This window comes from Nicotiana tabacum, chromosome 6, assembly GCF_000715075.1.
Source record: "Nicotiana tabacum cultivar K326 chromosome 6, ASM71507v2, whole genome shotgun sequence".
Taxonomy (NCBI): domain Eukaryota; kingdom Viridiplantae; phylum Streptophyta; class Magnoliopsida; order Solanales; family Solanaceae; genus Nicotiana; species Nicotiana tabacum.
The window spans coordinates 23,071,029-23,143,117 of NC_134085.1; the positions used below are offsets into that span (position 1 = coordinate 23,071,029).

At 38.8% G+C, this 72,089-nt stretch overlaps 3 protein-coding genes across 9 annotated transcripts; 1 reads left to right on the top strand and 2 right to left on the bottom strand.

The window, feature by feature from the left end:
* The first annotated feature begins 35,909 nt into the window (after positions 1-35,909).
* On the top strand, positions 35,910-43,786 carry LOC107771941 (protein EMSY-LIKE 3-like). Of its 7 annotated transcripts, XM_016591409.2 has the most exons (12): positions 35,930-36,218; positions 36,358-36,447; positions 37,581-37,711; positions 38,761-38,820; positions 39,189-39,391; positions 39,478-39,813; positions 39,914-40,102; positions 41,110-41,178; positions 41,799-42,020; positions 42,121-42,189; positions 42,272-42,335; positions 43,370-43,786. In XM_016591409.2, exons 5-12 carry the CDS (start codon positions 39,293-39,295, stop codon positions 43,528-43,530), a joined length of 1,209 nt encoding a protein of 402 aa, XP_016446895.1. In that variant the 5' UTR covers positions 35,930-36,218; positions 36,358-36,447; positions 37,581-37,711; positions 38,761-38,820; positions 39,189-39,292; the 3' UTR covers positions 43,531-43,786. The 7 variants fall into 7 exon arrangements, with proteins under 7 accessions (XP_016446896.1, XP_016446897.1, XP_016446894.1 ...); XM_016591410.2 differs by lacking the exon at positions 37,581-37,711 and having other exon boundaries at positions 35,910-36,218; XM_075254618.1 differs by lacking the exon at positions 37,581-37,711 and having other exon boundaries at positions 36,358-36,393.
* Positions 43,787-44,011: 225 nt separating this feature from the next.
* LOC107771942 (uncharacterized) lies at positions 44,012-45,912 on the bottom strand. The gene is made up of 2 exons (XM_016591415.2): positions 45,375-45,912; positions 44,012-44,393 (listed from the first exon to the last, which is right to left on the bottom strand). Exons 1-2 carry the CDS (start codon positions 45,739-45,741, stop codon positions 44,071-44,073), a joined length of 690 nt encoding a protein of 229 aa, XP_016446901.1. The 5' UTR covers positions 45,742-45,912; the 3' UTR covers positions 44,012-44,070.
* Positions 45,913-54,592: 8,680 nt separating this feature from the next.
* LOC107771943 (uncharacterized) lies at positions 54,593-55,165 on the bottom strand. Its single transcript, XM_016591416.1, has one exon. The coding sequence runs from the start codon at positions 55,163-55,165 to the stop codon at positions 54,593-54,595; it is 573 nt and encodes a 190-aa protein (XP_016446902.1).
* Positions 55,166-72,089: the final 16,924 nt, after the last annotated feature.

Below are 72,089 nucleotides of genomic sequence, written 5' to 3' on the forward strand. Positions count from 1 at the left end.
CTTTAAAGTCCAAAATTCCAAAAAAGTAGTGCGTAGATGTCTGGCCCGTCCTTGGCTTAAGTCGAAATGGAAAGAATACTTTTCTGGCAGATACCCATGAGATACTACAGGAAAGGTTGAGGTCTTTTACGTAGTTGGCTACCTTTTCATTCGTTGATTCTTCCTCAAACCAACTAAAGTCCGTAAGTGGCTGAATAACCGCTTCTTCTTCTTCTTCTTCTTCTTCAGCCTGTTGTTTGGATATCCTCTTTCTCTTTGATTTGCTCTTTTTTTGATCCTCCATTCTCTTTTGCTTCCTTTTGTTAATTATCTTCATCTTTTCTTCTGAAGGATGAATACCATCTAGCTTAGTCATATGCCGGTCGAAAAGTAAATTTGTTACTGCTGTAACGACCCGAACAGTCATTTCCTATATTTACGTCCCGTATTCCCCGTTAAATGCTTATTCATGTTTCAATATGTGTACTTGGTGAATTTGAGTCAATTCGGATCGAGTTTGGTATGAAATGGGACAATTAGTCTCTTTAAGGAAGAATTAGTTTGGAAAAGTCAACCGGACGTTGACTTGTGAGTTAGAGGGCTCGGAATTGAATTCCGATGATTCGGTTAGTTTCGGGGGATGATTTAAGGCCTAGAAGCGCAATCGGAATTAATTTTGGAGGTCCGGTGAAGAAATTAGCTCATTTTGGCGAAGTTAGTATTTTGGTAATTTCCGGTTGATAGGTGAAATTTTGATCCGACGGTCAGAATGGAGTTCCGAGAATTTCTATAGCTTCGTTATGCCATTTTGGATATGTGTGCAAAATATCAAGTCATTCGGACATATCTTGGTCGAGTTTTGATTGAAAGCGCGTTATGGAAGTTTTAAAGGAACTTGGACTTGAATTCGGTGTAATTCGATAATTTTGGTATTAGTCGAGGTGTTTTGATAATTGGAACAAGTTTGAATAATATTATAATATGTATTGGTATTTTTGGTTGAGGTCCCGAGGACCTCGGGATGATTTCGGATGGCTAACGGGAACTTTTGAAGTTGGAAATTTCATAATAGACGAAAGTTGTAAATGAGTGCGCACAAGGCCTCACTTTGAACGATAATATCTCTCGTTATATAAGGAGTTGTGTGAGATACAACTTATCAAATTAAAGCCCTTTGAGTCTAGTTTCTAATTTAATAAACCGTTCATCATTTGGAAGTGTATACAGGAAGTTATGACCATTTCACTGGTCAGGTGTCAGAGCGCGCGAAGTATCGCGCGAAGTCGCGCATTTCGCGCGTCTGAGGCAGAATGCTCAGCAAAACGTGCAAACAAATGCACGAACAATGCGCGAACTACGCGACTGAAGGTTTTTAAGTACTCCAAGACCGGCCTAGAGAGTTCCCAACTCATTTTTGGGGTTAAGGCTTGCTCTCTCAAGGGGATTTCGTCCCAAACTTCATCCCTATGATCCTAAAGTAAGATTTTTGGAGTATTTTGAGTTTGATTACTACTTCCAAACACTTATATTAACATGGATTGATCTTAAAAATTCTTAGATTTTCAAGAAATTCCTTCAAGAACTCAAAGGAGGGTTTTGCAAGATTTCTTGCAAAAGGTAATCCTACACCCTTAGACTCACATATATGGATATATTATGGAAATATGAGTATGAATCAAGTATTACAACTTATTGTATGGTGGTTGGAAGCCATAAATTCCCAATTTAATTACATGAACATGGTAGGGATTTAAAGGTGTTTATTTGATGGAATTTTTGTTGGTTTGGGTGTGAATGGTTGATCACACATATGATGTTAGGAGTATAAATTGTTAAAGAATAATAGTCTGATGAATTGTTGGTTAATGGTGATAGTTGGAGGAACCAATGCTATAGTTAAGAGGTGTAAATATTTATACCTACAAGATGTTTGATAATATGCCTAAATGGCATAATTTATGGGATCTAGTACTAATATTGGCCATATTGAGTGTTATATGGTAGATTGAAGTTACATAACTGTATGGGATCATTATAGTATCATTAAGGGGCGAATTTCAGATATGTATGGTTAAAACCCCGTCTTTTAGAAATCGAACTTCATCGAGGTTTGTGTGATTTTTGGAAGATTCGTCACACGAGGAGGCCAATTAGAGAGGCAAGGGCATAACGAGCTAGAGGTGAGTAATAGATGTAAATGTTGTTTTGAGGGTTTGAAACCCTGGACTTTCACATCGTAACACTATATTGAGGCGTGACACGCACTCCATGGCGAGTGCGAGGTCGGATACTATTGGGGATTGTGAGTTGGTCCATCCCATGTGATGTTTATACTATACTGGTGATTGATACACATACTTCATTGATATTACGGGGCTTGATGCCATGTTTGGGGCCTTGTGCCGATTTATAAAATCCTTCGAGGATTGATATTACTGCTTAGCATGATTTGCATATCATTTAATTTCAGTCCAAGGTTTTAAATGTTGTTTTGCAAACTCAGCCATAATTCTAAGTGTTGAAAACTTAAATGATATTTTTAAATGTATTCCGGGTTGGGAACTTCTGTTTTGTAAATGCCCAAGGGGCTTATTATATTATTTTCTGGACTGATTATAAAGTGACTTGAAACAGTGGTAACAATGACACTGTGTGATATACTTGAAACAGTGGTAACAATGACACTGTGTGATATACTTGAAACAGTGGTAACAATGACACTGTGTGATATACTTGAAACAGTGGTAACAATGACACTGTGTGATATACTTGAAATAGTGGTAACAATGACACTGGATGATATACTTGAACAGTGGTAACAATGGCACTGTATGATATAAATTGGTCAGGTAACAATGGCTGACCGGTCAGGTAACAATGACTGACCAAGATATTGCGCTTGGGCTGTAGGAGCCCCTCCGGAGTCTGTACACACCCCCAGTGAGCGCCGTCGACGATAAATAAATATGGATGGCTCGGGATGCACGCCGCAGTGGGTACTGGAATGTACCATCATATGCATTGTATTGCATTCATGTATTTGCCTTTATACTGTTGTTTAGTTGTTCAGTTCCATATGTTGCTGTATATTTAGATTTTAGCTTACTTTGTGTATTTACTGGATTTTCTATCTTCGGACTGTAGTTACTTTTATTACCACTGAGTTGGAAGTACTCACTTTACTCCCTGCACCTCGCGTGCAGTTGCAGGTACTGTTCACCCGGTAGCGGGTTATTAGCGGATTGAAGGTATACTATTGTAGCTGAGCAAGGTGACCGTCAGCGTTCACGGCACCATATTTCTTCATTGATTCTAAATTCCATTCTGTATATTGCTGGTCTTGTATTAGTATTTAGATCTTTAGATGCTCGTGGCTTGTGACACCCCGATTTCGGGCTGAGTCGGGATGGTTTCCATTATTCTATCATGTTTACTTCGCACTTGTGATTATATTATCTGCGAATTAGACTTATTCCTGCTAAGTAATTATAAAGAGATGTATTGTTTTATTGTTGGTTGGCCTTGTCCCCACGAGAGGCGCCATCACGACCGGGTTGGGATTTTGGGTCGTGACAAGTTGGTATCAGAGCCTAGGTTACTTGGTCTCACGAGTCATGAGCCGGTTTAGTAGAGTCTCGCGGATCGGTAAGGAGACGTCTATATTTATCCTCGAGAGGCTGCAGAACCTTTAGGAAAACTTCACATTCTTGAATTCTTATCGTGCGTTATTGATTCATCTTGAAGAGTAACTCTTGAAATTCCTTCCACGTGTTCGCATGCACGCATGAGCGCTCAGTATCAGATGTGCCTCGATGGCTTTTGATTCCCCGATCGAGGGGCAAGGTGTAATCTCTGTGAGTTTGAAGTTAGGTCAGTCTGGAGGACTTGAGGCCGAATCTTTGCCAATGGCTTGAGCACCGAGGTGCGGATTTTGTGAGCAAGTGCTTTGAACTCATATGTTCATTATTGTCCTTATTAGCCGGAATGGCGGTTGGATATCCCCGTCATGAGTAATGTGTATGGTAGTGGAAGGTATACCAAAAAGAGTAACTAAAGGTAAAGTTAATGGGTAATTGGCTTATGAGGGAAATCTATTTGTCATACTAGTTAGATAAGTCTGGAAGCTGGGATCGCTTCTGTAAATGTATTATGATGAAATAGTTGAGTCAAGGAGACCACCTTGAAGGTCGAAAACATTTAAAGAAAGAATATGTTCTTACTCGGTTGAACAACCCAATAATGGGGGGTTGAAAGGTATTTTCTATGTGTTATGATTCAAATAGGTGCAACGCATGTCCATGTATCAATTTTGATAGTATAATACATGTAGTATTGGGATTTATGTAATTGATATGCATTGTGATGCTTTATCAAGTTGTGGATGTGTTGTTAGGATGGTTTTGGTGATTCTCTGGCAGGTGGATAGGCCCAATTACAAAGGAGACTCTGCCGAAATTTTTGAAAAATTTGGGACTTAGTAAAAATTTGGTCGCCTAGAGAGTGGGCTTAACTGTTGTGTGAGTAAATGCAAAAAATTGTAGAAGAGTTAAAATTCCAGATGATTTGTGCTCCCACGAGCTTATGAAGGAGTGAGTTTAATCTCACTATGGTATTATAGCAGCAATAGAATACATGCGTTGTGATTTACTGAGTGCGTTTTGATTTATGGCTTTGAGCCAAGTTGGGGAGTTTGCTATTAAATAGGTCGATTACACGATTATATGCTATATTGGTTCGAGTTTCGATGTTTACGGTAAGTTGGTATTGTCTTCAGCGTCACCTAAGATCGGTGTTTTATAAAAAGGGTTTTGCGTCCTGGTTAATGATTCTTGATCGCTCTTCAGCATTAGTGCGACCGATGATTTGGAGGTACACTCCAGATATTGTTGTGGTAGGTTGTGGGAGTGTGTCCCACGGGAAGATTATATAAGTGTGCCATATGATCACTTGATTGATTAAAGATGTAAACCAAGTATGAAGCTTGTGATGGTGTCGTTAAATTAAAGATTCATGCCTGGAGGGCACTTGGCATATTGGGTTGTGAACTGGGGAGGATTACCCCGATTGTGATGGTTGTTCTTGTGTTTTATGAAGAAAATGGAAGTTATTATGGACCTTTGAAAGGTTATTAGACTAGTTCAATGTGATCAAAATCAGCTTGAAGTCGGTGAGTGAATTTTATGTGAATAATGGCTCTATATCATGCCAGATGTGTTCATTTTTTGTAATACGGTCCTCATGGAGGAGTAGTTAGGTTGATGCTTCCTGTCAGATATTTCGTACAGTGATGCATTGCGTTGTGTGAGTTGTGAGACGACTTGATAAATTTCTATGTGTTGAGAATCCGCGTAGGAACGACGTTATATGAGCATCTTGGCTCTTGAAATTCAGATTGTACATCGCACCTCAGTTGTGCTTGAGTTTTGTAGCTTATAACGCTATATGTCCCTTAGAGATATTATTATGCACTTAGCATGCTTATGAGCGATACTCGGTATTTTGTTGTAATGAGCAAATTTGGCTCGATATGCATCTCCTTATGTGAGATCTATGTGTGGATCGGGTGGCATGCCATCATGGGTATGTTATCTGGATCGGGTTGCACGCCGCAACAGTGTGATTTTGAGTATAGTTTTCTATATGCTATTTTGTATGCCTTGCTTCCTGTTTTCTAAGGAAAGTCCATAGTAGTGCGTGGGATTGGTAATTCCTTCCCGAGTTTGCTTTCCTTTTGTACCGCGTTCGAATTGGTAGCCTATTGGTATATTGAGGCATCATATGCGACTTTTGATTATGTTTATTGGCTGAGAAGTTCGTAATGGGTGAGACGAGATCATTGAATTCGAGATCAGTGCAATCTGAGTATATGAAGTAAATTAAGGGGCTAAGACCATTATTTGGTTCAGAATGAGGTGATAGTTCTTGCCAGAAGTGTAGACCCAAAGAATATTTGATTCGGTGGTGTTATGAATTTATACAGACCTCATCCGTCGTGTCGGTATTGTAAAAGAACAAGAACTATGTATGTCCTGCAGAGCATGGGATGTGTAATAATTTTTCTTCTAGATGGGATCAATAGAAGTTCTTGACTAATTGAGTACGTAAACGTTCATGGTTCGGAAGGGAGGCGAAGTCCTCATGTTACCTTAGGATGATATGGTATATACGACATGTTGTGAAGGATTGAGATTTGCGTGTGTAAGGTTATAGTTCAGTTCTGAATGGAAATTCATAACATTCTTAGGCAGTACGGGCAACTTTAGGTGATTAGAGGAATGAGCTTCAGATGATTAGGGTGAATGATCTTCAGATGATTAAGGAAATTGTATTTCTAATCATAGTGATTTGTAGGGGTTATATGTTTTAGAAAATAGTGGCCAATGCATTGAGCCGAAAGGCAGTCAGTATGGGGAGTTTGGCTTACATCCCAGTTTGGGAGAGGCCTCTTGCAGTTGATGTTCAGACCTTGGCCAATCAGTTGGTGCAGTTAGATATTTTTGAGCCTAGCCGGGTATTGGCTAGTGTGGTTTCTCGATCTTCCTTATATGATCGCATCAGAGAGCACCAATATGATGATCCGCATTTGCTTGTCCTTAAGGACAGAGTTCAGCATGATAATGCCAAATATGTGACTATAGGTGATGATGGCGTATTGAGGATGCAGGGTCGTATTTGTGTGCTCGATGTTGATGGGCTTAGAGATTTGATTCTTGAGGAGGCCCACAGTTCGCTGTATTCCATCCATCCGGGTGTTGCGAAGATGTATCACGACTTGAGACAGCATTACTGTTGGAGGAGAATGAGGAAAGACATTGAGGGATATGTGGCTCGGTGTCTCAACTGTCAGCAGGTGAAATATGAGCATCAAAGATCGGGCTGTTTGCTTCAGCAGATGATTATTCCTGAGTGGAAATGGGAGGGAGTTACTATGGATTTCGTGAGTGGCCTTCCTCGGACTTTGAAGAATTTTGATTCAATTTGGGTCGTTGTGGATAGGCTGACCAAGTCAGCGCATTTCATTCCAATGTGTACCACATATTCTGCAGAGCGGCTGGCTAGGATCTTTATTCAGGAGATTGTGTGGTTGCATGGTGTTCCAGTTACTATTATTTAGGATAGAGGTACTCAGTTCACTTCTCAGTTTTGGAGGACTTTTCAGCACGAGTTGGGCACTCAGGTGGAGTTGAGTTCAGTATTTCATCCTCAGACGGACGGACAGTCCGAGTGTACTATTCAGATATTGGAGGATATGTTGCGTGCCTGCGTGATTGATTTTGGAGGTTCTTGGGTTGAATTTTTACCACTTGCAGAGTTTTCCTACAATAACAGCTATCAGTCCAGTATTCAGATGGCACCGTATGAGGCCTTATATGGGAGGCGGTGTAGAACTCCAGTGGGTTGATTTGAGCCCGGTGAGGCTAGGTTGTTGGGGACAGAATTGGTCCAGGATGCCTTAGAAAAGGTGAAGGTAATTCAGGAAAGACTTCGCACAGCTCAGTCGCGTCAGAAGAGTTATGCAGATCGGAAGGTCCGAGATGTGTCATTCATGGCGGGTGAGAAGGTTTTGCTGAAGGTTTCACCGATGAAGAGTGTTATGAGATTTGGAAAGAAAGGAAAGCTAAGTCCGCGATTTATTGGACCTTTTGAAATACTTAGTAAGGTTGGAGAGGTGGCCTATATGCTTGCCTTGCCACTTAGTTTGTCGGGTGTTCACCCTGTATTCCATGTTTCTATGCTCTGAAAGTATGTTGGGGACCCATCTCATATATTGGATTTTAGTACAGTACCGTTAGATGAAAAATTGACTTATAATGTTGAGCCACTGGCTATTTTGAGTTGGCAGGTTCAAAAATTGAGATCAAAAGATATAACATCAGTGAAAGTACAGTGGAGAGGTCGTCCCGTGGAGGAGGCTACTTGGGAGACCGAGCAGGAGATGCGGAGCAGGTACCCGCACCTATTTGAAACTCCAGGTATGTTTCTTAACTCGCTCGAGGACGAGCGTTTGTTTTAGTTGGGGAGAATGTAACGACCCGAACCGTCGTTTCCTGTATTTTCGTCCCGTATTCCCTGTTAAATGCTTATTCATGTTTCAATATGTGTACTTGGTGAATTTGAGTCAATTCGGATCGAGTTTGGTATGAAATGGGACAATTAGTCTCTTTAAGGAAGAATTAGTTTGGAAAAGTCAACCGGACGTTGACTTGTGAGTTAGAGGGCTCGGAATTGAATTCTGATGATTCGGTTAGTTTCAGGGGATGATTTAAGGCCTAGAAGAGCAATCGGAATTAATTTTGGAGGTCCGGTGAAGAAATTAGCTCATTTTGGCGAAGTTAGTATTTTGGTGATTTCCGGTTGATAGGTGAAATTTTGATCCGACGGTCGGAATGGAGTTCCGAGAATTTCTGTAGCTTCGTTATGCCATTTTGGATATGTGTGCAAAATTTCAAGTCATTCGGACATATCTTGGTCGAGTTTTGATCGAAAGCGCGTTTTGGAAGTTTTAAAGGAACTTGGACTTGAATTCAGTGTAATTCGATAATTTCGGTATTAGTCGAGGTGTTTTGATAATTGGAACAAGACTGCAACAATTTACTAGACATATTTTGTCACGACCCAAACTGGAGGGCCATGACTAGCACCCGACCACACTTGCCGAGCACCAACGTACATTTCATCTAACCTTCATTATTATCTTTTAGGGCTGACGAGATCAATATAAATGGTAGACCTGGATCATGTACAACCAGCAATAAAATATGACGGCATGAACATACATAGCAGGGGATGACCAGACAATCAAGAAACTACATATAAGGTATGAGCTACCACGCTACTATGAAAGACTATACAACAAAAACTAGCCGACAAGGCATACCAAACTATACATGAGTCGACACCTGTCTATGAGCCTCTAAAGGAACATAAGTGCTGCAACATAGCTGGAACAGGGCCCCGACATACCCATAATGTCTATAACAAAAATGCATACCAAGACCAAGGCAAGTCCGGAGAAGGGATCTCGCTAATCACCGCTGAACTGGACAGTCTACTGTGGTGGGGGAGCTGCACCTGCCTGTCTATCAGGACCTGCAGCACGACATGCAGCGTCCACAAATAAAAGGACGTCAGTACGAATAAAGTACTGAGTATGTAAGGCAGGGAACCATAAATATGATCAGTAATGTAAGCAAGGATAGAGAATATACAACCTGTAACATCTTAGTACCTATGAGGGCTACTGACATGAAATGCATGATACATATGTATAAATACATAAACCTTTAAAACATTCGCCTCTGTGGGCATCATCATCATCATATCGTACCCGGCCATAATAGGCTCGGTAAAAAAACGTACCCGGCCATCATAAGGCTCGGTAGAATCGTACCCGGCCACGTGGAGCTCGGTAAAACCCAACTGATCAGTGGTTGCACAATAGGTGTCGTACCCGGCCAACTATAGCGTGGCTCGGTAGAGTAAAATAGATACATATATATAATGCATGCTCGACTCATGGAATCACATTCTAAACCTTTCGGAGTGATGTAAGGTCGGTATCCTCTGTACACGTTATTAGGACTAACTCTTCACTATGAACCTTATAAGAATCAAGAAGTACCAACAACATTGATAACATAAGAATAAGAGAAGCAACATTAACATCAATCGTTCCATAAGAGGGAAAACAATGTAAGTACTGCTAGCTTCTAAGAGTAGAGTATCTTTGGAAGCTCGTTCATTACATTATGTACAATCCGAGTCGTGCAAAAGAAGGAAAGGGATAGCCTCACATACCTTTTATATACTGCCCCAATATCAAGCTATGCAATTGTCAAAACTCCTTAGTCTACAATAAGAGAAACGATACTATCGTTATCATTTAAGCGTCATAACTATTATGTATCGACCACAACCTATTTTACGATGAAACGGACAGCACCTCCCCTATATATATGACTTCACACCATTCAAAACAGTCACCAAACAGCCCAAACAACATCAATAATAAACATATTGAGCCTCCCAAAATAGTCCACGCACAGCCTAATCACTCCATACATACGATGACCACCGTAGTCGTGTCAAACGACCCGGAAATGTTATGAATAACTATCATCCCACAACCCTACATATATATGGTGTTTATCCACACCCTTCCTCCTCCCAAACTCTACAAAACAGTAGTAAAATACGCAGCCCAACAGCAACGCAAAACAGTCCACAAAACAATAACATTACTACCAAGTCTTTCGATATATATTTCACAAGTTCTAGCTTCAATGGCTTAGCCGCAACTTGGATAATCTTAAATACATATAGAGTAAGAGGTTACTTACCTTTATACATAAAGAACAACTCCAATTTGACCTTAAATTTCCATGAAATATCCCTCCAATGCTGCCACAACAACAAAAAAGCGAAACTAGCGATCAATTAGTGTTTTTCGGCACTAGAATCACTTTAGAAGGCTTGAAATCACCTAGGATTGATATTAAGAATATGAGGGAGTATTTACAGAACATAAACCCTTTAAAAAAACCTCCCACACGAGCTGGAGCGACACAAAAATGAGCAACAACAAGAAGAACAAGAGACTTACTAGCGCCACGGAATTCCCGACACTTGATTTGTGTTGTTTGCCCTTTTTGGGTCTTGAATCTTGAGAGAACCTTGAGAGGATGTTCCTTGGGTTCTAAGGTCTGAAAATAGTGAGAATAAATGACTTAAAACGGGTTGGAGGCATCCTATATAGGTCCAAATATCTTAAACCACCTTAGTGGGCCCCATAGAGAGGAGCTTGGCGCAGTCTCGCGAAAATGCGAATATCTCTCTACTCCAAGATCGTATCGATGAACGGTTTAATGCGTTGGAAACTAGACTCATATATATTTAATTTGTTTGGTAGATAACCCCGTAATTCCTTGTTAATTAGGAGAAAAGATTAGAAACATTTTACCTAATGTTTAAGTCAAATTATGAACCTAAGTTGCGACAACTTTTGTCGACTTTTGTTTCATAACTCGTTTGACTTCAAGACTTATGATACGGATATTATATGATTAACATACCTTAATAAATGAACTCTTGAGTGTATTAAGCACCACTAGATTTACCTGAAAATACGAGTTACAACATCCTTGATTCATTTAACTTCTAATACTTGTTAATCACCCTTGTACACTCTTGTATCACTTAAGACCAATAGGATTGACTTCTTATTATCTCAAAGATAATTCCTTCTTGGATTTATGTTAACTAATATATGGCATGAACTAACACATGTGGATATGGGTTGTAACACCCTCCCCCTTAGGAACATTCGTCCTCGAATGTAAGGGTTCATGGGGAGTTTAAATTATCGTGGATTCCAATGGAAATTTCCGATCAATTTTCCCTAATAAAATGGTCACTAGCAAAACTTGCAAGTAATTAAGCCCAACATATGGCTTCACAAGGCTACACAAAGCATTATGCGTATTTACATTATCTACATATCACCATTTTGTATTAAGGAGGAGTATTCTCAAATTATTGCTTACCTCATAGAGCCGTTTCACCTTCCAATGTATCCTGTCTTCCACCAGCATCCTTGTTATATTCATTCTGGAATAAGTAAGTTTATTTAGACTTCATCTCCTTTTCTGCTTCCCATGTCATTTCTTCCATATTTTTGTTCCTCCACAATACTTTGACGGAAGCAACATCTTTTGTTCTCAGCTTGCGGACTTGTCGATCTAATATCGCCACTGGCACTTTTTCATATGATAGGTCCTCTGTAACTTGTACATCTTTGATAGGGACGACTCGAGAAGGGTCTCCAATACATTTCCTCAACATAGATACATGGAATACCGAGTGGACAAATTTCAATTCGGATGGCAATTCTAACTCATAAGCAACCTGTCCAATTTGTCGAAGAATTTTATACGGCCCGATATACCTTGGACTCAGCTTACCTTTCTTCCTAAAATGCATAATACCCTTCATTGGTGAGATCCTCAGGAAAACCCAATCACCAACCTCAAACTCTAGATCACGGCGTCGGACATCAGAATAAGATTTTTTCCTGCTTTGTGCCATCCTCAATCGCTCCTGTATCACTTTCACCTTCTCAATAGCTTGGTTAATCAAATCTGGCCCATATAATTCTGTTTCATCGACTTCGAACCATCCAACTGGTGATATACATCTTCTCCCATATAGTGCCTCATATGGGGCCATTTTAATACTGGAATGGTAGCTATTATTGTAGGCAAATTCTATGAGTGGAAGATGGTCATCCCAATTTCCCTTAAAATCTAGAACACATGCTCGTAGCATATCTTCCAGTGTCTGAATGGTACGTTCAGCCCGTCCGTCAGTCTGCGGATGAAATGAAGTGTTGAGATTTACTTGTGTGCCTAAACCCTTCTAGAAAGACCTCCAAAAGTTAGCCGTAAATTGAGCTCCTTGGTCTGATATAATAGATACGGGCACACCATGAAGCCTAACAATCTCCTTTATATACAACTTTGCATAATCTTCAGCCGTGTAAGTTGTCTTCACTGGCAGAAAATGGGCACATTTTGTAAGTCGATCAATTATCACCCAGATGGAGTCAAACTTATGATAAGAGTGAGGTAATCCAATAATGAAGTCCATATTAATCACCTCCCACTTCCAGGTCGGAATCTCTATATTTTGAAGCAATCCACCGGGTTTCTAATGTTCTATCTTTACTTGTTGACAATTGGGACACTGGGCTACAAATTCTGCAATAGACTTCTTCATGTTATCCCACCAATACTGCTCCTTGACATCATGATACATCTTTGTCGAGCCGGGATGGATGGAATATCGGGATTGATGAATCTCATTCATAATCTTCTCTCGCAACCCTGCCACATTAGGCACACACAATCGGCTCTGGTATCTTAGTGCCCCATCTTTTCCGATCTCAAAAGCCGTACTTTTACACTATTGAATGCTTTCTCTTAATCGTACTAAGATAGGATCTTCATATTGCCGTGCTTTTACCTCGGCTACCAAAGATGATTCTGATGTATTTTGTACAGTAACACCTCCATCATTAGAGTCTAACAATCCGATTCTCATATTGGCTAGCTGATGAAGCTCTTTAGTCAACCCCCATCTACCTACCCCAATATGTACTAAGCTTCCCATTGATTTATGGCTGAGAGCATCTGCCACAACATTGGCTTTACCGGGATGATACAATAACTCGACGTCGTAGTCTTTCTATAATTCAAGCCACCTACGCTGCCTCAAATTCAACTCTTTCTGCTTGAAGATGTATTGTAAACTCTTGTGATCTGTGTAGATGTCAACATGGACGCCGTATAAGTAGTGTCGCCATATCTTCAAAGCATATATTACTGCAGCCAATTCCAAATCATGGGTTGGATAATTCTTTTCATGCTTCTTCAATTGTCTTGATGCATAAGCAATCACCTTCCCACGCTGCATCAATACGCACCCCAAACCTATACCTGAGGCATCACAATATACCATATAACCTTCTGTTCCTTCAGGAAGAGTGAGCACTGGTGCAGATGTCAATCGATTCTTCAGCTCCTGAAAACTACGTTCACAAGTGTCAGACCACTGGAATTTGGTAGCTTTCTGTGTTAACTTAGTCAATGGTGATGATATATAGGAAAATCCTTCTACAAACCGCCTATAATATCCTGGTAGCCCTAGGAAGTTGCGGACTTCTGATGGTGTTGTAGGTCTCGGCCAATTCTTTACTGCATCGATCTTCTGAGTGTCGACACTAATACCCTCATCAGCCAGAATTCACATTTGGAGAGCTTAGCATATAACTTACGATCCTGAAGCGTCTGTAATACTATCCGCAAGTGGCCCACATGTTCCGCCTCCGAACGAGAATATACTAGAATGTCATCAATGAATACAATCACGAACACATCAAGATAGGGCCTAAATATAGTATTCATGAGATCTATAAAAGCTGCTGGGGCATTTGTTAGCCCGAACGACATTACCAAGAACTCAAAGTGCTCGTATCTTGTCTGGAAGGCCGTCTTTGGAATATCCTTCTCCTTAACCCTCACCTGATGATACCCTGAACGTAAATCAATCTTGGAGAAATACTTGGCACCCTGGAGTTGGTCAAACAGGTCATCAATTCTTGGAAGTGGATACTTGTTCTTTATAGTAAACTTATTCAACTATCGATAGTCGATACACATCCATAACGACCCATGTTCCTTTCGCACGAATAGGACTGGCGCACCCCAAGGTGAATATTAGAGACAAACACTTACGACTCTACTGTATGCATGATCTAGATTCAGGAAGAAGGTAACAACCCTAGATGTCATGTAGCCTCCTGATTATAAATGTGGCGCGCTACACATCCATAATCAAGACTCTACTAGACATGGCTCATAGACAATCCCTGGGACAGACTTGCTCTGATACCAAGTTTGTCACGACCCAAACTGGAGGGCCATGACTAGCACCCGACCACACTTGCCGAGCACCAATGTACATTTCATCTAACCTTCATTATTATCTTTTAGGGCTGACGAGATCAATATAAATGGTAGACCTGGATCATGGACAACCAGTAATAAAATATGACGGCATGAACATACATAGCAGGGGATGACCAGACAATCAAGAAACTACATATAAGGTATGAGCTACCACGCTACTATGAAAGACTATACAACAAAAACTAGCCGACAAGGCATACCAAACTATACATGAGTCGACACCTGTCTATGAGACTCTAAAGGAACATAAGTACTGCAACATAGCTGGAACAGGGCCCCGACATACCCATAATGTCTATAACAAAAATGCATACCAAGACCAAGGCAAGTCCGGAGAAGGGATCTCGCCAATCACCGCTGGACTGGACAGCCTACTGTGGTGGGGGAGCTGCACCTGCCTGTCTATCAGGACCTGCAGCACGACATGCAGCATCTACAAATAAAAGGACGTCAGTATGAATAAAGTACTGAGTATGTAAGGCAGGGAACCATAAATACGATCAGTAATGTAAGCAAGGATAGAGAATATACAACCTGTAACATCTTAGTACCTATGAGGGCTACTGACATGAAATGCATGATACATATGTATAAATACATAAACCTTTAAAACATTCGCCTCTGTGGGCATCATCATCATCATATCGTACCCGGCCATAATAGGCTCGGTAAAAAACGTACCCGGCCATCATAAGGCTCGGTAGAATCGTACCCGGCCACGTGGAGCTCGGTAAAACCCAACTGATCAGTGGTTGCACAATAGGTGCCGTACCCGGCCAACTATAGCGTGGCTCAGTAGAGTAAAATAGATACATATATATAATGCATGCTCGACTCATGGAATCACATTCTAAACCTTTCGGAGTGATGTAAGGTCGGTATCCTCTGTACACGTTATTAGGACTAACTCTTCACTATGAACCTTATAAGAATCAGGAAGTACCAACAACATTGATAACATAAGAATAAGAGAAGCAACATTAACATCAATCGTTCCATAAGAGGGAAAACAATGTAAGTACTGCTAGCTTCTAAGAGTAGAGTATCTTTGGAAGCTCGTTCATTACATTATGTACAATCGGAGTCGTGCAAAAGAAGGAAAGGGATAGCCTCACATACCTTTTATATACTGCCCAATCTCAAGCTATGCAATTGTCAAAACTCCTTAGTCTACAATAAGAGAAACGATACTATCGTTATCATTTAAGCGTCATAACTATTATGTATCGACCACAACCTATTTTACGATGAAACGGACAGCACCTCCCCTATATATATGACTTCACACCATTCAAAACAATCACCAAACAGCCCAAACAACATCAATAATAAACATATTGAGCCTCCCAAAATAGTCCACGCACAGCCTAATCACTCCATACATACGACGACCACCGTAGTCGTGTCAAACGACCCGGAAATGTTACGAATAACTATCATCCCACAACCCTACATATATATGGTGTTTATCCACACCCTTCCTCCTCCAAAACTCTACAAAACAGTAGTAAAATACGCAGCCCAACAGCAACGCAAAACAGTCCACAAAACAATAACATTACTACCAAGCCTTTCGATATATATTTCACAAGTTCTAGCTTCAATGGCTTAGCCGCAACTTGGATAATCTTAAATACATATAGAGTAAGAGGTTACTTACCTTTATACAGAAAGAAAAACTCCAATTTGACCTTAAATTTCCATGAAATATCCCTCCAATGCTGCCACAACAACAAAAAAGCGAAACTAGTGATCAATTAGTGTTTTTCGGCACTAGAATCACTTTAGAAGGCTTGAAATCACCTAGGATTGATATTAAGAATATGAGGGAGTATTTACAGAACATAAACCCTTTAAAAAAACCTCCCACACGAGCTGGAGCGACACAAAAATGAGCAACAACAAGAAGAACAAGAGACTTACTAGCGCCACGGAATTCCCGACACTTGATTTGTGTTGTTTGCCCTTTTTGGGTCTTGAATCTTGAGAGAACCTTGAGAGGATGATCCTAGGGTTCTAAGGTCTGAAAATAGTGAGATTAAATGACTTAAAACGGGTTGGAGGCATCCTATATAGGTCCAAATATCTTAAACCGCCTTAGTGGGCCCCATAGAGAGGAGCTTGGCGCAGTCTCGCGAAAATGCGAATATCTCTCTACTCCAAGATCGTATCGATGAACGGTTTAATGCATTGGAAACTAGAATCATAGATATTTAATTTGTTTTGTAGATCATCCTGTAATTCCTTGTAAATTAGGAGAAAAGATTAGAAACATTTTACCTAATGTTTAAGTCAAATTATGAACCTAAGTTGCGACAACTTTTGTCGACTTTTATTTCATAAGTCGTTTGACTTCAAGACTTATGATACGGATATTATATGATTAAAATAACTTAATAAATGAACTCTTGAGTGTATTAAGCACCACTAGATTTACCTGAAAATACGAGTTACAACATCCTTGATTCATTTAACTTCTAATACTTGTTAATCACTCTTGTACACTCTTATATCACTTAAGACCAATAGGATTGACTTCTTATCATCTCAAAGATAATTACTTCTTGGATTTATGTTAACTAATATATGGCATGAACTAACACATGTGGATCTGGGTTGTAACACCCTCCCCCCTTAGGAACATTCGTCCTCGAATGTAAGGGTTCATGGGGAGTTTAAATCATCGTGGATTCCAATGGAAATTTCCGATCAAATTTCCCCAATAAAATGGTCACTAGCAAAACTTGCAAGTAATTAATCCCAACATATGGCTTCACAAGGCTACACAAAGCATTATGCGTATTTACATTATCTACATATCACCATTTTGTATTAATGAGGAGTATTCTCAAATTATTGCTTACCTCATAGAGCCGTTTCACCTTCCAATGTATCCTGTCTTCCACCAGCATCCTTGTTATCTTCATTCTGGAATAGGTAAGGGTATTTAGACTTCATCTCCTCTTCTGCTTCCCATGTCATTTCTTCCATATTTTTGTTCCTCCACAATACTTTGACGGAAGCTACATCTTTTGTTCTCAGCTTGCGGACTTGTCGATCTAATATCGCCACTGGCACTTCTTCATATGATAGGTCCTCTGTAACTTGTACATCTTTGATAGGGACGACTTGAGAAGGGTCTCCAATACATTTCCTCAACATAGATACATGGAATACCGAGTGGACAAATTCCAATTCGGATGGCAATTCTAACTCATAAGCAACCTGTCCAATTTGTCGAAGAATTTTATACGGCCCGATATACCTTGGACTCAGCTTACCTTTCTTCCCAAAATGCATAATACCCTTCATTGATGAGATCCTCAGGAAAACCCAATCACCAACCTCAAACTCTAGATCACGGCGTCGGACATCAGAATAAGATTTTTTCCTGCTTTGTGCCATCCTCAATCGCTCCTGTATCACTTTCACTTTCTCAATAGCTTGGTGAATCAAATCTGGCCCATATAATTCTGTTTCACCGACTTCGAACCATCCAACTGGTGATCTACATCTTCTCCCATATAGTGCCTCATATGGGCCATTTTAATACTGGAATGGTAGCTATTATTGTAGGCGAATTCTATGAGTGGAAGATGGTCATCCCAATTTCCCTTAAAATCTAGAACACATGCTCGTAGCATATCTTCCAGTGTGTGAATGGTACGTTCAGCCCGTCCGTCAGTCTGCAGATGAAATGAAGAGCTGAGATTTACTTGTGTGCCTAAACCCTTTTAGAAAGACCTCCAAAAGTTAGCCGTAAATTGAGCTCCTTGGTCTGATATAATAGATACGGGCACACCATGAAGCCTAACAATCTCCTTTATATACAACTTCGCATAATCTTCAGCCGTGTAAGTTGTCTTCACTGGCAGAAAATGGGCACATTTGGTAAGTCGATCAATTATCACCCAGATGGAGTCAAACTTATGATAAGAGTGAGGTAATCCAATAATGAAGTCCATATTAATCACCTCCCACTTCCAGGTCGGAATCTCTATATTTTGAAGCAATCCACCAGGTTTCTAATGTTCTATCTTTACTTGTTGACAATTGGGACACTGGGCTACAAATTCTGCAATAGACTTCTTCATGTTATTCCACCAATACTGCTCCTTGACATCATGATACATCTTTGTCGAGCCGGGATGGATGGAATATCGGGATTGATGAATCTCATTCATAATCTTCTCTCGCAACCCTGCCACATTAGGCACACATAATCGGCTCTGGTATCTCAGTGCCCCATCTTTTCCGATCCCAAAAGCCATACTTTTACACTGTTGAATGCTTTCTCTTAATCGTACTAAGATAGGATCTTCATATTGTCGTGCTTTTACCTCGGCTACCAAAGATGATTCTGATGTATTCTGTACAGTAACACCTCCATCATTAGAGTCTAACAATCCGATTCTCATATTGGCTAGCTGATGAAGCTCTTTAGTCAACCCCCATCTACCTGCCCCAATATGTACTAAGCTTCCCATTGATTTACGGCTGAGAGCATCTGCCACAACATTGGCTTTACCGGGATGATACAATATCTCGACGTCGTAGTCTTTCAATAATTCAAGCCACCTACGCTGCCTCAAATTCAACTCTTTCTGCTTGAAGATGTATTGTAAACTCTTGTGATCTGTGTAGATGTCAACATGGACGCCGTATAAGTAGTGCCGCCATATCTTCAAAGCATATATTACTGCAGCCAATTCCAAATCATGGGTTGGATAATTCTTTTCATGCTTCTTCAATTGTCTTGATGCATAAGCAATCATCTTCCCACGCTGCATCAATACGCACCCCAAACCTATACCTGAGGCATCACAATATACCATATAACCTTCTGTTCCTTCAGGAAGAGTGAGCACTGGTGCAGATGTCAATCGATTCTTCAGCTCCTGAAAACTACGTTCACAAGTGTCAGACCACTGGAATTTGGTAGCTTTCTGTGTTAACTTAGTCAATGGTGATGATATAGAGGAAAATCCTTCTACAAACCGCCTATAATATCCTGCTAGCCCTAGGAAGCTGCGGACTTCTGATAGTGTTGTAGGTCTCGGCCAATTCTTTACTGCATCGATCTTCTGAGTGTCGACACTAATACCCTCATCAGATATCACATGGCCAAGGAATGCTACTGAGTTCAGCTAGAATTCACATTTGGAGAGCTTAGCATATAACTTACGATCCTGAAGCATCTGTAATACTATCCACAAGTGGCCCGCATGTTCCGCCTCCGAACGAGAATACACTAGAATGTCATCAATGAATACAATCACGAACACATCAAGATAGGGCCTAAATATAGTATTCATGAGATCCATAAAAGCTGTTGGGGCATTTGTTAGCCCGAACGACATCACCAAGAACTCAAAGTGCCCGTATCTTGTCTGGAAGGCCGTCTTTGGAATATCCTTCTCCTTAACCCTCGCCTGATGATACCCTGAACGTAAATCAATCTTGGAGAAATACTTGGCACCCTGGAGTTGGTCAAACAGGTCATCAATTCTTGGAAGTGGATACTTGTTCTTTATAGTAAACTTATTCAACTATCGATAGTCGATACACATCCATAACGACCCATCTTCCTTTCGCACGAATAGGACTGGCGCACCCCAAGGTGAATATTAGAGACAAACACTTACGACTCTACTCTATGCATGATCTAGATTCAGGAAGAAGGTAACAACCCTAGATGTCATGTAGCCTCCTGATTATAAATGTGGCGCGCTACACATCCATAATCAAGACTCTACTAGACATGGCTCATAGACAATCCCTGGGACAGACTTGCTCTGATACCAAGTTTGTCACGACCCAAACTAGAGGGCCATGACCAGCACCCGACCACACTTGCCGAACACTAACGTACATTTCATCTAACCTTCATTATTATCTTTTAGGGCTGACGAGATCAATATAAATGGTAGACCTGGATCATGGACAACCAGCAATAAAATATGACGGCATGAACATACATAGCAGGGGATGACCAGACAATCAAGAAACTACATATAAGGTATGAGCTACCACGCTACTATGAAAGACTATACAACAAAAACTAGCCGACAAGGCATACCAAACTATACATGAGTCGACACCTGTCTATGAGCCTCTAAAGGAACATAAGTGCTGCAACATAGCTGGAACAGGGCCCCGACATACCCATAATGTCTATAACAAAAATGCATACCAAGACCAAGGCAAGTCCGGAGAAGGGATCTCGCCAATCACCGCTGAACTGGACAGCCTACTGTGGTGGGGGAGCTGCACCTGCCTGTCTATCAGGACCTGCAGCACGACATGCAGCGTCCACAAATAAAAGGACGTCAGTACGAATAAAGTACTGAGTATGTAAGGCAGGGAACCATAAATACGATCAGTAATGTAAGCAAGGATAGAGAATATACAACCTGTAACATCTTAGTACCTCTGAGGGCTACTGACATGAAATGCATGATACATATGTATAAATACATAAACCTTTAAAACATTCGCCTCAGTGGGCATCATCATCATCATATCGTACCCGGCCATAATAGGCTCGGTAAAAAACGTACCCGGCCATCATAAGGCTTGGTAGAATCGTACCCGGCCACGTGGAACTCGGTAAAACCCAACTGATCAGTGGTTGCACAATAGGTGCCGTACCCGGCCAACTATAGCGTGGCTCGGTAGAGTAAAATAGATACATATATATAATGCATGCTCGACTCATTGAATCACATTCTAAACCTTTCGGAGTGACGTAAGGTCGGTATCCTCTGTACACGTTATTAGGACTAACTCTTCACTATGAACCTTATAAGAATCAGGAAGTACCAACAATATTGATAACATAAGAATAAGAGAAGCAACATTAACATCAATCGTTCCATAAGAGGGAAAACAATGTAAGTACTGCTAGCTTCTAAGAGTAGAGTATCTTTGGAAGCTCGTTCATTACATTATGTACAATCGGAGTCATGCAAAAGAAGGAAAGGGATAGCCTCACATACCTTTTATATACTGCCCCAATCTCAAGCTATGCAATTGTCAAAACTCCTTAGTCTACAATAAGAGAAACGATACTATCGTTATCATTTAAGCGTCATAACTATTATGTATCGACCACAACCTATTTTATGATGAAACGGACAGCACCTCCCCTATATATATGACTTCACACCATTCAAAACAGTCACCAAACAGCCCAAACAACATCAATAATAAACATATTGAGCCTCCCAAAATAGTCCACGCACAGCCTAATCACTCCATACATACGACGACCACCGTAGTCGTGTCAAACGACCCGGAAATGTTACGAATAACTATCATCCCACAACCCTACATATATATGGTGTTTCTCCACACCCTTCCTCCTCCAAAACTCCACAAAACAGTAGTAAAATACGCAGCCCAACAGCAACGCAAAACAGTCCACAAAACAATAACATTACTAGCAAGCCTTTCGATATATATTTCACAAGTTCTTGTTTCAATGGCTTAGCCGCAACTTGGATAATCTTAAATACATATAGAGTAAGAGGTTACTTACCTTTATACATAAAGAACAACTCCAATTTGACCTTAAATTTCCATGAAATATCCCTCCAATGCTGTCACAACAACAAAAAAGCGGAACTAGCGATCAATTAGTGTATTTCGGCACTAGAATCACTTTAGAAAGCTTGAAATCACCTAGGATTGATATTAAGAATATGAGGGAGTATTTACAGAACATAAACCCTTTAAGAAAACCTTCCACATGAGCTGGAGCGACACAAAAATGAGCAACAACAAGAAGAACAAGAGACTTACTAGTGCCACGTAATTCCCGACACTTGATTTGTGTTGTTTGCCCTTTTGTTGGGTCTTGAATCTTGAGAGAACCTTGAGAGGATGTTCCTAGGGTTATAAGGTCTGAAAATAGTGAGAATAAATGACTTAAAACGGGTTGGAGGCATCCTATATAGGTCCAAATATCTTAAACCGCCTTAGTGGGCCCCATAGAGAGGTGTTTGGCGCAGTCTCGCGAAAATGCGAATATCTCTCTACTCCAAGATCGTATCAATGAACGGTTTAATGCGTTGAAAACTAGACTCATAGATATTTAATTTGTTTGGTAGATCACCCCGTAATTCCTTGTAAATTAGGATAAATGATTAGAAACATTTTACCTAATATTTAAGTCAAATTATGAACCTAAGTTGCGACAACTTTTGTCGACTTTTGTTTCATAACTCGTTTGACTTCAAGACTTATGATATAGATATTATATGATCAAAATACCTTAATAAATGAACTCTTGAGTGTATTAAGCACCACTAGATTTACCTGAAAATACGAGTTACAACATCCTTGATTCATTTAACTTCTAATACTTGTTAATCACCCTTGTACACTCTTGTATCACTTAAGACCAATAGGATTGACTTCTTATCATCTCAAAGATAATTCCTTCTTGGATTTATGTTAACTAATATATGGCATGAACTAACACATGTGGATATGGGTTGTAACAGTATTGGTATTTTTGGTTGAGGTCCCGAGGACCTCGGGATGATTTCGGATGGCTAACGGGAACTTTTGAAGTTGGAAATTTCATAATAGACGAAAGTTGTAAATGAGTGCGCACAAGGTCTACAACCTATCAAATTAAAGCCCTTTGAGTCTAGTTTCCAATGCAATAAACCGTTCGCCATTTGGAAGTGTATACAGGAAGTTATGTCCATTTCACTGGTCAGGTGTCAGAGCGCGCGAAGTATCGCGCGAAGTCGCGCATTTCGCGCGTCTGAGGCAGAATGCTCAGCAAAACGCGCGAACTACGCGACTGAAGGTTTTTAAGTACCCCAAGACCGGCCTAGAGAGTTCCCAACTCATTTTTGGGGTTAAGGCTTGCTCTCTCAAGGGGATTTCGTCCCAAACTTCATCCCTATGATCCTAAGGTAAGATTTTTGGAGTATTTTGAGTTGATTACTACTCCCAAACACTTATATTAACATGGATTGATCTTAAAAATCCTTAGATTTTCAAGAAATTCCTTCAAGAACTCAAAGGAGGGTTTTGCAAGATTTCTTCCAAAAGGTAATCCTACACCCTTAGACTCACATATATGGATATATTATGGAAATATGAGTATGAATCAAGTATTACAACTTATTGTATGGTGGTTGGAAGCCATAAATTCCCAATTTAAATACATGAACATGGTAGGGATTTAAAGGTATTTATTTGATGGAATTTTTGTTGGTTTGGGTGTGAATGGTTGATCACACATATGATGTTAGGAGTATAAATTGTTAAAGAATAATAGTGTGATGAATTGTTGGTTAATGGTGATAGTTGGAGGAACCAATGCTATAGTTAAGAGGTGTAAATATTTATACCTACAAGATGTTTGATAATATGCCTAAATGGCATAATTTATGGGATCTAGTACTAATATTGGCCATATTGAGTGTTATATGGTAGATTGAAGTTACATAACTGTATGGGATCATTATAGTATCATTAAGGGGCGAATTTCTGATATGTATGGTTAAAACCCCGTCTTTTAGAAATCGAACTTCATCGAGGTTTGTGTGATTTTTGGCAGATTCGTCAAACGAGGAGGCCAATTAGAGAGGCAAAGGCATAACGAGCTAGAGGTGAGTAATAGATGTAAATGCTGTTCTGAGGGTTTGAAACCCCGGACTTTCACATCATAACGCTATATTGAGGCGTGACACGCACTCCATGGTGAGTGCGAGGTCGGATACTATTGGGGATTGTGACTTGGTACATCCCATGTGATGTTTATACTATACTGGTGATTGATACACATACTTCATTGATATTACGGGGCTTGATGCCATGTTTGGGGCCTTGTGCCGATTTGTAAAATCCTTCGAGGATTGATATTACTGCTTAGCATGATTTGCATATCATTTAATTTCAGTCCAAGGTTTTAAATGTTGTTTTGCAAACTCAGCCATAATTCTAAGTGTTGAAAACTTAAATTATATTTTTAAATGTATTCCGGGCTGGGAACTTCTGTTTTGTAAATGCCCAAGGGGCTTATTATATTATTTTCTAGACTGATTATAAAGTGACTTGAAACAGTGGTAACAATGACACTGTGTGATATACTTGAAACAGTGGTAACAATGACACTGTGTGTGACTTGAAACAGTGGTAACAATGACACTGTGTGATATACTTGAAACAGTGGTAACAATGACACTATGTGATATACTTGAAATAGTGGTAACAATGACACTGGATGATATACTTGAACAGTGGTAACAATGGCACTGTATGATATAAATTGGTCAGGTAACAATGGCTGACCGGTCAGGTAACAATGACTGACCAAGATATTGCGCTTGGGCTGTAGGAGCCCCTCCGGAGTCTGTACACACCCCCAGTGAGCGTCGTCGACGATAAATAAATATGGATGGCTCGGGCTGCACGCCGCAGTAGGTACTGGAATGTACCATCATATGCATTGCATTGCATTCATGTATTTGCCTTTATACTGTTGTTTAGTTGTTCATTTTCAAAAAGGGTTGTACCGTCTTAGATAGCATGATGAAGTGTTCTTACGTGATTTCTTATCGCTCAGTTATTATTTACTCTTATTACCACTGAGTTGGAAGTACTCACTTTACTCCCTGCACCTCGCGTGCAGTTGCAGGTACTGTTCACCCGGTAGCGGGTTATTAGCGGACTGAAGGTATACTATTGTAGCTGAGCAAGGTGACCGTCAGCGTTCACGGCACCGTATTCTTCATTGATTCTAAATTCCATTCTGTATATTGCTGGTCTTGTATTAGTATTTAGATCTTTAGATGCTCGTGGCTTGTGACACCCCGATTTCGGGCTGAGTCGGGATGGTTTCCATTATTCTATCATGTTTACTTCGCACTTGTGATTATATTATCTGCGAATTAGACTTATTCCTGCTAAGTAATTATAAAGAGATGTATTGTTTTGTTGTTAGCTGGCCTTGTCCCCACGAGAGGCGCCATCACGACCGGGTTGAGATTTTGGGTCGTGACAACTGCACATCTTGATTTTGGATAACGTGGAAGGTGATAGCAATATTTTTTTGCGCAAGTAATATATGCCCACATCAATATGATGTAATGAACAACAACAAATGATAACATGTAAAATTACCACTATGAAGTTTAGAAAAAACGCATTACAAAACTACAAACAGCATGACAAAAACTTAAGCATATTCAGTTTGAAGTGTTAGGCTGGAGTTTTAGCAAATAAGCTAAAAAAAACTTCAGCAGTTTATTATGAATAAATCTGAAGTTTTCCAAATTACAGTGCAAAAACTTTACTATAAAAAATAAGCTAAAGTTTTGGGAAATACAGTTGAAAGCCAATTCAAAAAACAAACTTAATAACTTATTTCATCCGCAAGATCAGAGTCAGGATCCATAAGCTCGATAAAGAATGATTTTACAATATCAAATCCAGCTAATCTAAATCGATTGGAATCATATTCACTAGCATCCATCTCCAACCACTCTATAAATCTTTGCATCAATCCACTGTCTTGATTAACATAATGGAAGGGACACCTTCTTGTATTCTTTCCTACTTTCCAATCTTGCCCCCTTTGCTTTTTTTTTATAAACTACATAAGGAGATCTCAACCAAATACTCTCCATACAAATCCTTTTCCCATTTTTATCTGGTTTTCCTTTTGCTTGCTCTTCCTGCTCTTCAGTCACAACTAACTGATGTTGTTTAGCAGCAGGGGGGAAAACTACAGCCATTGTGGCAGATGCTTGACCAACTCCCTGTTGTTCTTGACGTTCTTGTGTCTCTTCACGAACAATAACAGTAGCAGAATTACCTTCTGAATCAGTCCCTTGTGTACTACCAAGTGAAAATGAACATAAATTGAAGTTGGGGATATCACTGGTGTCACACATACGAGAACTGAAAATCTTCCTTCTCTTAGGTTTTGGAAGAAGTTCTGATGCATCATATGAGATTTGCAAAAGCAAAGAAAATATAAACATAAATAAAACTGATAGAAAACACACATTAGGCAAAAAAAACAACTTGTAATCTAATTGCAGAAAATAACTACATAGTCTAAGTGTTGCGACATAGATGGTGTTTGCATTCCAATAGATCCTATATCTTCATGCAAAAAAATAAATAATACTGACTAAATTTATAAAATAATACCAACACACTTCACACCTGTCTGTGAGGCAACATGTGTGAATATATGTATTTTTCCCTTTTCATATAGCTCCATAAGCTCACCAAATTCTTTTTGAGCTGCCTCGAGTCTTTCTGAAAAATCATTCAAAAACATAAAAAAGAAAATAAAGTATGTAAAATTTCAAACTGTAAAAAATATACTTCAATCAAATATAATAAATTCATGATCTATAGAATACCTTGACATTTGTCTTCTGCTGTGGTTTCCCCAGGCTGCATGCCTTTGTCAATATCAACATTTACAGCTTCATTCAATTGTGAAGCAACGTCGAGGAGCATTGGAGTATTCTCTGGAAGGTTTTTCTCAACTCTACCTTCATTCAATTCAGCATCATCAGAGAGTTTTTGAGTTGTGTCAATTGAAGCACAACTAGTTTCAACTTCTACTGCATATTCATAAAGAGGGTGAATAGATCAACTAGTTTTTCTATATATATAACATAGAAAAAATTTATACCTGTAGTGAAAATTTCACTACAGAATATTATAAAAAAATAGTTAAAACTTCAACTCTAAGAAGGCTGAAGTTAGACAGTCACAAACAAAAACTTCGACAGTTACAAAAAAAAACTTCAGCTCTAGAATTGAAGTTCGACAGTTACAAAAAAAAACACCAGTTACAAAACAAAACATTCAGCAAAAAAACATGCTGTAGTTTTTACAAAAAACACAAACACATGAAACAAAACTTCAGCTCCTATCTAAGGTATCATTGAAATATTATAAACTTCACACTTTGTACCTGTAGTAACAATTTCCTGTGTATCACCACCTAGAAGTTCTTTGCAAATAGCTAGTAATCTTGCATACCGATCGTCTTTCCCAATAGTGCTAGACACATCACTCGCATTCAGTTCTAAAGTACAAACAGGTGCTTGATCTCCATCGCCAAACAAATTGCCTTTTCCAATATCACTTTCCAAAGCACAACTCGGTGCATGTTTTTCAGTGCCAATAACTTGATCATCTGAACCTTTATCGGTTGTTAACTCTTCATCATTTCCATCTTTACTCTGTCTACAAACACTGGATTGTTCCTCTTCACCTTGTTGTTGAACATGTTCATCGCCTTCAACAGCCGCTTCCTTATGTGTAGCATTATCGTCTGCGACTTTACGCAATGCATCATGAGCATTATGTTCTTTAGTCTCAACAACTTGATTATCTGCACCTTGATTGCTTCCAATATTCTCAGTTGATAACTATGCTTCATCATTTCCATCTCTGCTCAATCTATCAGCACTGGGACGTTCCTTTTCAAATTGTTCTTGAACATGTTGATCGCCTACAAAAGCCGCTTCCTTACGTGTAGCATTTACATCTGTGATTTTATCTGATGCATCATCAACAACATTAATATCCGATGGATGTTCGTAATAGTCGTTCCCCCTATCATATTCTCGATGGTTACTCAAATCAAAATTGCTATCGTCCATTCCATTTGATTTGTTGACAATCTTAAACAATTGTTCAAACTTCTCATCAAAATATTCCTAGAAAAAAAATTACTAACAATGATTAATTTAAATAACATCAGCAGAAATAAAAAGACTTCTATATAAATTAGCTTACCTTCACTTTACAAAAACCGCATCCCCAAAAGCAGATCGCTCCTCCTTTTTAAACTTATCGAAAACTTATTTCACAATTGTGATTCTTTCTTTTTCTGCATGCCTTTGAACCTCCATCGTTAATCTCTAGAATAGACACATAACAAAAATTCAGATATAGAAGAAAACTTCAGCTCAAAAACATGTTGTACGTTTACAAAACACAAAACCAAAAAACTTCAGATCAAAACTTACAGAACATATTATGTCGAGTAATTCATTGTCATCAAAGTCACTTGTAGAACGGTTAGAACGACTTTGGATACGAGATGATTTGCCATTAAAAGGAGTTCGATTCGCTTCTTTTGATCGACTCCGACTACGTGGTGATTCACCAATAATAGGAGTTCAATTCGATTCTTTTGATCGACTTAGAGTATGCGTGGTGATTCACCAGTTGAAGAACCCGCGTTAAGTACCTTTGAACGAATCCGGCTGCATGGTAATTGGCCAATTAAAGGCATTGAATTCAATTTCTCTTCTGTAGGAATTATATCCAATACCTAAAGCTGCGATATTTCTGTTTAATACAAAAAAGTATATTATGAGAAGAAGAAAACTAATACGTGAACATATTAACATAAAGACAAAAAAGTAACTTACTTCATGACTACTGAACATCTCAAAAAGTTCGGGAAATTTAGGCTCTCCTGCAAATACATAACGTAACATCCTGGGAACCTGAGGGGTATCAAGGTACTCATCCTCTCTTATATACTTCTCCCGAATACCTGGGAAGCGCTCATAGAACCAAGCACATAACGGTTATGGAAATCTACCAAGTTTATACTCAGTTGCATGGAATTTGTTCTGCTTGTCCAATGCATGTTTCAGTGAGTAAATGAGCTTCTCATAAGCCATATTACCTCAAGGATATTCAGCACAAACCTTATCATCTTCAACAATAGATGCATACTCCTCCATCACAGATGACTCGGTCTTTTTCCCAAACAAAATAGACTCTACAACAAGAATTTCCTTAAGCTTCACAACATCATCATCGCTCTCACATACGTATATGTGATTCACAACATTCTTTGAAATTTCATTCCGAGTCATAAAATCTCGAATATCCTTGAAAGTCACACCCTTAGACTTACCAAAATAGTGCTTCAGAATATTGCTCTCTCGATTAATTGGTTTTTCAACATTATGTAATATGATCTGCAAACCACACATAATGTGAAAGTCTTCAAAGGTGATGGAAATATCATGGCCAAAAATCTTGAAACTAATCGAGTCTCGATCATTCGTGAATATTCGAGAAAGACACAGACAATGAACCAACTTCATGCTGCATTTGAAATTCTCCATAGCCATAATGTATCGAAATGTACCATTATGAAGCTTATCTCGTTGTGTAGGAGTCAAGAAAGTTGCAATTAATTTCTTCAAATCGTGGTTCCCCTTCCAGTAACCCCTAGAGTTAAACCAATCTCGAAACTCAAAATATTTTTGACCTGGTCTTGTAGGTGGAGGAGCAGGGACATAAGGACCTGGGGGTATTACAGGTAGTCTAGGTGCTTTAGGTGCATTAGCTGCTTTGTGTACTTTAGCTGCATTAGGATCTTTAGGTGCCATCTGTTCAAAAAAAAGTAAAACATACAAAAAATATCATCAAGACATTATCAAAAAGATTAGTTAAAACTTCAATCTCTAAGAAAGCTAAAGTTCGACAGTTACAAAATAAAACTTCAGCTTTAGAGCTGAAGTTCGCCAGTTACAAAAACAAAAACTTCAGCTCTAGAGCTGAAGTTCGACAGTTACAATAACAAAACCTTCAGCTCTAGAGCTGAAGTTCACCAGTAATGAAACACAAAAACTTCAGCTCACCAGTTACAAAACACAAAATATTCAGCCCCATGCTGTAGTTTTTATAAAAAATAAAACACAAATTCAAATCCAAAAATAATGCCAAAACATGAAAAAAAACTTCAGCTCCTATCTAAGGTATCATCTATTTAACTCTCAAAATTTTTAAAAATTTGGACGTCTAATCACTTAAGAATTTATAGAATTTTCATCAACAACATAAAAACTCATTCAAAAAACCTAAAAACACAATCGTAAAAGTAAAACTAATGCACTTATCAAACTAAATACTAAGAAACTATTTAATCATAAATACATGACTATCAAAACCAAAACCAGAAAAAAAACCCAGAAAATCGTAAAATAAAACCCAAAAAGTTAATGCAATGTACTTGTGATTAAATCGTAATGTGGGAACAACGACGAATAGCAGTTGAAAAATCAAAACAACGATGAAAACCCTTTGATTTCAGAAAAGATTAAATCAAAAAATGCGAATAACGGGAGAGAGATAGAGACAGTAATGGACTAGCGTATACTTGGAGAGAAAGTAGTCTTTTAATGAAGAAGGGCAAAATAATCTTTTTAAAAGGCTTTTAACAAAAAAATAGGTATGGTGCAAACAGAAAGATAAAGCGGCTACAGGTTAAAAAGGGGCGCCCAAATAGGGCGCCTTGTGCAATTTTTACCTGATTGTGTATCCCCTCTGCAAAAAAGTAACAAATCGTCAGCAAAACATAAGTGCACTAAATTGACTTTAGCACAGTTAGGGTGGTATTTGAATTCCTTGTTCAACTTTAAATATTTCAGGAGCCTGCTCAAGTACTCCATTGCCATTACAAACAGTACATGTGACAATGGATCATTCTGTCTAAGTCCCTTCCTTAACTCAAAAGGCTTTGCTGGTTGTCCATTTATTATTACAGTATAGGCCATAGTACTTATACACTTCATGATCCACCTTACAAACTTCTCAGGGAAACCTAGCAGCTTCATAATTTGCTCAATATATATCCATTCCACAAAGTCATATGCTTTTTGTATGTCAATCTTAAGCATACACCTTGGTGATATGTTCTTCCTTCCATACCCTTTAACCAGCTCATGGCTCATGATGATGTAGTCACTAATCATTCTTCCTGGTACAAAGGCTATTTGGTATTTGTCTATGAGCTCTGGTATAACTTCATGTAGTTTTGCAGTTAAGATCTTAGAAATTATCTTATATAATACTGTGCAGCAAGAAATAGGCCTAAACTCCTTGATGTTAGTAGGATTCTTCACTTTAGGTATCAAGGTAATAGTAGTACAATTTATGGATTTGCACAGTTCAGTAGTTTCAAAGAACACTAGTGTTGTTGCTGATATAACTTCCTTACCAATTATATTCCATGCCTTTTTGAAAAAGTAAGAATTTTATCCATCACATCCTGGTGCCTTACCACCATCAATGCCCTTTAAGGCTATTTGCACTTCCTCCTTAGTGACTGGCTTTATTAACTGCAGTTGTTGGTGTCTGCTCAGAACATTACCTTTTTGCATAACATCTGGATCAATTACTAGTAAAGTTGAGGCTGCTGTACCAAGTAATATTTTGTAGAACCTTAAGATCTCCTCTTCTACATCCTCAGTATTTTGAATAATTTGCCTTGCACTATTTATTAAGCTGCCTATATGGTTCTTTGTCTGCTTATTTCTTACACAAACATGAAAGTAAGCTGTGTTAGAGTCCCCTATCTTTAGCCATTTAATTCTTTCATTCTGCTTCATAACACTTTCCTCTACTTCCAACCACTTGGCCAGTTTAATTTTTGTCTCATCTTCTTGAGTTGTTACTGTATTGTCACATTATGGGGATTTCATCCCCTTTTGGTTGTTCATCAGTTTGTCTCTTGCTTCTTTGATCCTGGTCCCCACACTACTGTACTCCTGATTATTTAATTGCTTCAGCTCTCCTTTCAGTTTTTAGAGCTTATACCACACATTCTGCATTGTATTTCTCCTATGCCTACTTCTCCAGCATTGACTGACTATTTCTTCAAACTTATGATGAGTTGCTAAGTAGTTAAAGAACTTGAAAGGTTTCTTACCCTTTACCATAGGCTCGTCAACAGTTATTTTTAAAGGGCAATGGTCTGAAAAGCCTGGCTGCATAATGATCCCCTCCATGTTAGGTTATTTTTATATCCACTCAGCATTGACCAGAATTCTGTCAATTCTACTATGCACATGGTTGTTAGTCCATGTATAGTTTCTCCCTATCGTTCTGAGTTAAGCTAGTCCCACATTAATTACAAAGTTTTTGAAATCTTTCACTTCCACTTATTGCACTGGGTTCCCTTGCACTCTATCATCTATGGACATTATGCTGTTAAAGTATCCCATTATTACACTTGGACCATTTACTCCATTCATGATTCCTCTTAGATCAGCCCACATACTCTTTCTGTCTTGAATATTATGTTTCCCATAAACTGCAACAAAGGTGAACAAAATTCTCTTGTGCTGCTTATTCTCATGATATACCAATTAAAGGTTGGGATTGAATTCCTTGATTTCTGGAAGGAATAAAAGGTGATATATATATTTATGGGCTCAGTCACCTGCCATGTGGACCGTTTACTATTATATGATTTTAATAGACGTATCTATTTTATGGTCACATATGCATTTGTTATCAACTTGCAGTTTGGTTTTTGCAAGATTGCTTGCTCAAATTATTAGAGCACAATTCCAGAACATAAATTATGATGATTTATCTTGATAATACTGGTTTAAATCCAAGTTAGTTTAGCGGAAATTGTTTGCCTCCAATTATAGCTAAATCATTGGTTATGAGAACAAAACTCCCAAAAATAAAATTTGGTATGAGATGTATTATTTAATATACACCAGCACTTGTACGCATCTAGCCAAGTTATGAAAATTTCTCCCTATCACAATCGGTTCAGGGTCAGGAACCAAATAATTTCTATATAGAAATATGAATGTGCTATATGATTTAATTATGCCACTACAATGCACAAAGATGGGTTACCAAAGAAGGTTGGGAAATGTGTTGGTGATCCCAACATTAGGGGGAGAAAATGGATAGATGAGAAAGTGATACGTGAAATGAATTATTATGAATACATATAGATCCTTGTACAAGAAAATATGAACTTGAAGTTCAAGTTATTACTAATTTATAAATTATTGCCAGACGCATTTGCTGACCCAACTAAATGTCATATTTCAGCTGTTAATGCTCCAAATACAATAAAGTTCATGAGGGACAGAGTCTATGGCACGCATGAAGCGTAACAGACCAATCAGTTCCAAAGATAAAACTCCTTGAAGAAGGAGAGGGGCAAAATGGTCATAATGAGGAGGCAAGTGCTCTAGAAGAGCACCACGACATAACACTTCATAAGACCTCATGTGAGAGGCTCAGGTACTTGAAAATAATGAGATAAAGAGATCTCAATAAGTTATGTCTTTATTGTGTAATAATTGAACTGATATAAAATGATCGTCGACGATATTGTTAACATAATGTAGCGCTCAATATTATTAATATTGACGAGGATCTTGAGCTCAAATCTGTCATAAAATTTGGACAGATAAATGATTGGCCAAATGAAAAATACGCAATAAAAATTGAATTCACTTGAAAAAATGTGAAGTTGGGTGGATAGTCCCAACACCTGAAAGTATAAAGCCAATGGAGGTATAAATGTGTTCTTGTGCAAAAAGTTCATGTCGATAGACATAAAGACGACGTGTGACACAAGAAAATTAGTAAATATCCTCACATTGATTATATGGAGACATGTTCTCTTATGGTGGATATAATTATTTCAGGTTTTAATCTGGCAATACATGAAAACTTGATATGCGTATAATGGAAATCATTGAAGGATTAAAATTGTTCTGAAGCATATTAATGTTTCCAAGAAATCTATTAAATAAAGCTTCAAAAATCCTTATACGGATTGAAACAATCAAGACGCATGTGGTATAATCGCCTGTGTGAGTACCTATTGAAAGAAGGGTACAAGAATGATTCAATTTGTCCTTGTATATTTATAAAAAGATCTGGATTTGAATTTGTTATAATCGTTGTGTATGTTGATTCAAATATCATTACAACTCCCAGGCAACTTCCTAAAGCAGTAAACTGTTTAAAGAAAGAATTTGAAATGAAAGATCTTGGAAAGACAAAATTTTGTCTTGGTCTACAAATTGAGTATATGAAAGATGAAATTTTTATCAATCAATCAGCATACACTAAAAGGATTTTAAAGCGATTTTATATGGATAAAACACATCTATTTAGTACCCCGATGATTGTGAGATCACTCGATATAAATAAAGATCCATTCCGGCCTCATGAAAATAATAAAGAACTTGTTGGTCCTGAAGTACTATATGTTAATGCAATTGATGCACTAATGTATCTTGCTAACACTAAAAGGCGTGGCATAACATTTTCAGTTAATGTCTTAACAAGATATAGCTCTGCTCCTACAAGGAGACATTGGAGTGAAATCAAACACATATTGTGTTATCTAAAAGGGACTACCAATGTGGGCTTATTTTATGGCAATGATTGCAATCCCGATCTTGTTAGCTATGCCGATGTAGAGTATTTATCTGACACACACAAGACTTGATCTCAAACATGCTATGTGTTTACATGTGGAAGTACTGTCATATCTTGGCGATCGACTAAGCAATCAATCGTGGCTACTTCTTCTAATCATGTTGAGATAATTTCTATTCATGAAGCAAGTCGAGGATGTATTTGGTTGAGGTCTATAATATATCTTATCCGAGACAAATGTGGTTTGAAGTGTGAAAAACTACCCATAATTTTGTATGAAGACAATGCAGTATGCATAGCCCAATTGAAAGGATGATTCATAAAAGGAGATAAGACAAAGCACATTTTACCAAAGTTATTTTTCACACATGATCTTCAAAAGAATGGTGATATCAATGTGCAACAGATTCGTTCAAGTGATAATATGGTTGATTTGTTCACCAAATCTCTACTGACGTCAACCTTCAAGAAACTGGTGTACAAGATTGGGATGCGAAGGCTGACGGATGTGAACTGATGCTCTCATCAGGGGGAGTTAATACGCGGTGTACTCTTTTTCCCTTACAAGGTTTTGTCCCACCGGGTTTTACTTGCAAGGTTTTTAATGAGGCAACCAAAAGGCGTATTTCTAAATATGTGTACTCTTTTTCCTTCATTAGGATTTTTTTTCCCATATGGTTTTTTCCTAATAAGGTTTTAACGAGACACATTATTTATGGACATTCAAGGGGAGTGTTATGATAAATATCATATTATGGTGGATGTCTACTCTTCCTCCATGATCTTCATGTCAAATGCTTAATGACATATTCAATGACATATTTTCTATGTTCAATGACATATTCCATGACATATTTTCTTCACTTTTCATGCCTATATAAAGGCCTTGTAATAGATAGGAAAATACACACAATTAAAAAAAAAATCTCTTCCTTCTCTATATCTCCATTTCTTGTTCATGTTTTACTAAATTGCTTTTATTTCCTTGTTCCACATTGCTACTTTGAATTATATTTCATAACAGTTATCCAATTTTAGGGTAATATTTATTCCGTTTTAAGAAATTGGAGGCAAAGATAAGGTATAGTTGGAAAATCAGCCTTAGTTCAGGGGTACTTACGTCTTTTCGCAGGACCATAAATTTGTTTTTCTTGTTCTCCATTTTCCTTTTCTTTTTATTTTTCCTTATTCCAAACTGGGCTTTAGCATTTACATCTATAAATTCCCATCCCTTTGAATCTTTTTTTCTTTCTCTTCAATTCAACCCAATCCCCTCTTTCTTGTTGGTTCATAATTGTCCGTCCGTACGTCGAATCTGTGCTTTGTTTCAGTTGCACTTGAAAAAAACAAACAATTTTTTCTCCGTCAGCCGTTTCATTTTCATAGAGATTCATCAAATTCTGAAGCGTTCTTGAGACCCATTTTGAAGATCTGGTGTTCTGTTCTTAGTTTCTTAGTATATGGACTATGAACTTTTAGACAGCAGTGGTAAGTCCCCTTATTAATTGGCTCCAATTCTTGTTCTATTTTCCTAGGTTTAGGGTTTTCCTAATTTCCCTAAACCCCTTTGATTTTCCTCGAATTCGGGGTCTGTAATTATGTACAATTATGTCCTTATTCTATTTAGGTTATTCCGCAAAGGGTTGTATTGTGTAGATTTGTGGTAAGCTCCGCTGGATTACTCTCTGAAAATTAAGGACAAAGAAACTAGGGCTCGGTATGTGGTTGGTTTGTGGCATTTCTCTTATGTGGCATTGCTTTATTTGTAGCGTTTTCTTTTTCTTTGTACTTGTTTTTGGCTAAGTTTGAATGATTGGATGAATTTTTTTAATTTTGTCAGTTCATTATTTTATGGCGCGATTACAGGCTATTCTTAGAGTGGTTATGTCTTTGTATTTGTTTCAAACGAATTGTGAAGAGTACTGATTGTGTGAATTTTTTGTTTTAACTCAGTACATGGCATCTGTAGTTTAAGAAAGTTTGTATCCCAGTCATATCCTGATACATCTATTTTGCTGGAAAGGCAAATCTTTATTTTTAACTTATTTTTCCCCTAGAAAAATCAAGTCTGTTTCCAAGCATAGGGTTAATTGCTTCCTTTTGTGCCTTTTTCTATTATTCTTTTGCTTTTATAAGAAGGGGGGGGGGGGGTAATTTGGGAGGGAGCAGCACTTAAATTAAGACCATGTGAACTAATAGATTTTACAGTATGCACTTCTTCATTAATATCTCTTTATTACTTCTTCCCCTTTCATAGTCGGAGAGAAAATATTCCTCAAATTTAAACCGCATTAATAATGTTTTATATTGTGCAGATTATTATGTTCATTCATCTGGTTTGTGGAGGAAATGGTTTTATTCTGAATTACTTAGAGAGGCCTTCTGTCCTTGTTTTCATTTTCTTTCCTCTTCTTGAGTCTGGATTAAAGCAGTGTTATTAAAAGCCATCACTTCTCCGTTTAAAGTGATGACGCGATTCAAAGCGAAGTGTTTTTTGGGCGAGGACATGTCTTTTAGAGAAGTATTGCTTCACACAATGACGCACAAAGTGATCCCAATGAGAAGCGAATTTTTGAATCTCAACTTTTAGGAGTTGGATTAATATTGGCATAAATTAGTCATTTTAGTTGCAATTTGATCATTAAAGTACTAAATTCATATACTTTTTGATATTTTTAATTTTACATGTGCATTGCTCTTCTTGCTTTGCACTTCAAGCCTGGTTGACCTTGTCATGTTTTTTTTTTTGTTGCGCTTTTCTCTTTTAGAAGCATTAGATGTATCGAAATGTGTAGTAAATTCTATTTGCTAGGACTGCCTATTTACTATTTCTTCTGGAAATGTCCACAGGCTCCAAATATCCAGTTTATTTCTTAATCAGTAGCTAACTCGTCAAAAACCAGAGGACAATAGAAGCTGGTTGTTGGGGGAGGGGGTTGATTAAAAAGATTGTTGACTAAATCTGATGGTTTCTTTATTAGGTGAGTGCATTTTCACCCATCATGTTATGGCCGGTGTAGCAATGGAGTTAAAATGTGTTTTCAACTGATTATTGTGTCCGCTTTGGAAGCTTTGTTTCTCGTAATTTGGTAACACCATTAAAAAATAAAAAATAGAACCACTTGCAATGAAGATATTTGAAGGGAAGTAAATCTTACTGTTATCATCAAAATAAAAAGGTGGAAAAGAAGCAAAATGTAAAATAACTAGCAGATGTAAATACTTATGACCTAAGTTGCTCGGACTCGGGTGCAGGTATCTGATACGGGGACGGATCCGTGTATCGGACTCGGCAAAATCTAAACTTTAAGATTCGGGGGTGCGGATCCAAATATGGATACGGGTGAGGGGATTCGGCTAATAAAAAATAGAGCTACAAAAATATTGTAAATTTTGAGAGATATTCTATGAAAAACTTACATGAGTATTGTATAATTCAATCTTTCATTCTCCAAAATGGACATTATTTTTTCATTGTTCTAAATCTGTTTTATTTTTGATTTTGAGAAATCAAAATCTCAATTTTTCTCCCAAATTTGTCGGTGGACTCCGGTCAAAGTGTCCGAAGTCAGTTGACCGTATCCGGGACGTATCCCGTATCCAGACGGGGACGACACCAAAATCGAAGAGTCCGTGCAACTTAGCTTATGACTTATCTTGAAGGGAAGTAAATCTTACTGTTATCATCAAAACAAAAGGTGGAAAAGAAGCAAAATGTAAAATGACTTGCAGATGTGAATACTTATGACTTACCCTTTTTTGTTAATTAATGTTGTCAACCATGGAATTTTGTCTCTCTCTCTTGTATGCTATACCAATATTATTTGGACTTTTCTTCGTTTCAAATGTGGTTTTTGCACTTTTCTGCCTTCAGCTATTTCACGAACTTTTGCCGCTGTGACATGCAATAAAGACAAATTTGTTGCCCTTGTTTTGATAAGTAAGACACTTTGTTGCCAGTAATGTCTCTTGTCGCATTCTTACTAAAGAATGAATTGTATGTTTTGTATGTTTATTGTGTTGCTTACAGTGTCTGCGTGGGCCAATCAAAATATGCACTATTAGCATCTCGGATATTTATCTCGGTGAGGTGTGTTACAATCTCTTTGCATTGCACATATCTGGATTCTCTAGAATCTCTTTTTCTTTTTCCTTTCTGAATGAAGGTGGTTGCTGAGTTCTCTTAGAGTAATAGGCTAAATTCGACATCTTTATATCACTAAAATATAGAGTGCCTGATAGTGGGACTATCATTTGCTTAGTTAATGTTTTACTATAAAGATATGTTGAATCTATTTTTTACATGGCTGTTAACCGACCTTTTTACTTTGTTATTGTTCTTGGCTGTAAAAAAGGGTTGTTAAGTACATCTTGTTTTTAAATAACTTTTCACAGTCTTTTCTTTAGGTTACCTCCACTTCAATGGTGTTTTCCTTCACTGTTTTGCAATTAATGTAGGTACTGATGATGATCTGCCTCAATCACAATATAATAGAGCCCCTGCAGGAAGTATTATCGCTGGAAACGGAAGGTCTAGCATAAGTTCAGCCCTATACCAAAGGATGTATGTTGATATGGAACCCCAAATTCACAACCTTGAGCAGGAAGCATACGGTGCAATCCTTCGAGCTTTCAAAGCACAGTCTGATGCTCTTACATGGGTATATAACTGTTACATTATGTGTGTTTGCTCTCTATAGCATTTTTTGAGTGGGCACTTATGCTTTCCAGCATCTATAATTCTCAGGAAAAGGAAAGCTTGATAACAGAACTCAGGAAAGAGCTAAGAGTATCAGATGATGAGCACAGGGACCTACTAACCAAGGTCAATGCAGATAACCTCATTCATAGGATCAGGGAATGGAGAAAGAATATGGGAAACCAACCTGTTCATGAACAACTCCCTAGTCCAACGGTTTCTGGATCAAGAAAGAGGCCTAAAATGTCACAGTCTGTGATAATGCCATTTGGTGCCCCATCCGAGTCATTGCACCATCAGACAATTGGTGCAAGCACACAACCTACAACTCCAGGTGCAAAATGGGGAGTAGCACCAGGAAATGGAGGATTGAGGTCTAGACCTGTATGTTTCTTGATTACTAATGGAGCTTTGTTCCTGTAGTCATAGATATGGATATCAATGTATCTTTGAACATGTTTAACGCATTCTATCTTTTGAATAGGGTCAACCAGTTTTCTCCTCAAAGCCCGCTCATTATCAACAGGCTGGTCCTGGTTCTTCAGGTGCTCTTCGTTCAGGTGAACTTGCTGAAAGACCACGTGACTCCTTCCTTGGGAGAAGAGTGATGACTAGGTGGCCAGATGACAACAACTTCTACGAGGCCATTATAACTAAATACAACGCTGTAGATGTACGTTTTGAATTTAATTAGTGTTTTGGGGGTTATGCAATGTGCATAAATGGCGGGAGGGTGCAAATTATTTGTCAGCATACTTATGTGAGAAATGACCATCAGAAAGGATCATGCTTTCAGAGTGTCACTAGGTGCCAATGCGATTCTCTTTGCCTGCTTTCTTGCTTTTTATAGAACAATGGTACACTAGTAGCCATGTTTATACAAGAAAAATAGATGGTAGCAATGCTCCCTTAGTGTGATATTCAACTAGGAGTATTTTCTTAGTTTTTCCACGTGGTGCTCTCATAACTGGAAATACTTCACTCCTTTTGCCTTTCTCTTCCTTTTCCATGGAAAGGAGGGTAGTTTAAGGTGTTGCAAATTCCACTGAGATAGATAGAGAGAGAGATGAATTACCTATTCTTTAACCTCAAGATTATGTAATTTTTTATCATTCCTTTATCCTTAATCTGATTTTTCTAGATAGGACTTTTTACACTTTAAATTCTTGCTATTGCTTCAACCTTTTCTTTTTTTGGGGTATGGGGTTGGGAGCAGTGGGGAGACACGTTGACTGAAGGGGTGCCCTTCGCTGGAAAATTATATTGTATATATTGGTGAAATGTAATGTGTATATATATAAATTGTTGAATCCCTAGATACAAGAGAACATTTTTCTGAATTCTCTTGATGAAATTCCTGCCCCTGCCACTGGTTCCTACCCTTTGCTTTATAAATTTTTAGTGCAAGCTCCTTGTGATTTGGCAAGTTCTTTTCTCGAAACCTGACATTTAACAATGTTGCTTTTAGATTCTAATAGTTCTCTTTGGAGTTCTGTTAAAACGAAGATAATAGGGGATTGATAAAGCAAAATATTACTCTAGATGCACTGTTCCATGAACTAGATACAGGTTTAAAAAAATATTAAAGGCGCTCTAGGGTTTGCCTGACTTTTAGAGTACCAAAGTAAATTGTTGCACCATGAATTGTATAGTCTGCTGACTTGCATTTTCTTTGTCTAGGGTCGGCATGCTTTGGTGTATGATATTGATACACCAAATGAGACCTGGGAATGGGTTGATCTCAAAGAGGTATTCTCTTTTGTTATTTAATTGGCTGTCTTCCTGCTTCATGTGTGGTACATGTAAATTTGGTCCTTAGAAGAGTCATTTTCTTGAATTCTTTTGGTATATGAATTTAGTACAAATAATTGATACAGTTCGGATGGCAAATTGGTCATTTTTAATCTTGTAAAGTCTAATTGTTGAATCTTCTACAAAATAACGATTCTAATCGTTGGATTGACATATAGAGACCTAGAACTTGCACTTCTTGGGTGGCCTTGCAGCCTTACATAGGTGCCATTTGTGGTTTTTTTTTTTTTTTTGAGATGTTTGCTTAGGTTCCACACTTTTAGCCCTCTGTTGGATAAATTTGTATATATCTCTGCTTCATGATTAATGCAACAATGTATTTCTTGCTCTATGTAATTCTTATGTTATTTCCCTTACGGTTTATGTAGAATCTTGATTGTTTTCTGCTTCAAACTTGTTGAGATAATATATTTAATAATTACTAGCGCCAAAGGACATTATATCTTTCCAAAGAGAAGAGGTGTGAAGGACATTGATACTATAATATAGCATTTTGAACATGGAGGACATTGGGCAATAGATTAGTGAAATCACTTTGTTATTTCCTTAAAATGCAGATTCCCTCCAATGATATTCGATGGGTAGGTGATGATCCTGGAATATCTCAAGTTGGTGGAGGTGGTGGGCCAGGCTATGGAGTTAATACTCTAAGTGCTGGAAGAGGGAGGAGATTTGCTAGGCAACAATTTGAGAATGATGTTCCCGCGTCACAAAACGGAATTGTACAGAGGACTCCAGATGAAATTGAGATACTACACACAGAAACACTGTTAAAGAAGGTATAATACCGACCGGATCTTGGTCAACTAAATAACTCATACATAACAAATACATAATACATCATTTTTAAAGTCTTTTTTTTCCTTGCCGAGCTATCAGGTTGAGAAGGTTATTGATGCAAGTCACCCTGATCTGCTTGAGATTGAAAAGGCTAAGAAAATGCTTAAGGTAGAATCACTTCAGCAGTTCCTTTAGCCTATATTTGTTTCTTCTGACGTCTGAAACCTGATTGCATTTGTTGACCTGACAGGAACATGAACAAGCTCTAGTTGATGTGATTGCCAAGCTTGCGGATGTTTGTGACAGTGGAAGTGGTATGAAATAATTACGGTTTAGGTTATTCTGTTGTGTGTAGAATTGCTCTGGGTTTTGCCTGGTAGTTTCTTGTTCTACTATGTTCTGTGTTATAGAGAGCTTCTTCTATATCGCCATTTTTTAAAAGGGGGAGGGTTCCTGAAAAACAAGTTCAGACACTTCTGATATTCCAACTTTGAGGGAATCACTATTATATTTTGTTTTCTTGACTCTACATTATGGTGGAGATTTTTTCAAAAACTGGTCAATGTTTTTGCGGAAATTTGCAGAACTTGAAAGATAAAAAGTCTGACAAAATGCTATTTAGGACGTTTCAGTTTTCCGCAAAATCCAAAAATTTGCGGAAATTTGCAGAACTTGAAAGATAAAAAGTCTGACAAAATGCTATTTAGGACGTTTCAGTTTTCCGCAAAATCCAAAAATTCCTATAAATATGTTTTTTAGAAAAAACTTATCTTCTAATAGTGTTTGGTTGGAAAAAGATTTCGAAAAACTTTTATACTTTCTTCCAAAAGAAAATCAACATGTTTTGAAAGCAAACATTGTACAGTAGATTTTTTATTTCAGGTTTCGATAATTTCCCAAACAGACGTTTGGGTTTGCTTTATACAACTTACGTCTTCTCAAAAGTTCTGGTAAATTCTTCAGTCATCGCAGCAAGTTAACCTGTTTACCTCTATGAAACGCGATACAGCTTTTACCAGAATGTCCTGCTAGTTGTGACTGTGGCCACTAAAGAATTGGACCATAATGTCGTGATTGATATATTGCAAAAATTAGTATTTTTGTAATTTCACAAAAGAAAAGGAGTTCTGTGGTCTTAGAAACCTGGTGAACGAAAGTTTTTGTCCTAAAAGAATTACCCATTAACCCCCATCATATTTGCATAATCGCGTTTCCAGTGAGCAGATTGTTGTAAATATGTGATGATGTATCAATGGAGACTATACTTTGATTCAACTGTTGAATGCAGTAGCATACCAACAGTAGCATTATAATTCCTCTTTTTTTGTGGTATACTTTATATGATCAGGTGGGGAGCAGCCCTCCTTTCCTAGAAATTATCCACATGGAAGCAATCATGATGGCGCCGATATGGATCCTGAGACGAGGGGAAGACCTCTAACTAACGAAACAGCAAGAGGTCAAGGCGCACAGGAAAATCAGCAAGATGAGGATGTCATCGTTATTTAGTTCAATTTCCTTCTCATAACAGCAACATTTGTACTTTGTCTATGTAGGATTCTGGAGCTACTAAACTTTGTATTTCAGCTCGATTTTATGGTAGAAATGGATTCAAGTGCCATAGTTAGTTGCATTTGTTAATCTTGTAAGACGATGTAGAGTTCTCTTTGTATGTTCTATTTCAGTAACTTTTAGTTGTGCTGCTACGATGGACTCCTTCATCCACCTCCCATCCACTGAATAAAGCTGCTTCTGTTTTCTTTTCCTTTCCCAAGCAACTTTTCTTATAATAGTAGTGTTCATGCCAGGTTGCGTCCATTATTTTATAGAATAACTGTTATCGGCCACTAACACAAGTTTCGGAGATTCCACCCACCAAGGCCGAGATAGATATACTTTTTAGAGCGCAAGACTTACCTTCAGTTAATTCCCCCCCCCCCCCCCTCTCCCAAACCCCCCAAAATATTGACCATTTAAATGTGCCAAAGAATACCAAAGTGTGGCGAAGGCATTGCATGTATTTCAGAAATAACTTAAGGCACATGCAAATCATAATGTGGTAATAAATTCCAGAATCAGGTTCACCATATCAGCATCAAAAGCAGGCCCCTCCATCTGAAAATGGCTAGCTCCTTCGATAAGATGGGTTGTGTTATGCCCTGCAGCATCCTTCAACTTGTTCTCCAACTGTTTAACACTGGTGAACCCATCCTTAGTACCCATCACAAATAGTTTTGGTTTTGGAGATTGTAGTATCGCCTTTTGGTGCCTCCCAAAGAGAATTGAAGCAGTAAAACCAAAAGGATATCCCAAGCTCACATAGGCAACTACTTCCTCTACTTGATCAACTGCAGATCCAGCTATTGCTGCTCCTGTTTTCAGGGAATGAGAAATTCAACCATTGAAAAACACACTTATTGAGACTCAATTCTGGACTTAAGTTGGACTCAAAGCTAAATTTCTTTTGTGAACAAGATTCAGACATGCGATAACCCCATGAGGTTTAAGATGCAGTTTCCTTTTACACTCTTTTATTAAGTATTCAGAGATAGATAGTCAGAACAATATGAAACGCACTAACTTTCCATTTTCCCAATTCAAAAGTATGATATGAGGTCTTCGACATCACGGTGTTTGATTGTAGGAAAACGCAATAAGACAACCATTTAAAAACAAAGTAGAACTAAGAACACAGAAATGAAGACATAGCAAACTGGACCAAAGAGTTGAGAACCTATATAAATTGTACTAATAAGGATCTTAAGATTTGAGATTTTCTAGTGCTAAATCAGTTTATATCAAATATTATTTCCTCTCCTCCAGCTCCAAGTGTCTCTTTTGGGGTTCACACTCTTCAAAGAATTTTTTGCGGGTACTCTCGAGTGACCCATCCTATCCACCAAAGTTCAGGCAGATGACCTCATCCGAGGGTTGGGTTTTTGTTGTTGTTGTTGTTTAATTTCTCCTAAGCCCAAATCACATAGTCATCCCTCAAGAATAAGTTTTAAGTGGAACCAAGCGCAAATACAATAGAAAATTCCAAATATAGCACTTGAAACGTTAACTTCTAAAATTAAACAACTTCACTCTTTTTGGTCTAATATTACCAGAGTTCTAATATGAGAGTAATTTTAAATCATAGCCATAAGTTTGGACCTTTCCATCAAAAAATTTGGACACCAATTTAGCATTGGAGCTCCGGTAAATACGAAAACATTTGCTAATGGCAAAAATATGAATGGGCAGAGGAATGACAAAAAATGAGCAATTTCAATAATACCCTAAAAAGTTAAAAAAAGGAAAACGAATCATCAAACGAAGCAAGGATTAGACGCATAGAATATCGAACTGACCTGCAGAGGAACCAACAAGGATAATTTTCCTCGTTGAGAAATTAGTAACAGCCCATTTGCAAACGGAGATAACATCGTTAATTTCAGCGGATCCAGTTAGGGAAGCACGCCCACTGGATTTCCCAGCACCTCTACTGTCAAAAGTTACAGCAATTACTCCTCGATTTGACAATCCTCTGGCTATGCCTCTCATCAACGCTTGACATCCGCCTAGCACGGAATAGGGATGCACCAATACTGCCACAACAACGTTGTCTGTGGAATTGCTGTCGGAGATTGGCTGGTAAACTCGAGCGTCCAAAGTCACACCAACGGTGCTCTCAATGACACAACTGGTTCTGCTGTTGGTACTACCTTGTTCAGCCATGGATTAGGGATAAACTGAGGGGAATAGTTGGGTGCTAATACGCTTGGGTTTTGGGGAAGAATCAAGTGGAAAATGATGATTGGATTTTGGGAAAGAATTAATGAGACTTTAGATTGGTTGGTTGGGCCGTTGGAGGAGTGCCTGACTTTCTATACTTTGAGAAATAAATGCTGAAAGTTTTTTTTTTTTTTGGCACTAAATAATGTCCCTCCCATTAACGATTTTCTACTGTGTAAAATTAGTCTAATTTGGCTGATATTGTGAAGTCACATAGAAGTATATGAACCTCTTTCAATTGTTCAAAAGCATGTTTGGACAATTTTAATTGCTTAAGAGCATGCAATAACAACAATAATAATATATTCAGTGTAATTCCACAAGTATAATTTGAAGAGAATAGTGTATACGCAAATTTAACCCCTATCACGTAAAAATAATGAGATTGTTTCTGATACTCAGCTCAAAAAAAGTATGGTCACATCAAATATGACAAAGAAATATGGAAGTGGAGAAGCTATAAAAAGAGTAACAACAACCATCAAAATAAGATAGTCGAAGCAAAGTAGACAACATGTAATAATAACATCAAAGAATGGGTAACTTTCTAAAATGTTTTCTTATCATAATTTTGGAATACATGAGAACTTGAGATTAGAGAGAAACTCTAACCACTCCCTACAACTAAGACTAACCTGCTTACATACACTTTTCCAGGTATGACCTTATCACCATCTGATGCCATGGAGCCTTTTCACCACATTTCACCGGAACCCCAGATAATCCCTCCACCATAAGGGATCTGATGATGGAAGATCTTATCCCTTCTAAACAATCCTTCAAGGATGCACTTGAGGATATGAGGTTAGCCACCACAAGTACTTATAACTCTGACTATCTCCCAACAGATACACCACCGGAACCACCAACGACTAACAATCCCATTGCTCTAACTCAAGAAGATAAAGCAAGATTGTACCATCCCCGGCATTTCTCCGTCATTGTCAAAATATTCGCTAGACGGATTCCACACCTAACACTCAAAACCAAACTATACGAGCTGTGGAAACCAGAGGAAAACCTCATCCAAATTGACCTAGGATGAGACATTTTCACTGTTAAATTCAATTTAGAAGAAAGCATGACCAAGGCCCTTCATGGTGGCCCGTGGTTCATATATGGTCAGTTTCTAACAATGCGTAGATGACAAAATTTGACGAGCGTAAAACACACCTTAAATTATGCTCGCTAATCAAATATAGTATAATATAATATCGTATCCACACAGATTGGATTTAAACAATATTCTTGTAGTTTCTAGCTTGATTACTATCCAAGAAGATCAACGGTAGAGATTTATATAATTATTAACTAAAAGTAACTGAGAATCTAAAGCTATTGACTATTAACTATTGAAACAAGGAATAAGCAAATAAGGTTATCAGTGGGAAAAGATAGGGTTTTGACTGGATAGGTGCACGATAATTGTTCAGGATCTAACTCTAGCTAATTCACTTCTAATGTTCAAGTGAGTCTCTCCAATTTACTCAATTATTAGTTCAAATTTTCAGCATAAACTCCTCTCTTGATTAAGTCTCACCTCATAAGATGAACCGAATTAAGCTCTGTGAAAACATGCAAGAATGCATAGTGGAATGGTCTTTAGGAAAATCTCTTTTGATTATTCTCCTAACTAGGTTTAATCAATGATTCAACTAGCCTCTTTAGATTACTTAGAAGAATCTATGAATTCCACCCACAATATAATGTAAAGATATCACAAGTTATGCCTCTCTCGGTTACATAAACTAGTGAATATAGATGCAACACTTAAATCATCCAAAAATATTTCAATACATAAAACTAGAATTATAATCCACAAACAATCATCAATGCACCAAATCTATCAAACCCTAAAGGGAACTACTCCATAGACATGGAGTAATTCATCACAAATATAATTAAAGTATAGGAAAACATAAATATAATCCAAACTCGCGTCTTGAGTGAGGAAGGAATGATGAAATCCTTGTGCTTGTGTTCTTCCAACTCCTCCTTAGCCTTCTTAGGTCGAAAGCATGTCAAAAGTCGAAAAAATAATATTTTTTGTGTATTTATACCAAGTAGGGTCGGGCCTAGAAGAAACCACCCTTTCTTAGCCAAAATAGAAAAATAGCTCTGGGAAAAATATACAAGCGCACTACATAAGGCGCCACGCCACGCGGGGTATTAGGGGAAATCTCCATAGAGCATGCAAAATTCATCAAACAACCAAAACACACTGCTGCGGCACACCATGCGCCACCCCATGCACCGCAACAGTGCAAATTCCTAAGAGTGTTGCTTCTTACATTTTATTGAAAAATTCTTTGAATAAAATGTCGTCTGTCCGTAATTTTTTGAATTCTGCAGCTACACTTAAATTGTGCGGTCTGCAGATGTGGATTTTTTGAACTTATGAGAGGCAAGAATCTGCAACCGCAATTCGAATTGTAAGGACTGTAGATTTTCTCTTGCGGCCGTAGAATAGTCTTTCCTCTGTCATTAGAGAGTCCTCACTTTTGAGGCTCCAATGTGCAGCGCAAGTCAAATTGTGCGAACCGCAGAAATCCACTTGTGGCCGCAGATCATCTAATTCTCTATGATCAGAGAGTAAACATTTTTGGACTCAGAGGTGGAGCCACAAGTCAAATTGTGCAGACCACACTTTCCCTCTACTGCCGCACAATAGAATTATGTGGACCGCAAGTCCCCATCTGCAACCACAGGTAAAATTGTGCGGTCTGCATATCCTTTTCCTTGCAAGCATGATTCAACTGTGCAACCCCACTGTGTCTTATGGTTCTCCTTTACATACATGCCTCATGTATGTGTTTGAACAATTAATTGCAACTAACAATTTCCTCTACTTGATACAGACAATGGTTCAATCCAGAGGACAAAGAGAGATTTCAAAAGGGAGAGGTGAATTTTCTCGGGCTGAGGAAAAAGTTCCTTGCCCCTTGTCCATCCAAAGACGATAAAAAAGAAAGAAACAACTGACAGAGGGAAAAGCGCAGACCTCTCCGAGTCTAGCTTCTATATCCCGTCTAGGGAAGTGTCAAAGGGCAACTCAACCTCTATTCAGGAGCAACCAGCCACACAGTTAAGGCCATAGGGGAGATACCAGCTCAGGGACCAACCATCTTCATCTCATATCACCTCTAACGGATCGGAGAGTGCTAGTCAGTCTTTTGAGCCATTGGCTATACCAATTCATAAGGCACAAGTTCTTGCACCAGTTCATGATATCCCTGATGATAGTAGAGGGGGAGATGCCAATACTACATGTTTGGAGAGATCAAAGAAGAAGGATATTTGGGAGGATCATTTTGTTAGTCTGGTCGCTTTCATCAGTTTCCATATGTGGTAGCCAGTGAGGTCGCTAACTCTTGAGCGACAATTTTTGTTGAAGGATTTTGAGAAGTATAACCCAGCTATATTGAGATAGTTCAGGGCACAAAAAGGGTAGATGTGGTTAACCGAGAGGGTAGAGGATGCCAAATAATACCTCATCTGTGAATCTACGCCAATGTGGCTCATATAAAGAAAGGGGTGAAAGTGACCAAAGTACGTAACCTCAAGGTGAGATTTGATCAGCATACGCTAAATGCGTATTTGGGCTTTAGGATGTTAAGCTAAAGGAATATTTGGAGAAGTGTGCTATGAAGGAGGAAGCCTGATCGTGGTTAGCTGAGATCCAAGTGCCATCAGGGCCAACACCACCATGGATCACTGCTCGGGTTCCCATCTACTGGATCACTCTGAGTTTTTAGGCGAAGGGTTGGCAAACCTTTGTCTGCAGCAGACTGGATCCGAGCTAGAATGAGATTCACCTTCTTATTCCTAGGGTAGTTCTTGTGGCTTCCATCATGGTCGAGTACCCGATCAATGTGGGTGTCATGATGTCGGCCAATATTTTACTGATAGCACAGCATGATAGCTTGGCCTACCCTTATCCTAACATTATTACTGAGTACCCCACTGACGCAAAGGTAGAGCCAAGAGATTTTGACATAAAGGTGAAGCCAAAGAAGCCTTTTGATTGGTACTCACTGATGGATGCGAGCAAACCAATGAAGAAAGTTCAGCTTCCTACCACCACAAGCCAGTCTGATGAGCCAACAATGGTAGTTTCTAAGACAGTTGATGTTCCATCCACCTCGGCTAAGCCTTCCTCCAGTGCCGCAGCTATTCCTCCGCTATCATCTGCATCTTCTACCACAACTCCTGCCACTACTTTGAGTCCATTGCCCATGCCCACTTCCCCATTATCTATGTTGCAAGTCTCCTAGAGATTGGCGAGTCTCAACAACTAGATGCAGACAAATACTGCAAAGTTGTTTGACTTGTCTAGTACTATTGCAGCGCACTCCACTTCTCAGGCACCTCAGGCTCATTTTACCATTGATGAGACACTGAAGAAGATTTTGGAGAACCAGAAGATGATCATGGCTACCTTGGTACAATACAGGTTCGTTATTGAAGAGCTGGGAAAGGAAGTGAAAAAGATGAGGAAGTCTTAGGTCAGTAAGAAATCAGTGGACAAGCTCCGGAAGTAGGTGACCAGATTGGCTACAGCCGAAGACCTTACCTTTGATATGCTGCTTGACCTACACTAGTTTGCCTCAGATCCTTCAGCACCGTCTATACCGGTAGCACCGACTGGCCAGTCTGACGAGCCAGACCTTGCTACTGAAACTGCTGAGGCAGTACGTGAGATGTTCGCCAACATAGCCACACCTAGATTTGATGGCGATGAGATTCAGTTGGCCGATCCTGAGGTAGCTGACGTTGCTAGGGACACTAAGATGTCCAAGGATCCATATGGAGTTTTCTTCACCCTCTCCTCTTTTACTCTTATTTTGTTAAGCATTAGAGACAATGCTTACTTTTATTCAGGGGGGTGGAGTTTATTTGATACACTAGTACATTTTGATGCATTTGGTCTGTAATAATTTGATAATATTCTTCTTTTTCTTCTTTGTATTTATCTCTCTCTCTCTTTCTTATTATGTATATTCATTCTATATTTAGTAGTTTTTGCTCATTGGCTTCTTTATCTTTGTTTTTGCTTATTAGCTTCTTCATATTTTCCATATTAGTTCTTGTTTTCTTAAGTATATTCTTTTTATGCTTTTATAGAAATAAGCCTTTGATTTTCTTAATGCCGCGGTTCTTTCCAAAGGTAGTTATTGTGTGAACCGGACAACTCGTCCCATTGTTGAAAGGCATGACAACCTTCTTAAGGGAATGAGTCTGTTTTTGTATTTAGGTAATAATAGTAATAATGAATAAAAAGACCTAATTAAGTAATGCTCGAAGAGTTAGTCATGCTTCATTTGGTACCAACACATTTAACTACGTACTTATGATTAGTGACAAGTTTTTTTGAAGAAAATAGCTCTAGTTAGTGACTTCTAACTTTTAAGTTGACTTTGGTAATCATTGAGTGGTTTAAATGGACCATAGTGATCTTTAACTTGAATGTGGTCACTGTAGGCTCTCAACTCTATCCTCTTTCACAATCTAATTATTTGAGGGATGAGATGAATTGTTGTTAGTCCAAGTGTCTGTACGAATGATTTAGATCTTGCCCCAATCGTGTTTCAAGGTGAAATTCTAAGTTTTGCTTGGTTTGAGAGGTGATTGTAGGCTTTCCTTAGCCCGTTCGAGCTTTCTATTGACAACTAATGTCGTATCCCTAGACAAGCCCTTTGAGCCTCTAGACTTTCTCATTTGACAACCATGTTATAAGCCTTTACACGTTTTGTCGTTACCCTCTCTTGGCACCCGAACTTTCTTTAACACTCTTTGTGAAACAAGTGGCTTAAAACATAAGTTTGGGGAATAGATAAGGAATTTAAAAAATGTATCAAGGCACAAAAAAAGAGAAAAGATCTCTATGAAAAGAGAAGACAAGAAAAAGAAAAAGAACAAAACAATGCAGAACATAAATAAGCGAAAGGGTTGATGGATTCAAAAAGAGGTAATGATCCCAAGCGTTAAGAAATCAAAAAGGGAGCAAAAGAATGAAATGAACAAGAAATAGTGATGTTAAATCTCTCTAGTCCTCAATGAAAAGAAGGTGCCTCTAAGAATTGGCAATTGTGAGCCGAGAAATGAAAGTGTGGAGTGCTTAAGAAAAGATGTAACCACTTACCCATATGGTATCCTATCCTAATACAAAAGCCTTCATTACATCTCCAAAGAAGTCCTACTGGATTTGAAACCGAGTGAGCTTATATTAGTGGTTATCTACATAAGGGGCAAGTCTATGGTACTTGAAGCCGTACTTGTGACATTCTCTTGTGAGAGACGAGTGAACCTTTTATGAATCCTAAGATTGAGTGCTAATTTCTTAAGTGAACTTGGCAAATGGAAAGTAGAGGAGGAAGATTTTGGAGTCCACCATGACCTACATGATAGAACAAGAGTCCTTGATGAGTAAAGTCAATTATTGAAGCTCAATGGTCATATTAGAACTATATGTGCATTTCTTTTCACCTTGTTGATAATTCATGAGTAGTGTGGGTAATTGTTAGTCCCAACTGATGTGTGAATGACTTACCTTTGACTCACTGAAATGACCTTTAACTCTAGGAGGTGGAAACTAATTTATTTGCTTGAGGACAAGCAAAAGAATTAAGTTTGGTGGAGTTGATAAGTGGGAATTTTGACTACTTCTTAGTACCTTTTTGCTTTTGTTTTAGTCCGAAAGTATTGATTTATGTTCCCAAAACTAATGGAAATGTAAAAATTGCAGGAATGTTGGATGTTTGGTCTCCCATGATAAAATCCAACTCAAAAAGGAGTGAACTGAATCACAAGGCAATAAAAGGCGCAAAATCAAAGAAATGTGATCCGCAGAATTAGATCTGCGGTAGCAAACCAAGTGAAAGAACCCATCATGACTTTTTGAAAATGTGCGAACCAAATATGAATTGTGCGACTGCAGAATAGGGTCTGCATTGACAAATGATTCAAAGTTCAAAGAGTGTGCAAAAGACCAAGTCCTAAAGCGTTGCGTAAGTACAGACCGCACAAGAATTGTACGGCCGCAGAAGATGTTTTGCAGCCGCAACCCAGAAATGTGCGGCTGCAGAATCCAAGCTCCTGTCAGCTAAAGAAGTCTACGGACCACACATGGAATCGTGCAGCCACAAAACCTCCCGAGGGCATTTTTGTCAGTGAATTTTGGGCCACTATAAATAGACGAGTTTCATATTTTTAGGTCAAGTTTTGAAGTTTGAGCTACTGTAGTAGTTACATTTTGCCATTTTAGGAAGTTTGTGATTATTTTAGTGTTAAGACATTAGCTTTTACCATTTTAATCTTTGATTATGAGTTTAATTAGCGTTTTTTCTCTATTTTCTTCAATTCCCACTATGAGTAGCTAGAGTTTTACTAGAGTTGTGACCAAACCTTAATGTGTAAACCTTATGGATACTTAATTTAATGCTTGTGTATGATTGAGTATTGATTATTTAGCCTAGTTTATGCTTAAATTCTAGAATTAATTGTTGCAAATACTGATTCATGCCTTTTTGACTTAGTCTCTACTTGAGAAAGAAGGACATAGTCTAAGATAACTTAGCTAACAAGGAATTGAGTTAATTGAGAGTTTGATTAGCCTAATTAAAGGGTTCAAACTGGAGATAGTGAGAACCCGACTTGAGCTCATATCAACTATTTTGTTTGAGACCCATTTGGACTTGAGAAAGCCGAGTTGGGCAAAACCCTTCTTTGACCGAGAGGTATTGATTGGGTAACTTAGAGTCGAGAGCTATAATACACCCCGATCAAAAAAATAAGTATTAACGTATTCAAACCATTAGGCGAACATCTAGGTTACGGTCACATCCCTAGGCTTTTTAACTATTTGAAAAAATACCAAAAACAATCATTCACTTATAGTTTCTTTTCATAGCTTACAATTTTTAGAGTAAAATTAGAATTATAAATCAAAACCTTTAGTGAAATTGCAAATTTAGTTATCTCATTCACTTTCATCATGTGTATACTCCTAACACCCATCGTAACTCCCTGTGGAAATCAACCCTGACTCTTATTGGGTACTATTTTTCCAAAGACCGTTTCCATTCACTATTGAGTGCCGATTGGACATGGATCAGAGATCTTCTGACAATTCCATCATTGTATAAGAATACATCTCCTACTTTAATAATATGAAAGTAAAAGGCTCAAATATGATCCTCAAAATTGATCTTGAAAAGGTCATTGATAGGCTAGAATGGTCCTTCATTAAGAGCACACTCATTTTCTACACTCTACTTGACTGCATTATCAAGCCTATCATGTCCTGCATCACTCCAACCTCAATATCCATTCTCCTAAATGGAACTAGGATAGAACCCTTCCTACCATCTAGGGCTTAGGCATGGGGATCCTCTATCCAGTAGCGGATCCAGGATTTTAAGGTCGTGGGTGCTCACTTTCTTTTAATATAAAGGTGTTATCAATCACATAATATAAGCGCAAATTATTCGAACGGGGCGATGAAAAAAATTAATGAGAAAAATACGATTACTATTGTCATTACCAAAAATGTCTTCTAGCCACGAGCCACGATAATAATGTTAATATGTTATTATTACAAAAAAAGGACTTCCCTAGTCACAACTCACAACTGTGCTCGACGACTTTTCATATGTTGAAAACAATGAATAATAGTGTCATTGCTGACATTTGCAAATATCTTACGCTCTACATAGCAAACTAAACAACTATTTAAAAATTCATCACCAATGTTGTTATGAAGTTCACTTTTGATATAGTTAATGGATGAGAAATCTCATTCCACGGAAGTTGTAGCAACATGAAGAATGAGAGTCAACTTGATAAGCAAATAAATAAGTGGCCAAGTTTGATGCAGATCTGACTTAACCAACACTTTAGCAAGATCACTAATCCCCTTTAAGCCAAAGAACCTCTTGTCAATACCACAGGCATAAACTATAAAACTATCAAGCTGACAACTGAGATCTCGAAGCTTGCTTCTATCAAACGCATTCAGATAATATTTGGCCAACCTCATTATTCTGTTCTTATCAATATAACCAAATGAATTAAATAGATTTAAGCTAGCCATACCGAGGAGTAAGTCAGTACTCACAACATCAAAGCAACGATTAAGCTCTTGAAACTGCAAATCAATAACGGCATAAAAAATGTCGACACGCAAATGATGAGAATATGTAACATCAAGAGATTTACGCTTCAGCTTCCTACGAAAGTAGCGAGCATCCATCTTTGGAATCATTGTATCATGTTTATCACAAAAAGAAGAGACATCTTCCATTAAAGATCCAAATTCACTCTTCCTCATCATTTTTAATCGTTGTTTTGTAAGAGCAAGGAGTCCCATAGCATTGACAATGTTGATACCCAATTTTTCCCTATAATATTTTTAAGGTGCATATATACCTTCAAAACTGTGCATTAGCATCAATTGAAATTTTTCCATAATTTCTATATTTTTAAATCAATTTATTCTGGTATTTTTATTTATATAAATAATTATAAAATTGCATCACAAATGGCTCTATAATATTTTATTGATTTAATTATGTTATTTATAGCCATATTAATTTCAAATTATTTCACAAATGACCAGATTTACACCTTTTGGTTGCAATTGCAATAATTTTGCAAATTATAGCCCATGCATACATCACTGCATTATTTTACCAGAAATTGGTCCATTATATTTGTAAAATATGAAATAATTATTTTAAAGCACTTCTATGCATGGAAATTATTTATTTTCTCATTGTTAACTATTTTATAAAATTATTTTATAAATTAAATGGGTATTTAACAAATAGCCTTTTTATTCCTTTATTTTTTCGGACCTAGCCTATTAAACCAGGCCCAAACCAATCAAACCCAACCACAATTAAACCTAACCCGACCCAGGCCCCTCATAATCCTGGCCGTTGATCTCTGAGATCAACGACCCTTATTTGTTCTTACCATTTTTAACCAAACAAACCCCATATCGTAATTCATTCTCAAAAAATAGCCGCCCTAGAATACCTAATCCTCTCCGTCTCTCTAAGACTCAACCTTAACCCTAGCCGCCACCACTGAAAACCAGCCCTAATCCCTTTGATTCCTATTCGATCCATGGATTTCCATGGCCGTGTGAGACTTGTACTTGCCTCCTACTTCCCCTGGTTGCTCGATTTTGTGATTTTGTGGAAGGACCTCAATGAAATCTAGTCTAGATCTTGTTCAAAACTCTCCAAGAGTCTGTCTATGGTATGTGATTGCTTTCTATCGATGTTTTACGGCTCAAATCTCTGATTCAAAGACCAGATTCTCTTTACCCTTTCTCTTTTCTTCAAAAAAACCTAATGTTTGGACTTGAATCTGTCCAGATCCTTTTAGGTCTGGAGTGATTTTGAGTTCATCATTGTTTTTTCCTTAAGGTTCCCTTATTTCTTTACTGATTAACCGATTTTTGAGCACTGTGTTATATTAGGGTTTTGTTTTCTTGTTATTTGTTGGTCGAACCTGTGTGTATCTAAAGTATTTTCAAATTGCCATGGCTATTCTTTAAGGTTCTTTTACTTCTCTACTACTAACCGATTTTAGCACTACTCTACTTTAGGTTTTTGATTTCTCTGATTTCTGTTGTTCGAATCTCTGTATGATTGAAGTGCTTTCAAGTTTCCATGGTTGTCTTCTTTGAGGGTCTTTTGACTTCTATACTGTCAATCAACCTTAAGTGTTTTCAAATTAAGGTTCTTCCCAGACTTCTCTTCAAGACGTTTTTTCTACTTTCAATGTTTAATCTGTTCATCTCTTTACGTATTTGGTTAATAATTGTATGTATGCTCGAACCCTAGATGTTTCTAATGGTTACACTGATTTCTTCTATTATGTTAATTTCTGTGAATTAGTTGCACTCACTGATTCTATCTGGGGATTCAAATGTTTTCCCTGTTAAATCTAGTATTCTTTGGGATTTTTCCCTAATTGATCTCTATTGATGATTCAAACCAACGTTTCTTATTAAATCCGGTATTTCTGTGAGGTTTTACATAATTGATTTCTATTTAGGGAATCTGAATAACTCTTTCCTATAAAATCAGTATTCCTTGAAGATTTTACTGATTGATTCCTATTAAATGTCCTGTAAAACTTAGTGTATGCTGAATTTTATATGTTTCTTTATTTGTGACCTTAATTGATCATACTTGCCTTAATTGGTTATCAGTATGGTTTTGGAATTTCTACTGACTCCCTACATGGAATGTTTTTGAGTCCTTACCTTAATTAGACCCCCTATTGTGACCGTTAATTGATTGCCCCCAATTAAGGGGTCTATTCCGATCTCCTCTAGGGGAATTGATTCTGTGATTGATTAATTATTCCTAATTGATTCAACTGTGATTCTTTTACCTTATTTATTTTACTCCCTAAAGTGTTATATATACACTCTCATTCTGCTCCTTCAACACATGAACACTGTTCAGAATACACACACATACATTCCAACTCTCTCTTCTTTCTTTGCTACTTGTGCTAATTGTTGGTCTAGCCGGCTGAAAGCCAAGGCTAGATAGTAGAACTGCCCTTTTTTACATTCTGCATTCTTTTCTTTAACTGGTATGTCTCTAGTTAAATTTTGAAACTCATCCTTATATGTTCCATGTTTATACATCCATGTTTATTCCTGTATTAGTTACTCAACTTGTTTCTCTATTTGTTGTTATTAAGCATATCTAAATTATGCCTTATGTGTAATCAGCATGTCTGACTTCACTTAGTTCTTTGATACCTGCCTAGCATGTTTACTTAGTTCACTTACCCTTTCCCTTTAATTTGGTATGACTATGATAGTTATTTAGTTTTTTAGTACATCCAATTAGTCCTGATTGTGTCCAATGTTGTTCAACACATTTTTGCTACATTCTTTCTCTATGTCTCAACTGCCTGTTACCATGACCAACTTGTTTAGTAGAAATCCCAGCTGTTCTGTACATTTGTTGTATCAAATGTTTCCCTGTTTATGTGGTTTCAACCCTACATAATTCCCTTCACCTCTGTTTGTAAGTCTACCTGTTGAGTGAATCTGGGTACTCTATGATCAATTAGGTTGTTTGTTAAGTATGCTTTCCTCAAAATGATTTCAAAACTATTACCTACTCCTAGTATTTTTCTCAAAAACTGGTCACTCCCAGTATCTTTAAAAAACTGCTTCTGAATCCTTTTACCTCTAAGCTGTTTTACTAAGTCTTTCAACACTATGTCAAACACTCTCACCCTACTCCTAGATTATTAAGTTCTGCCCCTCTGGTATGTGTACTGCTTAGGGATCCTTGAGATCCTTCTGAACTCTGGCATACCAGGGCTGACCTTTCCACACTACATATAACCAATCCCCATTTGAGAAATGGTCTTGGTGTGAGCACTGCCCGAGATCCTTGAAGTCCTTAGGGAACTCTGACATACCAAGGCACACATTACTAGCTGCGAGATCTTTGGTTTCTGATACTCTGTTGAAGGCCTGACATTCCCAGGTTTACTTTGGGCCTGATTTAGGCTCCCTATAGTATAGTTTTATTTACTTATATAATTCATTTGATCCTATCTGTAATAATATTATTTGTAAACAGATGTTGGGGTGATTAGTAAAAAGGGAGGGTTCTTATATGATGTTTGTGGGAAATTGGGTAGATATCGTGATTTAGGTTGATACATAGTAGAAATCATGCGCTTAGTTCATACATATTTGCAACAGAAATCCTGCTTTGAGTTTATGCTAAGATAGAGACCATGCTTTAGGTCCATATGCTATGCTACTTGCATTAAAACATGTCATAAGTCTATAATATTTGCATTAGAAAACCTGCCTTAGGACACTCACGTTTATATTTTGCATATTAGGAATATGTTATAAGTTCATCACTTCTTTCTCTAACTCTGTATAGGTTGTTATCACCTGGAAATCATGTCATTAAACTGCTGCTGTAATCATGCTTAATAAAAATGATCATCTCTATGTACATTAGAAATCCTGATTTAGGACTTTGTTTGCATTAGCTCTAAACTATGTCTGCGTTGTTTTGAATAAATAACCATCTATAGAAAGGTTTAAAATATTCCAACACATAGATATCACGTCCTAGCGTAAACGTGCCTAAAATCAGTTTTGTAATATTAATCACTTAGATCAGCATGCCTCTAGGACTAAATAACTTCAAGTTGTTTAATTAATTCCTAGATTATGACTGCATACAGACCCACACCTAGGCAAGCCTTAGGCAATTAAATAAATGTGAAATAAGGTTTTGTTTATGTATGAAATTGTTCAAGTTTAACAAGCTATAAAATCAATAGGCAAGCTTACTAAAGGTTCTGCCACTTCGCTTTAAATATTGCATATTCTGTATCTGTGATGTTCACCTAGATATCATGTTCTAAGGCTTTCTGAATTTCTTTAAAAACAGTTGTTTTAAGACGTGCTATGTTTCTGATTATGTGTGGATGCAAACATGAGCCCCTAATTATTTTCTATTTGACAGTCCCATGTGTTCTTTGTTGTCGCTTAGATTTTACCTTTTAAATACCTTAGGTATGTCTAGAACTGCCTTAGTATAGAGGTCCTAAAGGGCTCCGGGACCACAAGAAAGGGACGAGTAAAGTATGCATAGAGTTCGTTATTTAAACTCGCTTATATAACCACTATGTGGAGGGTAATGGGTAGTAAAAGGATATGATGACTTGCGCGCTAATGTCACGTGTAGCTCTCTAGTTGAGGAGGATTACCGGGCATTGCACAGATTGATCCTATAGGCTAATCAACTTAGGACTTCCCTTTCCCAATTCACATATGTGTGCTTAGACTGCCTAAACTTCCTTGGTTTATGTATGTATGCTTGGACTGTTCAAACCTCCTTAATTTACATATGCTTAGACCATCTAAACTTTCTTGATTGTATATGTGTTTAGACTGTGTAAACTACCTTTATTTGCGAATATGTGCTGAGACCGCTTACTTGTTAAATGACTAATTCACATAACTAAGTTCGGCCGGGACCCACCGTTGTGGACCGCGAGGGGTGCCTAACACCTTCCCCTCAAGGTTATTTTACGCCCTTAACCTAATCTCTGGTAATGCAAACTGGTTACATGAGTTAATTTCTCTAGGTGCCCTAACTCACCTTAATCCGTTAGGTGGCGACTCTTCTGACACCCAATTCCCAAAAGGAAATGAGTTGTTCCCAATGAATGTCGAAACCCGGACTCCGCGAAGGAAAAAGGGGGCGCGACAGCATGGTGACTCTGCTAGGGATATTTTTTGGCTCTTACCATAACGAACTTATTTCTGTGAATTAGTCTTAAGCATGCCTTATCCCGTGCACCCTCCCCCTTATTTGGATTTAACCGCCTATTTTCAAGCATTTATGATTTCCTTTATTTCTTGAAACTGACTTGTCTCTTTGTTTTCTTTTTCCGTAACTGTCTTTCAATTATTTAAATATTGCATTTATCATTTTTTTAATGTGCAAATACTTGACAACATGCTATTTATTGTTGCATAAATCATGCTCAACATCATATTTTACTCGTGCGTAATCAATACTATAGCAACGCTTGATGAGTGTTTGCGCTCTTCCCATATATCACCCTTTTAAATTCAGAAAGGCGTATTTGCGGTAAAACTAGTCGATCAGCAGTGCGTTCGACGATTCTGTGCCTTTCCCTCTCAAGTTGTCCAATTGAGGGTCCCAGTCTAGACCTCTATAGCAACCTTACTCTGATTAATGGTGCATGCATCATGGTCAAACTTAGCCGGGTTGATATGTTGTCCGCATAATAACCCTTTAAGACAAGCCTCGTCCAAAAGTTCATCGGGTTTTCCATAAACCCAACGGACGCAACCACGATTGTGTGCATTAATTTTGGAGAAATAAGTGCCAATATGCTAATCATTATTATATAAATAGACAAACCTGGAGGGGGAAAGGGCTTAACCATCTTTTGTTTTGCAAAAAATGAGGCACGAAGTCCCCAGATTCGGTATGGTTGGTAGCATACCTCCCCTTTTGCTAAATTGGTGGAGGGAGCTTCCCTCAAGTGACCAAAATCATGTGAAATGAGTCTTAGCGAATTTGCCTTCACTGTTGGATCTTCAACCAAACAAAATGTTGATCGAGGCTGCCACTCTGTTTTAGGACAAGGAAAGGGCCGTGTTCCGCTTTGGGGACATAGAAATGACTCCCCTTCTAGAAGAAATAGGAGGATTTGCTGGGTTGCCTTGGGATAGCCCTGGTCTGTTAGCACCCGAAAATCGCACCGCTAGGGGATTTCTGAAGATGATGGGTCTGGACAAAAATGATGACTTGGAGTGCCTGAAGAACTCCAATATACCTTTTGACTTTCTCTATGAAAGATACGGTCACAATAGCTCTTCCCAAGAAATCACCTCCTGGGATGGATTCATCGTAGGGCCTTCGTGTTCATTGTGTGTTTCTTGGGCATGCTAGTATTCCCAATCCAAGGGGATAGAATCCATACCAAGCTGACCATGGTTGTCAAAACTTTAATATACGGGATCGAGGGACAGACATATACTATTGTCCCTATGATCGTTGCAGATATGTACCTGGCCTTGGAGCATTGTCAGAAGGGGTCCATATTCTTTGAGGGTTACAATTTGCTATTATAAGTTTGGCTGTTAGAACATCTCCAAAGGGGTCAATACCGCCAAGAGTTTCCACGAAGGCCGTGGAATGACCACATAGCCTTCCATGAGAATGAATTACATTCCGGCCATGTTTGCTCAACCAAAGGATGCTATAGGATGGGTGCAGTTCTTTAATAAGTTGACTGAGGACCAGGTTCAGTGGATGTTTGAGTGGTTCCCCACCGACGAGTTCATCATCAGATCTAGAGATGTCCCATATTTGGTGTTGATTGGGTTAAGGGGGATATAGCCTTATTCTCCCCTCAGGGTTATGAGATAGGCAGGCAGGAGACAGGTCATACCACCTGTCACTAAAATGAGTCACTTCATAGCTGATTTCCAAGGTGACACCATCCCATATAAGAATGAAGCACAACATATGTGGACTTTGAAGATTATTGTGGAGAAGGATACTATCGAGCCGGATTGATATCATGCGGGCCACTCATACTTTTACCCCTCATGGTTGGATGATAATCTATCAGGAATCTTCGAGCCGAGGTTGTCCAGGAAATAGGGTCATAGATAAGTTTGCCGAAGCAGAGGTGAAGTTTAACAAGCAGCGCAAAAGAGTTTGAGAGTCTGAAGCTGAGCACATGGCGTAACATAAGGCCGATATGGAAATGATTAATGAGTGGAAAGAGAGAGCTGTTAAATCCAGTGAAAGGCTGGAATATATGGAGTACAGTTTAATGGAATTGGAAGGGAAGATAAAAAAGAGTTTGGCAAGGGCATTCTTACTGCTGAACCTGCACGAACTGGGAGAGTTGATCGACAATAGCATCCGGTCTGCAGAGGGTCCTTCTGGGACCAAGTAGATTATGTTTACTTGCTTTCCTTTTAATGTAATAAGGCCAAGTGCCATTAGTAACATTATTTAGTGCCTACCTCGGGCACAATGAGGCTCCCAAATTAGGACGCAAATTTACATTCCCGCAATATGTGTTTAAATACTGCAAATATTTCAGAATCATTACTGACTTGTTTACCTTTTGTTTTTATTTATTCTTTATTCCCATCCCCCAAGGTTCGTTCGCACATACTGACATCATCATCATATCACACCAGATCTAGAGGTCCTCAACCTCCTCCTCCTCCAAGTAATACAAGAAGCAAATGGAAAGCTAAAATGGATGATTTAAGTGGTATTCGAAAGGAAAATGTGGAGAATATGGAAACATCAGACTGTCGGAGTACTCCGGCACTAAATGATTTAGTTTTAAGGTTGGAACAAAAGATACTAGAGCTACAGGGAGAACTTGAGTAGGTCCTCAACTTAGAAAACCTATCCCTCACCTTGAATGTCCCCGATGTCAACCAACAAAATACAAAAAACCCAACACCTCCTCAAAATACACTGAACCAAAATCCACAAACCCTCCTGCACCGCATCAATATGCAACTCCACCTCAAAATCTCAATCTCTTACCAATACCAACTCTGCCACAACACCACCATCAACCAATCTAATACCCACCAACCGCTACTTATCACGCTCCTCAGAACACACCACAACCCATTCCCGATCCTCAAAACTCAACCAATGACCAGCACTACACCCAAGTTCCTGACACTCACCAAAACAATCCTATATATGTAGAAACCGTACCTCACTCTACCCAACCAACCTCCTATACACCAGAATCCGCTGAGAAGGACCTGCTCATCAAGAACATGGCTGAGGAACTCAAGAAATTAACAAGCCGGGTTCAGGGTGTCGAAGGAGGCAAAGGGATAGAAGGTTTGAATTATGAATACTTATGCATACAGTCAGATGTAGAACTGCCAGAGGGTTACAAACCTCCCAAGTTTGAGATGTTCGACGGTACAGGTGATCCCAGGGTTCATCTAAGGACCTACTGTGACAAAATTGTCAGGGTCAGAAAGGACGAAAAGATCCGAATGGAACTTTTTATGGGGAGTCTTACGGAGATTCTTTGTCTTGGTACATCAGCCAAGATCCTAAGAAATGGTGCAACAAGGTGAGTATGGCGTCTAATTTCATGGACCGATTCAGAATCAACACAGATAATGCACTGGATGTGTTCTACATTCAGAACCTCAAGAAGATTTACTGAGACTTTCCATGAGTATGCTACTCGATAGAGGTCGGAAGAGGCCATGGTCAGGCCAGCATTGGACGAAGAACAAATGAACAAGTTCTTCGTCAGAGCACAGGATCCACAATACTATGAAAGATTGATGGTTATTGAAAATCATAAATTCTCTGATATCATCAAACTTGGTCAAAGGATCGAAAAAGGCATCAAGAGCGAGATGGTAACAAACGTTGAGGCACTACAAGCCATAAACAAAGCACAACAATCAGGCAACATATAGAAAAAGAAAGATGTTGGGGAAATAATGGTGGCTCAGGTCCCAAATTCTCCACTCACATACCAAATATCTCCACTCACATATCAAGCACCATCACCCACATACCAAACACCTCACCTATATATCAACCCTCATCTCCCAGATATCCCCAACCAGCCACTGTCTATCATACCTATAATTCTCAACCATCTCATTTTCAGTCACCTTCAACTCGCCAAAATTATCCATGACCACGACCCAATTTTGACCGCAAACCACCCATACAATACACCACTATTGCTGAACCCATCGACCAACTGTATGAAAGGTTGAAGACCGCCGGTTACGTCACTCCTATCCCTGCTGTGGAAGTAGAGAACCCATCCCAATGGGTCAACCCAAACAAAACCTGTGCATACCATTCCGGTATGAAGGGGCATACCATTGACGAGTGCCGAACATTGAAAGATAAAATCCAGACACTAATTGACAACAAGGTCATACAGGCAAAAAACGCTGCACCCAATGTCCGCAACAATCCTCTCCCAGATCATAGGGGTGGTGGGATACATGTGATAGAGATGGATGAAGAATGGAATCTTGATTGGTCAATCGGGCTTATTCGAGAAGGCGATGACTTTAAACCTACAGTCACACTTACTTCCATTATAGTATAGACCCAGTCACCAGTTGAGGTAGCTGTATCGGTTCCATTTGAGGTAAAAGTAGCTCCACCTGCGGCCACCCCTGTTCCATTTGAAGTACAAGTGGCCACACCTTTCATAGTAATATCAACCACACCTCCTTTTGATTCAAAAGCAATACCTTAGGATTACGTTGCCAAAGCTAGGCGAAAAGGAAAGGCAAAGCTGGAAGAATCTGATGTTGCACAAGGAATGACTAGGACTAGAAGAATCTATACACATGAACACTTGGGAGGACCAAGTAAGGATGCCATTACCAAGAAGCCTATCATTGAAATAGGACTATATGACCTTTGGAGGAAAGTACAAGCAAGGGAATACTCCATTATTGATCTTGAACAAAACCCCAGCTCAGATATCCATCCTATCATTGTTACAAAATTCAGAAGTGCACAAGAATGCTTTGATGAAGGTGTAAAGTGAAGCTTACATACCCAACAATATCACATACGGAGAGATGGCCAACATGGTAGGGCAGGTGTTGGAAAGTCATAAGATAATCTTCCACGAGGATGAACTACCTCCTGAGGGGTTGAATCATAACCGAGCATTGCATACCATGGTACAATTTGAAGACAAATTCATTGCTAGAGTTCTAATTGATAAAGGTTCAAGTCTTAACATTTGTTTGTTGGATAATCTGAAAAGATTGGACAAAGGTTTCCATGAAATACAGGCAGGAAGCATGAACGTGAAAGCCTTTGATGGGTCTCAAAGAGCCATAATTGGGGAGATTAATCTTTGTCTACAGATGGGGCCAACTTGGTTCGACGTTTAATTCCAAATGCTTGACATATCAGCTTCATACAATCTTCTATTGGGCTGACCGTGGATACATGCCATTGGGGCTGTGGCTTCCACACTACACCAGGACGTGAAGTTCGAATGGAACCATCAGGAGTTGATCATTCACGGGGATGGGATTAACCCCATTTACACCAGTCAAACTATCTCGATCATCGGGAACAGAAGAAAGTTTGGAGGGGAAACCTATCATCACATCGAACGTGCCAATGCCGTTGATAAAGACAAATGGTAGAGTAACAAAATAGAAAGCATACTAGCATGGTCTGGGTATGAACCTGGCAAAGGGCTTGGGAAGAATCTCCAAGGCATCACCAAACTAATACAACTGAAACGTCATGGTACTACCTTCGAGATCGGATACCAGTATACATGGCAAAAGTATGATGATTGTTCGCCTCCATGGCGTGGACCTTATTACCCTCTCAAGCAACCAGTGCCACATCTGGGTTAGACCTTTCACCAAGATAATACAATATGGGGAGCTGCAGAAGAAGAAGCATTAGCTGGGCTGAGGAATCTGTTCCTGGAGGAAGAGGAAGGCCTCACCATTCAAACTGTGGAGAAAGGAGTTGTTCTCAAGAACTGAACTGCCACACCATCCTGGGCCCGCCGAGTCCCTGGGTAGCTTGGCAATCAACTTAATTTTATTTTTATAGCCATGCTAGGCATCTAAGTTTTCAGTAATTTTGTTTTTAAAGACTTACTTGTTTCAAGTAAATGCTTGATTCATCGATCCATACTTGTTTTGGATGTTTTCAGTTCTAATCAATGCATTGCTATTTATTATTCATTATTACCTTTCACACTTTTCTTTCTACAACATTATTATTACTTTTTCTGATGAACCGGTGACTGTGACATGTAATGAGGCAACACAATATAAGGATAATGAATCGGATAAAGAAGATTAAATACCAGAGGAGATTGTCAGGGAGATTGAGAACTTTGAGAATAAGCCTAAGTCCAACCTGGACGAAACCGAAGTAGTAAATTTGGGAGACGCTGAAATCGTCAAGGAGACTCGCATCAGCATTCACTTATCACCGATAGAGAAGGAGGAGTATATTCGTTTCTTGAAGGAGTCTGAGGATATCTTTGCATGGTCATATGATGACATGACCGGTTTGAGCACGTCCATAATGTCTCACAAGTTGCCTACCAATCCCATATATCCGTCAGTGAAGTACAAACTCAGGAAATTCAAACCAAATATGAGCCTGAAAATCAAGGAGGAAGTTACTAAGCAGATCAAAGCCAATGTACTCAAAGTGGTTGAGTACCCAACCTGGTTAGACAACATTGTACCAGTTTCGAAGAAAGATGGAAAAGTCAGAGTTGTGTTGACTATCGACACTTAAATAGAGCAAGTCCCAAGGACGACTTTCCACTGCCAAATATACATATCCTGATCGATAATTGCGCCAAGCATGAACTCCAATCCTTTGTAGATTGCTTTGCGGGTTATCACCAGATCTGGATGGATGAAGAAGACGCAGAGAAAATAGCTTTTATTACACCATGGGGGGTATACTGCTACAAGATGATGCCATTCGGTCTAAAGAATGCTGGGGCTACTTACATGAGAGCCATGACAACCATCTTCCATGATATGATATACAAAGAAATAGAGGTGTATGTGGACGATGTCATTATCAAATCCAAGAGGGCCGCAAATCACATAGCGGACTTGAGAAAGTTCTTTGATAGGTTAAGGAGGTACAACTTAAAACTGAACCCTGCAAAGTGTGCATTCGGTATTCCCGCAGGAAAGTTACTGGGATTCTTTGTAAGTCGTCGAGGGATTGAGCTGGACCCGTCTAAAGTTAAGGCTATTCAGGAGTTACCGCTGCCTAGGAGCAAAAAAGATGTGATGAGCTTCCTAGGACGTCTCAACTATATCAGTCGCTTCATAGCGCAGTCCACAATTATATGTGAACCCATCTTCAAAATGTTGAGGAAAGATGCCGAAACAAGTTGGACCAAGGATTGTCAGAAAGCTTTCGACAAAATCAAGGAGTACTTGTCCACACCACCGGTCTTGGTCCTGCCAAAGCTAGGTTGACCTTTGCTACTCTATCTATATGTATTATATGGAGCCTTCGGATGTGTTCTGGGACAACATGACGAGACAGGGAGATAGGAGCAAGCCATATACTACCTGAGTAAGAAATTCACACCTTATGAAGCACGATACTCTCTGTTGGAATGCACTTACTAAGCTTTGACCTGGACAACTCAGAAACTGAGGCATTACTTATGTGCCTACACTACATACCTTATATCCAGGATGGACCCTCCGAACTACTTATTTCAGAAACCCATGCTGACTGGGAAGTTAGCCAAGTGGCAGATAATGGTAAGTGAGTTCAATATCGTCTATGTAACTCAAAAGGCAGTCAAAAGAAAAGCATTGGTAGACCATCTTGCTGAAAATCTTGTAGGAGGAGAATACGAACCCTTGAAAACATATTTTCCTGATGAAGAAGTGTCATTCGTAGGAGAGGACATTACTAAAGCATATGACGGTTGGAGGATGTTCTTTGATGGAGCTGAAAATTTCAAAAGGAGTGGGCATTGGAGCGGTTTTGGTATCAGAAACTGGCCAGCATTATCCGGTGTCTGCTAAACTCAGATTTTCCTGCACCAACAACATGACAAAGTATGAAGCCTGTATACTGGGGCTCAACATGGCAATCAACATGAATATTTAGGAGCTGCTGGTAATTGGTGATTCAGATTTGCTTGTTCACCAGGTATAAGGAGAGTGAGCCACCAAGAATTCCAAGGTATTTCCATATCTGCAATATGTGCAAGAATTGAGAAAAAGGTTCATGAAGATAGAGTTTCGGCATGTGCCCAGAATTCAAAATGAGTTTGCCGATGCATTTGCCACTTTGCCATCCATGATACAACATCCAGATAAGAATTTCATTGATCCCATCCCAGTGAGAATTCATAATCAGCCGGCGTATTGTGCCTATGTTGAAGAGGAGATAGACGGAAAACCTTGGTTTCATGATATCAAAGAATATTTGGCAAAAGGAGAATATCCAGAGCATGCGAACCATACTCAGAAATGCACACTTTGGAGACTGTCCAATCATTTCTTCCACAACAAAGGAAACTTGTATAGAAGAATCCCTGATTTGGGATTGCTAAGATGTGTCAACTCAAAAGAGGCTTCTAAGTTACTTGAGGAGATACATGCTGGGACCTGCGGCCCGCATATGAATGGTTTTGTCTTGGCCAAGAAAATAATTAGGGCCAGTTATTTTTGGATGACTATGGAGACAGATTGCGTCCAGTATGTCCGAAAATGCTACTGATGTCAAGTACATGCCGATATGATAAAAGTGCCGCCAAATGAGCTCAATGCAACAAGCTCACCTTGGTCATTCGCCGCCTGGGGAATGGATGTCATCGGTCCGATCGAACCCACTGCTTCAAATGGACACAGGTTTATTCTAGTAGCCATTGACTACTTCACAAAATGGGTAGAGGCTACATCCTACAAAGTTGTAACCAAGAAAGTCGTCACAGTCTTTGTCAAAGATCGTATTGTTTGTCGATTCGGAGTTCCTGAGTCCATTGTCACTGATAATGCCGCCAACCTCAACAGTGATCTGATGAAAGACATGTGTGAAACTTTCAAAATCAAGCACAAGAACTCCACAGCGTACAGACCTCTGATGAATGGAGCTATAGAATCCGCCAACAAAACATCAAGAAGACACTAAGGAAGATGGTAGAAAACCACAAACAATGATATGAGAAGCTACCCTTTGCTTTGTTGGGATACCGCACTACAGTTCACACATCAACCGGGGCAACTTCTTATATGCTGGTTTATGGTACCGAAGTTGTCATCTCAGCCGAGGTAGAGATCCCTTCTTTAAGGATCATACAGGAAGCCAAACTCAGCGATGCAGAATGGATAAGGAGCCGCTATGAGCAATTGGCCATTATAGATGGAAAAAGAATGAACGTAGTATGTCATGGCCAGCTTTATTAAAACAGAATGTCCAGAGCTTTCAACAAAAGGGTCATGCCAAGACAGTTTGCACTAGGACAGCTGGTACTGAAGAAGATCTTCCCACATCAAGATGAAGCCAAAGGGAAATTCTCTCCCAACTGGCAAGGTCCTTACATGGTTCACAGGGTGCTAACAGGAGGATCACTCATACTTGTAGAAATGGATGGAGAAGTCTGGCGAAAACCAATTAATTCAGACGCAGCCAAGAGATACTATGTTTAGACTATTTACATTTCTTCATCTAATGTAATTGAACTACACTTGACCTGATTCCCGTTTATGAAGGGATATGAAGGCAGCCCTGTGGGTTCGGTCATATCATAATAAAATTTCATTTCCCCCAGAACCAAGAACTGGGGCAGAATTTTGAGGAGGACACTCAAAAATTACGGAGCAAGTCCAGCTGATGCCAGCATATGCCAGACAGTCAAAAATTGGTTAAGAAACTAGGGCATTCCGAAGAAGGTTCAACAAGTCTCGTTACTCGCGAACGGCCGAAGGATCATCTACCAAACTGGGGTAGAATTTTGAAGAGGACCCTAAAATTCTAACATGAGAAAGCTGCAATGTCTCTGAAATGTGTTACAATCACTAGTTCATCTGAAATTACTAGATATTTCACCATGTTTCTAAAATAACTCTATTTTTAATCAATAATTGTATATTTTCGAAAACTCTATTTCCATAACAGCCAGGTGCTACCCAAGGAAACTTAAACAAGGCATCTAGCACGGAGGAGCAAGGCCAGCAGACAAAGGTACGAACCAACCTCTCCTTACAAAACTTACAATTTTTCCTTGGGCACAGGCATATTCGACCTAACAGTAATATTCGCAAATATATACACGCAAAAAAATCACTGTCAATCGGGCCATCAAACACCGAATATATTTCTAGTTAAGAAACAGTCTGCTCCTATTTGCCAACTCCATCTGCATGAGGCTAAGCCCTGCCTCCATATTTGCACAAGGCCAAGCATTGTCTTTGCATGGGACTAAGCCCTGTCCTACATCTTGCATGAGACTAAACTCTGTCTCACATCTTGCATGAAGCTAAGCCCTGCCTCCACATTCGCATAAGGCTAAGCACTGCCTTCTCTTTGCATGTGACTAAGCCCTGTCCCGAATCTTGCATGAGGCTAAGCCTTGCCTCCACATCTGCATAAGGCTAAGCATTGCCTTCCCTGTATGGGACTAAGCCATGTCCTGCATCTTGCATAAGACTAAACTCTGTCTCACATCTTGCATGAGGCTAAGCCCTACCTCCACATTTTCATAAGGCTAAGCACTGCCTTCTCTTTGCATGGGACCAGTGGAGAAGCCAGAAATTTCATTTAGGGTATTCAAACTTGAAAGAAGTATAAAAAATCTCCAATAAAGGGTATTCAATATATGTTATATACCACTAAAATCTAATATTTTACCTATATATACCGTGTAAATATTCGATGAAGGGTGGTCAGTTGACCACCCATGGGGCTACGTAGCTTCACCCATGCATGGGACTAAGACCTGTCCCGAACCTTGCATGAGGCTAAGCCCTGCCTCCACGATTGCATAAGGCTAAGATCTGCCTTTCATTTGCATCAGACTAAGCCCTGTCCCGCATCGGCATAAGGCTAAGCCATGCCTCCATATTTGCATAAGGCTAAGCTCTGCCTTTCATTTGCATGGGATTAAGCCCTGTCCCACATCCTGCATGAGACAAAGCTATGTACCCATCTGCATGAGGCTAAGCCCTACCTCCACGATTGTATAAGGCTAAGCTCTGCCTTTCATTTGCATGGGACTAAGCCCTATCCTGCATCTGCATGAGGCTAAGCCCTGCCTCCATATTTGCATAAGGCTAAGCTCTGCCTTCCATTTTCATGGGACTAAGCCTCGGTCCGCATCTTGCATAAGACTTAGCTCTGTCTCCATTCTGTATAAGGCTAAGCACTGCCTTCTCATGGGACTAAGCATTGTCCCTCCTTGCATAAATGTTGCTCTATTCCAACACTATATATTTGCTCCTCTTTCGGGCTAAGCTCAACCCTCAACCTCACAAGACTAAGCCTTGTCTTGTTAATTTTAGCATCATATTATTACATCTCATGGGCTGATATATCGCCAACTTATTCGAAGGCGTCATTGTCCAAAGGCATCATCCTCATAGCTGGAGGACACCATGCCATGGCCTGAGGATCTCTCAAATTTTCATATCATTATTCAAAAGCGTCATGGTTCAAAGGCACCATCCTCATGGCCCGAGAACATCATTTCATGGCCTTCGAATCTTCTATCTCACAGTTCATGGACCAGGATATCATAGTCTAAGGATGTCACCTGCACCATCCAAAGATAATATTTCATGGTCCAAAGGGAATTTGCATCATGTTTAAATTCTCGTAGTAATCTATGTACTTGCATGCATCGTATTTTGAATTTGCAGGTGATCCAGGAGGTACCCATTTTTTTCCAAATAAGAGCAGCCTTCACTCCGATTTCCGCTCATACCATTTTCACTTCGCCATTCATAACTGATTCTCATCAGTTACCCACCCTACCTCGTGACATCCAACTATTTGCCCTATAATACATCTGATACACTCCAGACCCATAATCATAACTCCATACGACATTACCTTTCACAAAAGAACATTCGCTGAAATTAGCTACCATTCCTATAACAACTCAATCGGCTTCATTCACCGGTGGATCCGAAACTACACATGGCCTGATTCTTGTAAAAC

What these genes read in the sequence shown, in the direction of transcription:
- LOC107771941 (XM_016591408.2), top strand. Translation starts at nt 36,191, where the DNA reads ATGGACTATGAACTTTTAGACAGCAGTG. An exon ending in AGTCTGATGCTCTTACATGG is followed by an intron (nt 39,392 to 39,477) that starts GTATATAACTGT and finishes TATAATTCTCAG; the next exon opens with GAAAAGGAAAGCTTGATAAC. An exon ending in AATGGGTTGATCTCAAAGAG is followed by an intron (nt 41,179 to 41,798) that starts GTATTCTCTTTT and finishes CTTAAAATGCAG; the next exon opens with ATTCCCTCCAATGATATTCG.
- LOC107771942 (XM_016591415.2), bottom strand. Translation starts at nt 45,741, where the DNA reads ATGGCTGAACAAGGTAGTACCAACAGCAGAACCAGTTGTGTCATTGAG. An exon ending in CCTTGTTGGTTCCTCTGCAG is followed by an intron (nt 44,394 to 45,374) that starts GTCAGTTCGATA and finishes CCCTGAAAACAG; the next exon opens with GAGCAGCAATAGCTGGATCT.
- LOC107771943 (XM_016591416.1), bottom strand. Translation starts at nt 55,165, where the DNA reads ATGGGACTCCTTGCTCTTACAAAACAACGATTAAAAATGATGAGGAAG.